Here is a 63817-nt window from a genome sequence, read left to right as displayed (position 1 = left end):
TAGCACATCCAGATAAAGTTATGAATACTATAGTTGTCTAATACCCAAAGATACCCAAAGAATCACAAGCAGCAATTATAGACTAAAAATAAGCTCAACCTCTCCTATAAATACCTACAATTCCCACTTTATCTCACCATGCATTGTAGCTGAGGAGAGCTACAACTTTCTCAAGACTGATGGAAATTCAGTAATTCAGAAACAGATAGTTTAATAATAGATGAGGGAGAGTTTGTCGTAGACAAAATGTATATGTTGCTAAGAGTCATCGCCAATCAATCATGTAAGTTCTTGAATAACTTGGTAACTGAAGAAGACCTAGAATACATTCCAGGATAACATAGGTCTAAAGGAGTAGGCCAAACTTAGTGTGTGAATCACAAATTAAAGTGTCTGACTTGTTAAACACACTTTCATACAGACAATGTGCATGTTTTCTATTACTAGATCTCAATATTTAAAAATTTTATTTAGGGAAAATATTTGCCATTTCTTAAATCCACTTCCATTTCTCTTATTATTAGCACAACCTCAGCCTACGTCAGTGCACATTAACTTTTAATAAGGAAAGCCCCATACCTTCCAGCACAACAAATTGCTTGTTTGTTAAGAGGGGGAATTAGTCAAAGGGTAAGGGAAGCTGTTCATTTCTGCGGTTTTCAGTCATTTCCTTCCCATGTAACTCAGAGGTAACGATCAGTCTTTAGATTCACTTTAAACAGAATACTACTCAGTGCTGCATACTTTTTGTACACTCATAGCATAACTTTTTCCTCCCAGCTGCACAGTGAGTCCATTTAATAAAATGTGCTTGTGTAAATGTAAGGCTTTTTGGCACTGCAGCTTGCTCATCTCCCTGGAAAAATTGTCTGGAAATGAAGCTACTTTAAGGACTTTGGCTATTCACTTTCTCTGAGCCAACTTCACAAGTCTGTTTTTGCAGGAATAAAAACTCCATACATGCCTCTTCAGCCCTCAGAGGAAAAGCAGGAGATAAATGCCATAATAAAAATAAAAACCAAGCATGTGGATTAATATGAAAACCAGATACTGACTGTTGAAAAGTAAAAACCATTTATGTAATCTTTGTTAGTACGATTTGTATTCTTACATCTCCCCTTTGAGTTTAGGAATAGGGTTATGTTGGAAGAAAAATACAGGTCCAGTTCCAAGCTGGGAATAAAATGGAGGCTGCTTAAGAAAAGTTCTTTATTGATGTGCAGAACCAACACACACACAGAATACAGTTCTGGGACAGCTAACAAAATGGAGTTGAGAGTGGGTGAGGTTTTTTTATATCTTCTTGATTCCTATGGGGTCATGTAAGAGTCATGGCTGGCTCTATAGGCTAAAGGGAAAATGCAAATTCTTTCTCTGAGCTAATCTTGTCAATCTTTGGCTTGCCTAATTCTGTGGTTTATCTGAAGTTTCTGTCTGACCCAGTCTTTCTGAATGGATTTATTTCTGAATGGAAATAAAAGATCGCCTCCTCAGTTTCTGCTTGGGAGGCTGGGTCTAGTTTCTGGCTCCTTAAATTTTTTTTGGCCATTTTTCCTTTAAGAGAAGTATTCTATCCTGCCTTTTTTAATATTTCCCAAAATCTTTCGTTCTCTAGGAGGGTGAGTGGGTGTTGACTTTCTACAGTTATAAACAGAATAGAGTACAAATCCTTTTGAATATTTCATTTCAGTGAAGGACTCTATCTAAGCTAAGCCTTCAAATAAAATTCTGGTCCTGGCCTACTAGTTCACATTCTTCATATCAACAGTTGAACAGAGTAGCTTTTAAGACAGCCTGTTTTGATTCTTTGTTAAAGTTTCATCAAACCAGAACCATGAAGCTCCAGAAGGTAAAAGCCTCAGCAAGGCAGACTGGGATAATCAGAGGTGTTCACAGGGTTAACAACATCAAAATGATAAGCAGGACCAGGGTAAGTATCACCACATATAAGGCTTACTCACACAGCTGTTGATTTACCTTATTGAACCAAATACTGCATGATAAGAAGCAGTTAATTCAATGAGTAGCCTAATTGTGATTTGCAGTAAAGGAACCAGTTCTAATCACTTCATTATAAAAATTAAAAATGATCAATTTCTTCTTGTTCAGAAAAATATTGTACCTGATAACCAAAAATTAACGAAGTACTAGTTACTCTTAGAAAAAGGTTTGTCATGAATGCTAATGTAACTGTCTCAGATTTAAGTAAAGAAAGAAGTTATTGTTGGCAAATATTATTGCTTGTAAAAATAAACCAGAATAGAAGTATAAAATGTAGTCTGCTGGACTCAGTAAGGATTCTTTCTATTTTAAAAATATCTTCCCAGAGTTAGATTTTAGAAACTGCAAAATCAATTTTATCTGTCAAACTTCTACTGGCAGACAGACTGAAACCAATTAAGCAATCTTGCATTTCATTTCAACCCTGAGCTACAAATAATCTCTTTCACTGGAATCTTGCATGAATTCAAGAGTGTCAATGCGTCAAATTATGATTTATATAAGAAATAATGTTTAGAATTTATTGGTCTCCATTATGTTGGTATAGAGAAGGACTGTCAAAATTGCATTTTATTGGAGATGTAATACACATTTTTACAAGGTCCTGACTTATTAAGTTTTGATAGTGGATTATATAAATAATATATAATATTGGGAAGACTCTACAAAATGTAACTTTTGTGACAAAAGCTAAAATTTCAGTTTATAGTGTTCTCTTGAATTGCATACCTAGTACTCGGAATCTGACAACCAGGCAACTGAAATCGATTCTCTGTGCTCTTAGAATATCCAAAGATTGGCAATGCTACATTGGAAAGATAAGTACTGCATATGGCCCATTTCACTGAATGGATTGTCTATACATAGACTTTGTACAGACAAGTATAATGAAATATAATTTTATAAAAAAATATAGTAGTTTTAAATATGATAGCTATATAAATTATTATAAATATATGCGTACTTGGATAATAATTGTGTCAAGGGCATCTTTCAGAAACTTCACAAACTGCATTAGATAACTATATATAGAAATGTAATTATTTACTGCTTTTTCTTTTTTTCCCCTCTTTGTTGTATTTTTCACTTTTTCAAAAGCTTCTTCTGTATTTTTTCTTTTCTTTTCCTTGATTATATATGGATTTTTATCATCGTTATCTGTGTGTTTTTGGTTTTTCTTTTTTGTCATTGCCTTAAAAGCAACAAAAATTTAAAAAGCATGAGTTTTTTTATAAGCCATAACTAAAGATTCACAGCAACTATAGCATTCCAAGCACAAACCCCATGCATAGATTCAGTATTCAAACTTTTATTCCACTTTTGTGCACCTACCATTAACAGATTTCTTTGCCTCCGTTTAGGGAAGGAAGAAGCCCTTTTACCATCTGTTCCTTATTCTGATATATCATGTTGTTTCTGTGTGAGAATGAACTTCCAAATATTACCCTTTCAATTCATGATATTATTTTTCTGTAGCTAATTTGATTGTTTTGTTTGTTTAGCGCTCTCTGGTGGATCACAGAAATAAGTATCAGAATTTCTGTAAGAAAACTTTTTAATTCATATTTTTGCTTTGTACACTATTTAGAATCACATTTAAGTTATGCCAAGCATTTGTACACATATCTGCATTATTTTAAATTTGTTATAAATTATGAGTTGAAATATTAATAGATAACTACTTCCAATATTTTTCTAGACCAATGGTTACTTTTAATAAAACATTATTACAAATTGACTTTTAAATGCATCCAGCATTTATTAATATATTCTTAAAGTAATGTTAAAATCTTGATTTTAAGTATGGTAAGCAGTGTTGAGAAAGTTTCTTTCTTGCTATGACATACAAATTTTTGAATGATCTCTTTAGGGACTAAGTCCCCGGATTTTCTCTTTCTTTACTTTGCATATTTCAGCAAATTATTATTATTTTTATTGATTAATTCTGTCTTTGAACTTTTAAATGACTTTGTCATACTTTAGACTTTGGTTATAATGTTAACAGTAGTATAATTTTGATGTACATTTCATGTATATCCTTAACTTCAACTTTGGATTACAATTGAAACTGGAATTGTATTCATTGAGTGAAGCAGTAGTTAAACAAGTTGTCACATGACCAATTCACTCAACAACGGCAACCTGTCTCTTCTAGTTGCAATCATTAAGTGATTTTACAGATTATTAAGCAACGTTCCAGTTAAGGAGTGCAGTGATGTCTCAGTGGCGTAGGGGAGATCTGGTGCACGCCAAGCATGACAAAGCCATAGCCACCCTTGGAAGCCTCAGCTGCCCACATGTTTTAGCTTGTATGGACAATGAGGTAACTTTAGCTTTGAATTGCATTGCATTGTTTTACATGTTTACATTATCAAGATGTTTTGTGTATTGCTAGAACTAGTTCATATGCTAAAGACATACAGTCGCACATATACTAAATTTACATACACCGAAGTGTGTTGACAAAAAAGTGAATCAACACTTTATATAGTCTTTTACTAATTCATATGCACATTTATATACAGTGCTTTATAAAAAGTATTTTAGTGTACTCAAACATTTATTTTAATAGATCAATGTAACAATAGGACAAAAATATCTTTAAAGAAGAAATAATATGTACAGTTGTACCCTGTTTGCTTCCAGATAATGCAATAAACAGAAATATGTAGGTGACAAAAGTAAAAGCTATGGTAAATTTTACAAGCTAAAATTTTAGAATATTTTTACATGAACTGGTTTGACAAACAAAATGCAATAGGAAAGGAACAGGAAAATAATTCTCTGTCTGTCTGGAAATCAAAATTAAACAATGGCACTATGAATTTAAAATTCTTAATGTATGATAAAAAACAGTTTTAAACCATTTGGTTGGGCACACACGTTTTATACACACTATGTGAAAACGCACATATACACACACAAATGGCTTATGTAGATAATTTTTCTGCTCTTATGATTTTTACCTTAGGCTAATCTGTTAATAACATCTACTTCTTTCTATTAAAAAGATCCCTATATAAAACCTAATCATCATCCCAGAATCCCTTCTTTTTCATCAACAAGTTTAATCATGAGGAAAATAGATGCTATAGTTCCAACTGTTTATTCTAAAAAAGAAAATTTAAAAATAAATATTGGACAGCCTTTGACACACTAAATAAATGTGTTCTTTTCCAACTGCATGGTTACAGATACATATTTTCATATAGCATCAATTGGAGCAGCCTTTAAATAATTTAGTCTTATTTATTTGTATTTATAACACATAATAAATTTATTTATTGGAATGTATAATTTCTTTGTATTTATATTCTTTATGGAACTTACAGTTTAATAAATTTATCCAGGCACCATTTCATTTGTTCAAAGTTACATGCAAAAGCATATTGTATGGGTTTCCAATAAATTAACAGAATTAAAGATTCTATTATTTCTTTAGGCTATGATTGTCTATATATTTATTGGAACAAAGTCACAACAAATTCAGTCAATTACAAATGGAATGTATCATTAGCTACTAAAATGTTCCATTATATGTCTACTTAAATATCTGTTATTCAGATAATCTGTGTAGCCTCTGGTGAAGAACAATGGACGTCTATAAAAGTGTTAAGCAAAGATATCTACTCTATCCTTTGATTTTTAATGTCAACTTAAAACTCTTGATTTCTGTTATTAGACAAGATCATAATATTTATGGCTTTTTGTATAATCCATTCAAATATAAATTGATCTTACATGCTGATATTATTTTAATGTTTATGAATTTTATATTTTGATTTCAGCTTTGGTTCACACTATTAATAGATTTTACATTATTTTCTCAACTCAAACTTTCAGTTATTTTATTTATAATGGTATTCCTATTATAAGTAATATCATAAATATTAAGAATTCACTATTCTCTTCTTGAAGAAATTTTACAATCATGACTGTTATAAATGGAATGTATCAAAAATTATAAAAAAAAATACTTAACCAAAATTAGAACTATACATTTTCCCCTTTACAAAGAAGTGCTATTTAATCACAACCACATAAGATATTCTCAAACAATTCATCAGTAGCTGCATTTTTAAAAATCAAATATTATAGATTTTAATGTATTTTAAAATATAAGCTTTTATCATTACCACATATTGCTATGTATCAATAATTTAGCTTGAAATACATGAAAGAATATATTAGTTTCCTATTGGATCAACTTGATAACCTATCCTTATTAAGTAGCATTTCAGCAACATTTTGATGTTTCTAATAATGGAGATAAAAAATTGATTTCCATTATGCTCATAACTACACCCAGTTTCTGAATATTCAGTGAGATCAGAAAAAAAAGCTATTCTTCATTTTTATATTTCCATCAGCTTTTCTATTGAAGTTTTAGATTTCTTACACATATGAAGGAAAGGATGTTCCTTCAACCAGTGGAGACAGCCTGCTTCATCTACTGTTTACTAGGTTCATTACAATGCCAAAGCATTCTGCAATAAACTAAATACACTTAATGCAGACTAAGGATGCCTATGTTTATGCACACTAGAGCACTTTCCATACACTTTAATATGTTCAATTGGGATCCTAGGCTTGCTTAACTCTAATGAATGCATGTCATGAATTTGTTTGAGATGCAGGTCTTAAAAGTTTTCTACCCATTGTGTCCTCAGGGGAAAATATCCTATAACAAGGAAATTAAATTTCCATATCACCAACTTATAGTGAATTTAAAAAATATAAAAGGGATTGTATTCATTCTGTAATGAAACCTGTATCTCCATGGCAACCTTTCTCTGTATCAAATAGTTAAAAATTCAGGACATATTTAGATTCCATCACTAGTTTTGTTGAAAGTATCCCCAAAAAAATTAGAACCATTGATCACTTTTAAAATATAGTAGCAGTGTCATCCACATGGAGGAGGGAAATGATAAATTAAAGATAAAATTCTATTTTATTATTTTTTAAAATTATATATACATTGATAACATTTTTTACAAATATTTCAGCTGTAACTTTGGTTTTAGAAACCTTCCCAAATGTAATAGACAAAATTAAATGTTTCATTAGGTTTTCTAGTTAACCCAGGAAGGTGCCATTTTTTTACTGACAAAAAGGTACAAATTTTGTTTTGCTCCAGTAAGCAAAGACAGGGCTCAAAAATAGTAGAACAGCATTATTAATACAAAACAAAACAGCTGTGCTGACCAAGCAAAAGATATGTTTATACTTTTAGCATTTTTAAAGTAAAAAGTTACAAAATAATTAAGTTTGAATATACCCAAATTAGTAATAAGTCTAGATGTTAAACAAAGAAGGCAGAAAAATTAAATAGTTTATAAATAGGTGCTATATATTTACAATGTATTTATTTACATATCTAGCTACTCCTCATCTCTAGACAAGATAGCATCACATAAATCCAATAAAGAAAACAAATCTAGAGATTGTTGTCAACAAATCTTGGATTACACTAATGACTAAAGAGGCAGAGAAACAGGGCTGCAAATTATTCAGCTGCAATTTCATCTAGTAAGTACAAATGCTCACTAATGCTAGTTCCATAAAGTAACCAGCAGAAGCTCTACTGAATGGTCATTGGACAACATATAAGGCAGGAATTATGTGATTTTGATGTCCAAAGGCCCTTATGGTGATTCATGTCTCTAGCTTGTAAAAACAAGTGTGCTAACACATACCGTATTTTTCAGAGTATAAGACCCACCGGAGTATAAGACGCATCTTAGTTTTTGAGGAGGAAAATAAGAAAAAAGCTGATTGGCAGGTGGATACCACCAACCAGCTGTTCCCAGATGTGAATTTTAGCAACAGGTTCCTTGGTTGTAAGCTCTGTGCCTTGCTTTTTTTTTTTTTGCTTGCTTTTTTTTTTTTTGCTTTTTTTTCTGCCTCTGAAACTTCTGAAACTCTGTTTCAGAAAAAACTTTTTTCTGCTTCTGAAAGCCTCCAAAACAGAACTTCAGAAAAAAAAGGCTCTGAAGCTCTGTTTAGGGGCTTCTTTTCTGAAGGTCTGTTTGGGGGCTTCTTTTCTGTAGCTTCTCTTCTGATGCTTTTTTCAGCCTCTGAAACTTTTGTTTGAGAACCTGGGCAGGGCTACATTCAGAGTATAAGATGCACCCAGATTTTCACCCTCTTTTTTGGCGGAAAAAGGTGCATCTTATACACCGAAAAATATGGTACTCTTTCAGTGAGAAGAGATGGGGAGAAACTGCTGTGAAGCAATTTACATTGTATCTGCTATTTTGTAACAAATTTATTACAAAAGGAAACAAAGTAGCTGGTGAATATTTTGAAATCAGAATTTAATTTTAGGCTATTTGTACCAGAGGTGGGTTTCAGCAGGTTCTGACCAGTTCTGGAGAACTGGTAGCGGAAATTTTGAGTAGTTCGGACAACTGGTAGTAAAAATTCTGACTGGCCCTGCTCCCATCTATTCTCTGCCTCCCGAGTCCCAGCTGATCGGGAGGAAATGGGGATTTTGCAGTAACCTTCCCCTGAAGTGGGGTGGGAATGGAGATTTTACAGTATCCTTCCCCTGCCACGCCCACCAAGCCATACCCACCAAGCCACGCCACGCCCACCAAGCCACACCCACAGAACCGGTAGTAAAAATTTTTTGAAACCCACTGATTTGTACATTAGTCTGTTGTCTATGCATCATACAGTAGAAGCAGTCTTGCTGTGCTGGCAGGCTGTCTTTACAATCTGTAGCAAATGCAAAGCTTCCTGCTTCTCCAGCACTTACTTGTGAGTGAAATAACAATTCTAAGCTGATTATACAAATAGCTGTAATTAAATACTGAAGGGGAGTTGGTAACTTTGCTGCATATTAGCCTGTATATGCTGATCAATGCAAGTTCCTTTGGAGAAAAGTAAAAACTATTTTCCATCTAACTTGGTAAGAAGATCTGCCATGCCAAATCCTAAATTGCTTTTAAGCAGCTTTGTTCTGTGTCTTGGAAAGCCAGTTCTATTCATAGGCAGTAAGGCTATATTTCTTATCAGTTAACACTGGCTTCACTGTGTCAACTATGTTATGTTTACTTAACTGCCCAAGGAGCTGCTGATTCAGTTCTACAGAGGAATTATTGAGTCTGTCATTTGCACCTCTATAACTGTCTGGTTCGGTTCTGCCACCCAACAAGAAAGACACAGACTTTAGAGGATAATTAGAACTGCAGAAAAAATAATTGCTACCAACCTGCCTTCCATTGAGGACCTGTATACTGCACAAATCAAGAAGAGGGCCGTGAAAATATTTACAGATCCCTCACATTCAGGACATAAACTGTTTCAACTCCTACCCTCAAAACGAAGCTATAGAGCACTGCACACCAGATCAACAAGACACAGAACAGTTTTTTCCCAAAGGCCATCTCTCTGCTAAGAGAGATCCCTCAACACTGTCAAACTATTTACTAAATCTGCACTACTATTAATCTTCTCATCGTTCCCATCACCAATCTCTTTCCACTTATGACTGTATGACTGTAACTTTGTTGCTGGCAATCCTTATGATTTATATTGATATATTGACCATCATTTGTGTTGTAAATGTTGTACCTTGATGAACATATCTTTTCTTTTATGTACACTGAGAGCATATGCACCAAGACAAATTCCTTGTGTGTCCAATCACACTTGGCCAATTAAAAAAAAAATCTATTAATAGCTGGTTTTCAAATCCTCTGAAATCAAAAAATGATTTCTGAATTGGTTTTAAGGTTACTTTCTCTGTCAGAAATGCTTCTCAAAACTTACTCTGCACTTTCTGTAAAAAATAAGTTTCTAGGGTTTTTTTCCCTTGTTATTCAAGACAGAGACATTATTTTAAAAAATAACCAAATACTGATTATTAGGATATCAAATAGCTGCATGGATGTGATTCATGATTACAGGTTGGTTTGGGATTTTTTGCTATTACACTGATTGGCAACAAGGCAACACATAGTCTAAACACAGTTCATCTGGCAGGGCAAGGATTAATTTCCTGTACTAAAATCACACAATAATACAGAAAAAGCAAAGTAAAACTTAAAAAAAACAAATGGAAAAAGAAAACAGACAATGAAAATTAACAATTGTGGGCTGTTTGCCTAATACAGTGATGACCATATCTAAACCTAGCAGCTACTAGTCACAATTGAGGTAAACACAAAACGTCTTCATATTGTGTATATTAAGCAAAGCATTTTTAATATAATTACTTGAAAAACCTTGCCAAATATTGGAACACAAAGAGCCATTTTTGCTAGGATTCCAGTGAAGTGTGCCCAGTGAATTCTGATGAGAACAAAGCCGGGTGTCTTCTAGAGGTCTTCTTAGGAAAGGATCGATCACAGAATTTTACTTCAATGTTCCGTTCACTGAATGCTTCTCTTCTAGTCTCTTCCAAGGAGACCAACTCTCTTCTACAGGCCCCTTCCTCATGCTGCATCATTGTGATTTTCAAGTTTTTATGTTGTCTGAATGGAGACAATTTTTCTTTCATAACGCAAAAGCAAATTGCAGCAAGGAAGTTCTTCTTGAAGTTCTCATTCATAAAGGCATATACAATTGGATTGCAAATGGAATTAGCAAATCCAATTACCTGAACAATTCCAAATATCATCTTAATAGTGACATCATCATAGTCTCTTTCAAAATTACCTACACAGAGAAAAACATGTTTAAGCATCTTTTCAATGGTACACGAATTATATATTCAATCATTTATCTCATTATGTATCTGAACGAGTTAAGTAGAAATAAAAATCCAATTATTCCAAAATGAGATTTATACCAAATTTTTTTTTTTATTTTTATTGTATTTTTACAATTAAACAAGTCTTACTTACCTCTTAAGCATAACTGTGACCATTTTACATACCATAACATTCCAATTCAAATATATTCTATACACTTTTACAATCGATTTTTATTCTATTTCCATTTCGTCTATTTCTTTTTCATTTTTCTGTTCTCAATCTAATTGTACCACTTCTCCCATATTGCATAGTATTCTGAATCTATTTATCCTTTCAGTTCAATTGTCAATTTGTCCATTTCTGCGCAATCAAATATTTTTTTAATTACTAAACCTTCAGAAGGTATATTTGTATTTCTCCAGCATTGCGTGAAAGCTATTCTTGCTGCGGTTGTTATATGTAAGATGATCTATATTATTCTTTTATCGTATTTTTGTTTAATTATCCCTAGGAGAAATAGTTCCAGGTTGTGCTCTGTCTGAAGTCCTGTTAATTCCTGTAACCACCTATGTATTTTCTTCCAGTATTTTTTCGTTTTGGGGCACAGCCACCATGTATGACAGAAGGTACCTTGTTTTTGACCACATTTCCAACAGTTTGAGCTTAAATTTGGGTATATCTTATTTGGTTATTGAACTGGAGGACTGGGGGGAAATCTGGAATAGAAATTATAAAATAACCAAATTGGCAGTGTACAAAGAGAACCAGTATAAAAAGTTTTATCGCTGGCACCTGGCACTCTCTAGATTAGCTGAGATTTATATCAAATTAATTATAGGACATGTTCAGGAAATTCATTAAGAAGCATGCTATTAAAATTTTATCTGCCATATACATAATTTATAGAGAATAACTTAATAAGCTGATGATTAATAAACTGGCTCATGCCCTACAAACAAACAAGCCTATACCTTCTTTTTTGTATGTTTGTGTGCTTTCAAGTAAATTTTTGGTTCCGGAGATTGAACAAGTCCCTACAGTTTTCTTGGCAAGATTTTTTCAGAAGTAGTTTGCCACTGTCTCCTTGCTAAGGTGAACAGAGGGTGACTGGCCAAGGTCACCCAATTAGCTTGTTCCTAAGGCAGGACTAGAACTCATGCTCTTCCAATTTCTTAATTAATGCCTTAACAACTACACCAAACTTGCCCTCTTAGATAGAAAAAATCTAATATCGTACCTACATTATTTATTTCATTTTTTTTATAAAACTGTACTATTAATTTCCCACTATTAGGACTAAATTCTTGCACTAGAAAGCAAAGCATAAAAGTAAAGATCAAGCATTGCCTTGTAAAATATTCACATCGTAAGGCATTTGTCAACAGGAAATTAAATGCTGGTTTATAATATATATTAATTTAATCAAATGAAACAATATTAAACTATGATTGCCGTATATAGTATTTCACTAATCTTTTTTTTAATACTCTCTGGTATCCTGAAAGCAGCAACAGTATGAATCATATTCATTCACTAATTTGGTAGAAATATCTCAGACAACTTTCCATATTCTGTATCTGTATAGATATATACATATTGTTTTCTCCTTTATTAGCAGATGGATAAAAAAGCTTAATACAAGCTTTAACCATGTGAAGATAGGACATTAAAGTAAAATAAAAATATATGTCAAATTGTACTCCTTTTCTACAGATGGACAGGAACCCAATTAAGTTAACAGAACACCAAAACTCTGATCTCTTCGGCTTCATTATTATTTTCAAAGGCCAGAATCAGAGTGCAATTCAGAATTGTATCTTAACAATTCTGAGATAGTTTTTCTTTTAAAAACCCTGATTTTACAAGAAGTTAAAAAAAAAAAGCTCTTGAGTGAATCTATAAAACTCATTTCATAATCAGACTGAATTACAAAAGTCGTTTATTTGTATGGGCCATTCTCAATGGACTCTCAAAATGCACTGTAATTCAACTTTGCAAGGAAGGTACAAGAGGGAAATATATATACTCATATGGTATAAAAGACAAGGCATAAAGAATAACAGATAAACATAATTGCAACTTACTCAAATGTAAATAGCTTTTATGCATAAATAAGAGGCTTTTAAGATGGCTTCCAGGCATGACAAATAGATTGCAGGGGACTACATATTTATTAACTTGATTAAGCTTGACTCATACATCCCAGTAAACATGAAAATTTGTCTTTATTGGAATACATTTATTCTAATAGCATATATAAAATCCAATATTCTGGTGTAGTTTAATATATTATCTTGTTTACTTTCTTTAAGCAAAACAACCACCCTCTCTGCTACTATTTAATAGAAACACACTACTCACTGTATTCTATTAACATGTGCATTACATGGAAGGGTGTCCAACAAATAGCAAACAAAACCACGACAGTCCCCATCATCACGATTGCTCGCTTCTTCTTTCTGAAAAGAGAAATAGTTTGGACTGTTGATCAAAATCACTTTGATAAGGAGGCAATACAAATAATTTGTATGAGGAAAAACTAGATCTCAGTAGGAAGGAAGAAACTTTGCATGCAGAACATTCTATTTTCATATATCTAGTTAAATGTTTAACATTTTATTTTTAAAATAAATGATATCCTGTCCTTCTTGAGAACATTCTCTATACAGCAAGGCAGACAATATGGAAATCCAAAATTAAAATAATTTAATGGTATGATTTTAAAGCTGTGGTGGTGCAGTAGTTAGAATGCAGTATTGCAGGCTAATTCTGCTGACTGCCGGCTGCCAGCAGTTTAGCAGTTTGGCAGTTCGAGTCTCACCGCCTCAAGGTTGACTCAGCCTTCCATCCTTCTGAGGTCGATAAAATGAGGACACAGATTATTGTGGGCAATATGCTGATGTTGTAAATGATGTTCGCTTAGAGACGGCCGTAAAGCACTGTGGAACGGTATATAAGTTTAAGTGCTATTGCTATTACCACCATCACCCTTTAGACCTGGTGGCTAACATTTACGAAACTAAGCAAATTAGAAGCTAAAATACTGAACATGAACTTTGGGAATCCAGGTAAAGTTCTCAATCAGTCATAGTGTTCACAATATGACTTTAGTTCAATCATTCTCTTTTAGCACATTGTACCTTTCATAAGTATAAATGGGATAAAACATGGGCAAAAATCTACTCTTTGAGCCCCCAGAATATAAAATAAAAATGCAATAAATAAATAAAAATAGGTAGGCCAGCTGCTAGAGATGCTTTTATCCTGGTCTCCTAAAGCTGCCATGGTCATTTAGGAAGCCCTTGATCTGTTTTCACCAGTCATGCTATGTCACTACTGGAACAAGAAGAAAGCCCTGTCCATTGAATCTTATAGAGCAACAGGCTGGTAATGAATGTAGCATTGTCTACAGGATGTTCTTAAGAGACAGTATTGGGGATACAGTAGTACAGGATAATTTAATGCAGGAAGACAAAAAAACAAAAAACCCTCCCATTTTAAAATGAAGAGTAATAGAAGTAATTATGAGATGGATGCACATATTAAGTCATAAAAGTTTGTCGGGCAATGTTTTGGCTTTCTTATGAATCTAGACTCTGTTTTGTAAATTATAATTTATCAGTTCACACAGTGGATAAGTCCAGTCATCATAGCTTATTCAAGATAAAATTTGGTTTGAAAGTGGAATGTAAATAACGTGAAGTGTTAGTGTCACTTTATAATGCCTTGGTAAGGCCACACTTGGAATATTGCATCCAGTTTTGGTCGCCACGATGTAAAAAAGATGTTGAGACTCTAGAAAGAGTGCAGAGAAGAGCAACAAAGATGATTAGGGGACTGGAGGCTAAAACATATGTTGGAAGAAATATCCATCTGGGTTCAGTTCCAAGTGGGGACAAAGACACTGGAAACATGGAGACTGCTTGGAAAGATGGTTTAATGGTGGTCAGGATCACATGGCTTGAGTTCCTGAACAGAAAAAGGGCTGAGATCCTGTGTGCTCCCTGGTTTTATGATTTTTCTGAGCTTTGACCTTTCTGGGACACAGGAAGAGTATCCTGATTGGTTGTCAGACTCCCAGGGGTTGGGGGTCTTAGCTAGCCTTGCTGGCTGTCTCTCAAGCTTGCTTGAGCCTTGCCATGTGATGAGTTTCAGTTGTATTGTGTTGCAAATCATGGGGGGATTGAGTGAGCTTGGTTGAAGCCTTAATTGCCCATTGACAAAGGTGGGGAGAATGAGTGAGCTTAGCTGAGGCTTTTAATGGCCCATTGACAAAGGTGGGGGGGAGTCAGGAAGTTGCAGGGAGCTCCTTTGTCTTTAAAATATGTTTCTCCATTTCTCATCCAGGAAGGTATAATATTCTGCTTTTTAAAATATTTCCTAGAATATTTCATTCTTCTAGGAGGGGGGTGGGTGCTAAATTCCTACAATCCCTACTTTTTTTTTTTTTTCAAAACGTGAGTTTTGAAACATGCTCTTGGCAAAAATTAAAATTGATCAAATCAGTGGGTGCTTTTAATTTTCCTGATGCAAAGGAAGCCATTGATAGAGACAACAGAAAAAGATTCCTTCAGTGGCTCCCAAAAGCTTTCAACCATGAAGGTCTAGCAGCCAGGGGAAAAGTTCTGGTAAGAATTTTACAGTATCCAATTTTCTATGCCAATTAATTTCAGCTGTTAGATATCACTTTCTGAGAGCTTCCAGTCAGGTCAAGCAAGCACACATCCCAAAATTTTCACAGCCATGGTTTTCCTTTAAATTACAGGCTGCTCATTTCAAGGGTTGGTTACTGAACCTGCCCTAGCTCTTACTTTAGTCTATCCAAGATTTTTTCCAGTCCAAATTGAGGTTAATCAGTGTGCAATCCAGGCTTTTCCTTTCTTCTTTTTTAAAAAATTACACACAATGAGCCCTGGGACTTCTACTCATGAGACCACCAGTGCAACATATCTTGCTTTACTGGGCAACTGGGCAGCATCATTTGTGAGTCATAGTCAGGGCTTGGGTTTTGGATATCACTTTCTGCTATCTCTTCAAGAGAGGAATTGCCTGAGGGAATGCCCTCCCCATGGAATTAGCAGGAGATCTGACTCCTTGGGCTTTTAGTGCCACAGAGCAAAATCAACCTAAAAGTCTTGTGTGGAGGTAAGTGAAGGAATAGACTAATTCTGAATGGTGTGTCTCTGTGTGTGCCTGTGTATGCAGCTACTTTTACAATACAGGCAATACAAACATTTTGGACATATTTCCTCCCACCAGACAAAAATCTAACGTGTTCAGAACTTGCTGTGGTAGCCACTCAAATACAATCCTTACATGAGTACTTTAGACTGATTACAATGTAAATGAGACAAGACAGAAAACCTTACAATGAATTTCCACCTTCCCCATAGTCTTTCCAGTTGTCTTCTGGGAATTGAAAAGAGTCTTTTAGTCTTTACTTATACATCTCAGGGTCCTTTCTTTCATATCTTTTGGGTGGCATGCTTGTTGGTCAGTCAGGTTTGGAAAGGTCTGCTCCAATCTGGTTGCTGTGATGACTTTCAGTGGGGCTGGATTCAAACTCAATTCCTGGCTCCAACAAATGGAAGGTCTCCTCTGGGGCAGCATCTGAACCATGTGCTCTGCTTCCACAGTTGCAGAGTCATCTTTTCAGGGCTGAAAGACATTAGAACAGGATCTCCTCCCACTTTTGTGGGTAATCTTCTCAGGAAAGGCATTGTAACAGGATTAAAAGTTGGGGGTAGATATCTTGCAGGCAGAGTTTTGAAAAGAAACAACACATCAATATTGCAGTTACTAAAAGGTAATGCAGTTTCAACAAAATGGAGACACAACTGATGAGAAAGAAAAACTTCACATACTTCAGGAAGAGGATGAACAGGTAAAATCATTTAAATACACAGTAAATGCAAGACTGAATTTTTTTCTCTTGTAAGTGAACTTAAAACGTTTCCTCATAAACTTATCTTGTAAGTGAACTTAAAATGTTTCCTTATAAACTTGAGTTGTTACTTTAAGATAGAGAGGAGAAAAAAACAGAAATAGGATGAAAAGTCCTTTTACTATTTTGTTGGCGGACAAAGACAGGAAAAAGGCTCTTTCCTTTTTCTCTCTCTCTTCCCCATTTTCATTGCTTCAACCTTTTGTTTCTAACAATTTAAAATTCTTGTCTCTAGAGATCAGATACATTTTACAGTTACAATTACCTCAAGGGCCCACAAAGACAGACATACACACACAAAAACAAGGAGGACAAAGAGAAAACAAAACTCTGAGATTTACACACACACTGATCATTCCCGCCATAAATCTCAGTTAAATTAGGGAAGGCACAAATCTTAACAGACAGACCACGTGGTTCCATAGAAGAAAGAGAAAGAGACAAACAAATAAACAAAACAAAAACCCAAACATTCCTATTTATATATTTCCCTTTTCTTTTAAGTACCTTTATTTAGCCAAATTTGTCTTCCTGGTGTTATCTCTTAGCAAAGCCCATTTTTTTACACAATTTCTTCAATTTCTATTCTCGCATGCCAGTCAACACTGGCACCTGCCTGGCGTCCCAGGCCCCAAGCATGTCTCTCAGGGGATTTCCCTCTACCCTCGAGCTTACGCTTCCCATGATCCTCGGAATGTGAGGCTCACTTTGTCATAGCCGGGCACTCCCGCAGTTTCGGAAAAAAGGTATCCATGAAGGACTCCGACTCCCTTCTGTCGAGTATGGGCCCCTTCCTTAAGGGAACTCTTATTTGAAGATCACCAATAAAAAATAGTGATCCCGGAGGACCTTGCTGCCCCTACAGCAGGTACGAGCACCTCCTCTCACTCCACATGCTCCACTTTAGGCTTTGCTTTCCTTTTTTAGATACACCGATAGTTCCTATATATTTCTTTTTTTTTTTCCCTTCACACTTCTTTTCCTTTTGCTCAGCTTCCGTTCCTCGAAAACACAAAGTTCCACATTTGGCTTCCCCCCCTTGCTTTCTCTATCCTACCGGTCATGGCTCGGTGGAGCTAGCAGTAGGTAGAGGTGCGGCTAGAGGTTGCTCAAAGAGGTGGAATCAGACTGTTTCCTCAGGTGGAATCCCACACACACACTTCCTCCTTCCCTAACAGAAGGTCCTGTGCTCTGGCAAAACCCCCATGCTCTCCAGACTTTTGGTCTTTCTGCGGTTAGGAAATGCACAGAGGATGCAAGATCCAGCTGTGATTGGGAAAAGGGCTCTCTCATTCACACACATGCAGGCATACACATATTTCCCATGCTTTTCCATGCTTAAAATTAAAATTTAGAGGTACTCACCTTCTTTCCAAGCAGTCTTTGAGCTCAACACTCAAAACCCCTTTAAAACCTAGTTCCAAATGGCCAAGATCCAGGAAAACTTACCCACACACTCAATGGGTCTGTTGGTAGCAAGGAGCCTTACCTGGGCCAGGTCCATTGATTAGGTTAGCTTGGAGTCCCATCTGGGTCGCCAATTGTTGGAAGAAATATCCATCTGGGTTCAGTTCCAAGTGGGGACAAAGACACTGGAAACATGGAGGCTGCTTGGAAAGATGGTTTAATGGTGGTCAGGATCACATGGCTTGAGTTCCTGAACAGAAAAGGGCCGAGATCCTGTGTGCCCCCTGGTTTTATGATTTTCCTGAGCTTTGACCTTTCTGGGGCACAGGAAGAGTATCCTGATTGGTTGTCAGACTCCCAGGGGGTGGGGGTCTTAGCTAGCCTTGCTGGCTGTCTCTCAAGCTTGCTTGAGCCTTGCCATGTGGTGAGTTTCAGTTGTATTGTGTTGCAAATCATGGGGGGATTGAGTGAGCTTGGTTGAAGCCTTAATTGCCCATTGACAAAGGTGGGGAGAATGAGTGAGCTTAGCTGAGGCTTTTAATGGCCCATTGACAAAGGTGGGGGGGAGTCAGGAAGTTGCAGGGAGCTCCTTTGTCTTTAAAATATGTTTCTCCATTTCTCATCCAGGAAGGTATAATATTCTGCTTTTTAAAATATTTCCTAGAATATTTCATTCTTCTAGGAGGGGGGTGGGTGCTAAATTCCTACACATATGAAGAACGGTTGCAGGAACTGGGTATGTCTAGTTTAACAAAAAGAAGGACTAGGGGAGACATGATAGCTGTGTTCCAATATCTTAGGGGCTGCCACAAAGAAGAGGGAGTCAGGCTGTTCACCAAAGCACCTGAGGGTAGAACAAGAAGCAATGGGTGGAAACTGGTCAAGGAGAGAAGCAACTTAGAACTAAGGAGAAATTTCCTGACAGTTAGAACAATTAATAAGTGGAATGACTTGCCTTCAGAAGTTGTGAATGCTCCAACACTGGAAATTTTTAAGAAAATGTTGGATAACCATCTGACTGAGATGGTGTAGGGTTTCCTGCCTGGGCAGGGGGTTGGACTAGAAGGCCTCCAAGGTCCCTTCCAACTCTGATGTTATGTTATGTTATGTTATGTTATGTTATGTTATGTTATGTTATGTTATGTTATGTTATGTTATGTTATGTTATGTTATGTTATGTTATGTTATGTTATGTTATGTTATTATAAGGCTCTACGAACTCTGGAAACATTTTTGAAGGCCATCTCTCTGGAGGTCTGAACTAGAATAATTTGATTTTTACTTTAATACCCTTACCTAGAGCCCAACCCATACTCTTTCTCTCCCTCTCTCTTTCCCAAAATTCTGACTTGCAACTCTTCAATTCATGAAGTTGGAGTGAGCATAATAATATAAAAGAACATCATAATATAAAGGATCAAGATATTGCAAATAGCAAACCTAAGAATCCCTCTGTGCTTTATTGGAGTGCTCATCTTCTTCACATTTAATTATGTCTTGTCACTTTCCAGGTATATTTATTAATTACATGTAGTTCAATTCTATAAATTGCTTCATTCAAAAAATGAATTCCTAAAAATAGACTTTAGGAAAAACTTGTTTAGCAAACAATCAATGTCCTTAAGTTCACTAATGTTTTTATAGAATCCTAGGAAATAGGAAAAGATTAATTTATAAGGAGTAATACAAAATTATATTAAAATGACAGGAAGCAATATAACAACCTTTTTCAACATAGCAAACATAAAGATAAAATTATATATACCAACCGAGAAATTTTAGACATCTCACTCGCATGAATGCTCCTGAGAATACAAGCATCTCCAACTCTTTTCTTAATCCAGAGCTCATAACCAATCTTGCTATAAAGCAGTAGCATTAGCATCAATGGGAGAAGGAAAAGAATGACCAAAATGAAAGTGGCATAAATTTTTTGGTGGACAGGACTTGGCCATTCTTCCAAGCAGCAAACGTATTTCTTTTCATACAAGAAGTCATATTTATTCTGCAAGACATTAAGCAGATGTTAGTACAGATTCCTTTTTCAATATATTATCTGTAAGAATAAAATATCACAAGATGGAATGGTAAGCTATAGGAAATTATAACTCCAAATATGGATCTCATTATTAAGTCATCCAAGCTTGGACTACTTATCTATACATATCAATAAAGCACCAGGGAGTGGGCTGATACTCTAAAATGCATCTCATCCATTTTGTACTCAGTAAGTAAATCTGGTTTCTAGAAGTTTTATCTGCAGAAAACTCTGATTTTATGACCAAAAACATGGCTTTTTCACTCTGTGTACAATCTGCATATATGAATTAGTCCTCATTTAGCAACCACAATTGAGATCAGGAAGATTTTACTACATGAAACCACAACTGTGCTCATGATATGACTTCAACTTTACTTTGCTTTGCAGAACCGTGAAGGTCATAAAAATGAAAATGAAAATTTGTTGTAAAGTTACTTTGTCATCACCATCATAACTGCAAATGGTCACTAAATGAGGCAATTGCTAAACAATTGTATATTTCCGATCCTATTAAATTTGTCTATGTGATACAATGATTTCCGTCAACTGACTTGATTTATACTGCAGCAATTCAGTTCATAATTATCGTAAATGTTATTTCTAACTATATGCTACAGAGCAGGAGTATCTGCAGCATACAGTCAGAAAAGTCAAGACTCAAAGCTCAGTCCATTTTTATGGGTGTTGCACAAGTGATGCATATTTTTTTTATAAAGGTAGAGTTTCAATCACTTTACTTTTTGACATTTATTAACCCTTGCAGACATGAAATGTGATTCTTACATTTTCCCATTATAGATTGTATTCAGCTCCTGAGCATATTATACAAAAACATCCCAAATTACAATCCTGAATAAGTGCCAGCGAACAACACAACTATACCTCCACTCTTTGTACATGCCACATTGGTGAACCAACAGCAGCAGCCAACAGCCAAACAATGCCTAAAAGTAAATAGTAGTTGGTGATTTAAGAAAAACAACACAGAAAATTAAAATAAAATAAAATAATATATGGGTTATTGGCATCTGGTAGTTGTTTTTAAGATTAGCCAGTATGTGAAACATGATCAAAGTGAGGTGAGATACAACTTTTTTGATCTACTCTCAGAAGTTTCAAAGCAGGGATGAAATGTAAAATTTGTTACTACCGTGGCTTGGTGGGCGTGGGGTGGAGGTAATATGACTGGGTGGGCATGGCCAACTTTTTTTTTTTTACTTTTAAAAGCATTTTTTTCTACAACCTCTTCAGCTGAAGAGGTTGTAAAAAGATGCTTTTAAAAGCCTCTGATGATCTGGCATCTCAGCTGGGATCGCCAGAGGAGCCTTTTAAAAGCTTTTAAAGGGTTCTGATGATCCCAGATGAGTTGCCTGATCGCCAGAACCCTTTAAAAGCATTTTTTACAATGCTTTTAAAAGTTTCTGACGATCCCAGCTGAGCTGCGCGATCATCAGAGGCTTTTTTTTTACTTTTAAAAGCATTTTTTCAGCTAAAGAAAAAATGCTTTTAAAAGTAAACAAAAAACAAAAAACCTCTGATGATCACGCAGCTCAGCTGAGCATGGGGGGGGGGCAGGGATTTTTGCTACTGGTTCTCCAAACCACCTGCCACCATCGCTACTGGATCGGGCGATCAGGTCCGAACCGGGAGCATTTCACCCCTGATTAAAAGTAATGAGCTTTGTTTAAAGAAGGGTTAATTACAGAATCATATAGATTTGATCTATTTTTTTAAGACCAATATTTGGGGAAGAGAAATAGTACTGTTCAGATTGATATTCTAATTACTATATTTCTCCATTCCCCATTCATTAAAAAATAAAGGTCATTCTAGCTAAGCTCTATTTAAAATAAGTATCTTGATAGCACTTTCAAGAATGCTCTTGTACTCCAAGCTCTTTTGCATGCGAATAATTTTACTTATTACCTCTTTGTGGATAAATTGCTGGTCAATATTAGTCACTCTATGCTGTGTACTACCAGTCCAGTCATTAGCAGAAATAGAAAATACTTTTAAAAAGCCTCTGATGATCTGGCATCTCAGCTGGGATCGCCAGAGGAGCCTTTTAAAAGCTTTTAAAGGGTTCTGATGATCCCAGATGAGTTGCCTGATCGCCAGAACCCTTTAAAAGCATTTTTACAATGCTTTTAAAAGCTTTTAATGGGTTCTGACGATCCCAGCTGAGCTGCACGATCATCAGAGTCTTTTTTTACTTTTAAAAGCATTTTTTCAGCTAAAGAAAAAATGCTTTTAAAAGTAAACAAAAACAAAAACCTCTGATGATCACGCAGCTCAGCTGAGCATGGGGGGGGGGCAGGGATTTTTGCTACTGGTTCTCCAAACCACCTGCCACCATCGCTACTGGATCGGGCGATCAGGTCCGAACCGGGAGCATTTCACCCCTGATTAAAAGTAATGAGCTTTGTTTAAAGAAGGGTTAATTACAGAATCATATAGATTTGATCTATTTTTTTAAGACCAATATTTGGGGAAGAGAAATAGTACTGTTCAGATTGATATTCTAATTACTATATTTCTCCATTCCCCATTCATTAAAAAATAAAGGTCATTCTAGCTAAGCTCTATTTAAAATAAGTATCTTGATAGCACTTTCAAGAATGCTCTTGTACTCCAAGCTCTTTTGCATGCGAATAATTTTACTTATTACCTCTTTGTGGATAAATTGCTGGTCAATATTAGTCACTCTATGCTGTGTACTACCAGTCCAGTCATTAGCAGAAATAGAAAATACTTTTAAAAAGCCAGAAGAAAATTATATCCATTAGCCCACATACCAAATTGCTGTATAAATCAGCTCACCAATCACTCATCACTTCCTAGGTTGATTACAGTGGATTTCTATTAATCTAAACATGAAAGTACTTTTAGCACATGGGAACCTGATAAAGCAAGATTAATTGTTGCTTGAAGACTCAGAAATTAGAGATGACAGCATGGGCAAAATGTCATTGCTCCGACTTAGCCAAAATGTCTGAATGAGATTTAGAATTATTTCAAGAAGTACTGATCTAAAAATACTAGATTATAGTAAAATATTTCAATAAAATCATTAGACATTTTTCTTCCTCTTCTCATCTTTACACAATATTATCACCGCTGTATACTAGGAATAAGGCATGTTTTCAGAATTTATGTGATAGAAGCAGTAGTGGGTTTCAATTTCGTTTGCTACCAGTTCGCTCGTGGGTGTGCATAATGACGCTTTTGTGCATATGCTGAAGCTTCTGCACATGCACAGAGATTTCTGGGTGGAGCCGCTGCTACCGGTTCGCCCAATCCGAGGCGAACCAGTTGCAACCCACCATTGCAGATAAATGCCTTTCCAAAGGCACTTTGGTTAAGGAACTCAAGAGCTTTCATTTTCACAAAAATGAGCAGCCAAGGTAATGGCAACACTCAGCTTTGCAGACCATTGTTATTCTAATTTGTGTGATCTTAACAGTTTTCTCTCTTTCTTTCCATCTTTCTTTTTCTTTTGTTTATATAAGTATTGTGATGTTCTTTACAGAAAAGAAAGGAAAGTTAAAAACAAGTAATAAAATTGTATGGAACCTTACCCAACATTGTATATGCTCTTCTGTGGGTATACTGCCATTTCATTTTTAGAGGGTGAACAATGCCATTATGCCTTTCTAGAGCAATGCAAGTCATTGTAAGTATCTCAGTAACTATTGCAGTAGATTGCACAAATGGCACCATCTTGCAAGCAAAAGCACCTATAAAGAAAGAAATTAATCATACTATTAATATACTCAAAACCAGGCTCAGCTATATTTGTTCTTATTTCAGAGGAATGTGCAGGTGGCCAAATCTATTGATCTTGCCTGATTTCCTAAGCCTCTAGGGTCACTTTATGGGAGGACAAACTAGACAGACAATTTAGGAACTCAGGGAGTTGTTTGGACTGAGAAAAAAAGCATTTCAGAAAAAGCCAGTAGCCAATCACATCAATAATGTTGCCAAGAAAGTGCATGGGTGAAATGCCCAGGTGTCAAATTTTATTCGATTACATTTTACCTTTATCTCTTTTCTGAAGGATAGATTGTACGTGATAGGTACTTTAAAAGAATTGATTTTCTCTTCATATTGACTTATTTATTTATCATGAAACAAGCAACATCTCAAGAAGCAACATCAATTTTGAATAAGAAATAACTACTTTGAAATGAGTGGATTAAGCCGTCACTTTATCAATACTAAGTTCAATAGCACACTTGCTTTAAAAAATTATATATTTTTCCTTGTTTAAAAAAACGGTGGATAAACGTATAAGAACTACATGTGGTAGTGACTTTTCCTGGGACCTCCAATATTTTTTTTTATAAAATAAGGATTATAATACAAAACACTTCAATTGAAAGTATTCAAGGAATGCCACTTGAGTCTAACACTATGTAACATTATGAATAGTATTGTAGGAAGTTAGCACTCACCCCCCTACTAGAAGAATGAAATATTTTAGAAAATATTTAAAAGGCAGAATATATTTCCCTGGATGAGAAATGAAGAAACATGTTTTAAAGACAAAGCAGCTCCCTGAAACTTCCTGCCACCCCCACCCCCACCTTTGTCAATGGGTCATTAAAGCCTCAGCCAAGCTCACTCATTTCCCCCCACCTTTGTCAATAGGCCAGAGGCAGAAACTCATTCTCCCCACCTTTGTCAATGGACCATCATCTGCAACACAATAGGACCCACCTAACAACAGAAACTCACCACATGACACCTGGGAAGATTACATCAGCCAGCAAGGTTAGCTAAGACCCCCACTCCCTGGGAGTCTGACAACCAATCAGGATACTTTTCCTATGCCCCAGAAAGTTCAAAGCTCAGAAAAAGCATAAAGCCAGGGAGCGCACAGGATCTCATCCCTTTTCTGTTCAGGATCTCAAGCCATGTGATCCTGGCCACCATTAAACCATTTTTCCAAGCAGCCTCCATGTTTCCAGTGTTTTTGTCCCCACTTGGAACTGAACTCAGATGGATATTTCTTCCAACAATTGGCACCCCAGATGGGACTCCAAGCTAACCTAACCAATGGACCTGGCCCAGGTAAGCCTCCCTTGCTAGCAGCAGACCCACTGAGTCTGTGGGTAAGTTTTCCTGGAACTTGGCCATTTGGAACTAGGTTTTAAAGGGATTTTGAGTGTTGAGCTCAAAGGCTGCTTGGAAAGAAGGTAAGTACCTCTAAATTTTAATTTTAAAGCATGGAAAAGTATGGGTAATATGTGTATGCCTGCATGTGTGTGAGTGAGAGGGCCCTTCTCCCAATCACAGCTGGATCTTGCTTCCTCTGTGCATTTTCTAACCGCAGAAAGACCAACAGTCTGGAGAGCATGGGGGTTTTGCCAGAGCACAGGACCTTCTGTTAGGGAAGGAGGAAGTGTGTGTGTGGGATTCCACCTGAGGAAACAGTCTGATTCCACCTCTTTGAGCAACCTCTAGCCGTACCTCTGCCTACTGCTAGCTCCACTGAGCCCTGACCAGTAGGCTAGAGAAAGCAAATGGGGGAAGCCAAACGTGGAACTTTGTGTTTTCAAGGAATGGAAGCCGAGCGAAATGAAAAGAAGTGTGAAGAGGGAAAAAGAAATATATAGGAACTATCGGTGTATCTAAAAAGGAAAGCAAAGCCTAAAGTGGTGCATGTAGAGTGAGAGGAGGTGCTCGTACCTGCTGTAGGGGCAGTAAGGTCCTCCGGGATCACTATTTTTTTATTGGTGATCTTCAAATAAGAGTTCCCTTAAGGAAGGGGCCCATACTTCGATAGAAGGGAGTCGGAGTCCTTCGCGGATACCTTTTTTTCCCCAAAACTGCGGGACTCCCCGGCTACGACAAAGTGAGCCTCACATTCCAAGGATCATGGGAAGCGTAAGCTCGAGGGTAGAGGAAAATCCCCTGAGAGACATGCTTGGGGCCTGGGACGCCAGGCAGGTGCCAGTGTTAGCTGGCATGAGAGAAAAGAAATTGAAGAAATTGTGTAAAAAATGGGCTTTGCTAAGAGATAACACAAATTTGGCTAAATAAAGGTACTTAAAAGAAAAGGGAAATATATAAATAGGAATGTTGGGGTTTTTGTTTGTTTTGTTTGTTTGTTTGTCTCTTTCTCTGTCTTCTAGGAACCATGTGGTACGTCTGTTAAGATTTGTGCCTTCCCTAATTTAACTGAGATTTATGGAGGGAATGATCAAGTGTACGTGTAAATCTCAGAGTTTTGTTTTCCTCTCTTTGTCCTCCTTGTTTTTTTATGTGTGTATGTCTGTCTTTGTGGGTCCTTGAGGTAATTGTAACTGTAAAATGTATCTGATCTCTGAGACAAGAATTTTAAATTGTTTTGAAAAAAAAAGAAAAAAGAAAACAAAAGGTTGAAGCAATGAAAATGGGGAAGAGAAAAAAAAAGGAAGAGCCTTTGCCCTGTCTTTATCTGGCCAACAAAAGAGAGTAGAGAGAACTTTTCATCCTATTTCTGTTTTTCTTCCTCCCTCTCTTTATCTTAAAGTAACAACTCAAGTTTATGAGGAAACGTTTTAAGTTCACTTACAGAAAAAAAAATCAGTCTTGCATTTATTTATTTATTTATTTATTTATTTATTTATTTATTTATTATTTATATTCACTGTGTGTTTAAATGATTTTACCTGTTCATCCTCTTCCTGAAGCATGTGAATCCAGTTTTTTCTTTCTCATCAGTTGTGTCTCCATTTTGTTGAAACTGCATTATCTTTTAGTAACTGCAATATTGATGTGTTGTTTCTTTTCAAACTCTGTCTGCAAGATATCTACCCCCCCCACTTTTTTTTAATCCTGTTACAATGCCTTTCCTGGGAAGATTATCCACAAAAGGGGGGAGGAGATCCTGTTCTAATGTCTTTCAGCCCTGAAAAGATGACTCTGCAACTGTGGAAGCAGAGCACATGGTTCCAGATGCTGCTCCCAGAGGAGACCTTCCATTTGTTGGAGCCAGGAATTGAGTTTGAATCCAGCTCCCACTGAAAGTCATCACAGCAACCAGAATGGAGCAGACCTTCCAAGTCTGACTGACCAGCCTTACTACAAAGCATGCCACCCAGCAGACATGAAAGAAAGGACCCTGAGATGTACAAGTAAAGACTAAAAGACTCTTTTCAATCCCCAGAAGACAGCTGGAAAGACTATGAGGGTGGAAATTCATTGTAAGGTTTTCTTTCTTGTCTCCTTTATATTGTAATCAGTCTAAAGTACTTGTGTAAGGATTGTATTTGAGAATGTCTACCACAGCAAGTTATGAACACCTTAGATTTCTGTCTGGTGGGAGAGAAATCTGTCCAAAATGTTTGTATTGCCTGTATTGTAAAAGTAGCTGCATACACAAGCACACACAGAGAGACACACCATTCAGAATTAGACTGAAACTATTCCCTTCACTTACCTCCACACAAGGATTCTCTTGGGTTGATTTTCCTCTGTGGCACTAAAAGCCCAAGGAAAGCACTCCCTGCTAATTCCATGGGGGAGGGGCACCCCCCTCAGCAAATTCCCTCACTTGAAGAGATAGCAGAAAAAGTAATATCCAAAACCCAAGCCCTGACCATGACTCACAAATGATGCTGCCCAGTTGACCAGTAAAGCAAGATATGTTGCACTGGTGGTCTCATAAGTAGAAGTCCCGGGGCTCATTGTGTGTAATTTTAAAAAAAAAGCTTGGATTGCACACTGGCTAACCTCAATTTGGACTCACAAATGCTAGATGCACTAAAGTAAGAGCTAGGGCAGGTTCAGTAACTAACCCTTAGAAATGGGCATCCTGCAATTTAAAGCAGAACCATGGCTGTGAAAAATTTTTGGGATGTGTGCTTGCTTGAAACCTGCCTGGAAGCTCACAGAAAGTGATATCTGATATCTGAAATTAATTGGCATAGAAAATTGGATACTGTAAATTTTTTCCCCAGAACTTTTCCCCTGACTGCTAGACCTTCATGGTTGAAAGCTTTTGGGAGCCACTGAAGGAATCTTTTTTTCTGTTGTCTCTATCAATGGCTTCCTTTGCATCAGAAAAATTAAAAGCACCCATCAAGCCTCCCTGATTTGATCAATTTTAATTTTTTGCCAAGAGCATGTTTCAAAACTCATGTTTTGAAAAAAAAAAAGTAGGGATTGTAGGAAGTTAGCACCCACCCCCCTCCTAGAAGAATGAAATATTTTAGAAAATATTTAAAAGGCAGAATATATTTCCCTGGATGAGAAATGAAGAAACATGTTTTAAAGACAAAGCAGCTCCCTGAAACTTCCTGCCACCCCTACCTTTGTCAATGGGCCATTAAAGCCTCAGCCAAGCTCACTCATTTCCCCCCACCTTTGTCAATAGGCCAGAGGCAGAAACTCATTCTCCCCACCTTTGTCAATGGACCATCATCTGCAAGACAGTAGGACCCACCTAGCAACAGAAACTCACCACATGACACCTGGGAAGATTACATCAGCCAGCAAGGTTAGCTAAGACCCCCACTCCCTGGGAGTCTGACAACCAATCAGGATACTCTTCCTATGCCCCAGAAAGTTCAAAGCTCAGAAAAAGCATAAAGCCAGGGAGCACACAGGATTTCATCCCTTTTCTGTTCAGGATCTCAAGCCATGTGATCCTGGCCACCATTAAACCATCTTTCCAAGCAGCCTCCATGTTTCCAGTGTCTTTGTTCCCACTTGGAACTGAACCCAGATGGATATTTCTTCCAACAATATCTATACTTCTTCTAAAATCGCAACAACATTAACATTATCTTGCCCATGACTATTTGATGGTATCTGCCATAAAGTTTAAGAGAAATTCATTTAAAGCAAGGAAATTCTTCTTTCCTTTCTTCTGTCTTTGGTGAATGAGCATGGTTGCCTTCAAAGTGAAGTCCCTTATTATACACACTAGAAACATTACAACTGCAGAGAGAAGCACTAACTATAGAATGCAGTGTACTGAATGTTTAAATTCCTCACACTGAAACTAACAAAAAGATGCTTGAAGAAAACATTTCTGCAAACTGACTCAACCAATTAAACAAAGTGTTTGTTTTACTACTCTTGGCATTTCTTTCTTCCAGAAAGCTTCAGTCTAACTGACTCAAATTGAAAAGCCTGTCTTGAAAGAAGTAGTGAGGGGCAAAGGAAACTACCATGCTGCAAAAATGCTGCAGAGCTAAGTGCATGTCTTTGAGGACTAATAACCTTGTGTGACCTTTCCAGTATCTTGTAATACCATTAAAATTAAGATAGCCATGCTAGTTAATCTAATATTACAATGACTAATGTCTGTCATTCAGCATTCCCAAATAGCTTTGTTTTCTCATCAGGTACTATAAATGCCTAGTTTTTAGAGGTATTCAAAAATGTCCTTACCAATTCCACCAAGTATATGGTGATGCTTTTGCTCAAGCTCATTTACAAATCAATTTTGTCTCTTTGTTAAGAGCAACACAAATCATCTACGCCTATGCATTTAAATAAAACGTGTTTGACCTTTCCCTCCATCCCCAGAAAAATAAATTATTCTTTTCTCAGTTACAATGAAAAGCCCTAACTGTTACCTCTACAGAATCATTCACCAGGTCTTATATGTAATGGATGGCAATTACAGCTCATTAAATATCAGTCATCTCAATGTCTGTTTTATGATCAGATTTAAGGGCAAGAGAGTAGCCAATTATAATGCTGAATTTTCAGTTAGTTCGGTGACAAAGTTATACTTCAAAATGTAGAGAAAAACATCAAACATCAGTAGACCAGACTCAAAATGTAATTTAAATGTAGAGAAAATGATAAAATTCTAACAAATTGACAGAATGGGCAGCGCCTTGCTTGATGTAACCTCTCCAACATGTTGTAATGAAACTGCTCTAATTCAGCTTCCTTTTTTATTTTCAAAAATAAAGATAGAATGAAAAGTACAATTTCCCTTTCTTTTTCTTCCGTTCACTCATGTCAAACTCTCAGAGATTGCCTGGATTTCCCTGCTCCTTTCTTGGCAAGGCTTTTCTGAAGTGGTTTGCTATTGCCTCTTTCTTAAGGCTGAAAGAAAGTGACTGAACCAAGGTCACTCAGCTGGCTTTGTGCCTAAGGTGAGACTAGAACTTACAGTCTCCTGGTTTCTAGTCTGAAGCCTTGACTAAAATTTCCACTTGTATATACTAAATCTAAGTAACATATAAACAAAATAAAGTCAGTGATCAATGGTCATGATACCTAGAAATGCAAATCAACTATCTAGTCATCAATATTACATGCAGAGTTTCCCCTGCAATTTGTAATACATCATTTATGATTTAGTGCCGCTTTTTCCAAAGCCAAAATGTGTGCCCAGCAGATGTCAAGAATTACAACTTTGACATTCTCAGTCAGCACTACCATTCTGCTTAATTGCAGGAGCTGTTCACACACATGAACACATTCTAAAGTACTAAACCAAAATCAATATTAAAGTTAAAAAATGAAGTCCAAAATTGCACTTACACAATCTTGTTTTTTTTCCCAAAACCAGGAATTTATTAGTTTCCCTCCTGATTTAAAATAATCAGGGGTCGTGCAATAGTGAGGCAAAATTAGATTTGCATCCACATTCTAAGGAGACAGCTTGAAAGTATGCCTATAAAATCAAATGTTATTTGTCGTAAAAGACCATAATTCTTTATGATATATAAAACAACAGAAAATGTAATGAAACTAAAACATTAAAAAAGATAAACGGTATGTAACTACCTGTTTTTTATCCTCAATATAATCAATGAGAACTCAATTATATATAGAGATCGTGATTTTATCTTTTTTTACTTTTCAACAGTCACTGGTTTGCTAATAAATTCATTGCTATAATACAATCTATAAAGTATTATTCTAAAATATCATAAAATTTCTGCCACAATGATACCTATTGCTGCATTATTCTCAGCAATGAATTTATAGTTATTTTTATATATGATGATAATAGGAATACTTGATTTACTGAAAAATTCTAGGAAATAAAGTACAGAAGACATCCTTGAAGTGATGTTTGAAAAAGCTGGGAGCAAATCTCATCAGACACATAAGGATTCTCATCAAAACCCAAAACCCAACTCATCAAAATTAAGATCTACTTTGTGATGATAAGGTGGCAATAGACGGAATCTTTACATTAGAGATTATTAAACAAGCATATGGGTTCCAGAGGTCCCAAATTGAACCTATAATTAATAACTGGTCAAATCATTTATTAAGTAATCTTTGAAATTAAAGTAGAAAGGCAATTAAATAAGCAGGAATATAGTGCAAATATCTAAAACTAACATTCAAACAGTCAAATAACTTACAGTAATAATTTGAGAGAGAGGCAAAGATTTCAGAAAGAAGCATATTTATTTTAATAGAAAAAATCAGGAGCTTCAGGGAGTAACATATTTAATTCAGTTTGGAAAGCAACAATCTGAATTCAAGAGGAAAATGGCCTGGAGTCCAAAGAGTAACACACTGAGTACAAAATGAGATAAAAGCATGGGAAATGAGGGCATGGGAAATGATTGATGGATTACGTGCCATCAGCTCTTACCAACTATATAAAGATAATCTTCGATTTACCTCCAAAGCTGGGACAAGAATTTCCATTGCTATGCAATAGAGTTATGAGACATCACATGACCAAGATACTTAGCGACAGCAATCCCGACACTATTATCATCAACTGAGAATCTTGGATTGTTAAATGGGTATGCATCCCACTTCAACACCCACCTACCTATCTCCTCCATCTATTCTTTTTTGCCCGCCAGTGTGCACCCCATTGCACCAGCTGAATTTCAACATCTTCTTTCTCCCTCTACTGACTTTTTTTTGTTTTGTTTACATTTATATCCCGCCCTTCTCTGAAGACTCAGGGTGGCTTACAGTGTGTAAGGCAATAGTCTCATTCTATTTGTATATTTACAAAGTCAACTTATTGCCCCCCCCCAACAATCTGGGTCCTCATTTTACCTACCTTATAAAGGATGGAAGGCTGAGTCAACCTTGGACCTGGTGGGGCTTGAACCTGCAGTAATTGCAGGCAGCTGGTTTTAATAACAGGCTTCTTATAGCCTTGAGCCACCACGGACTAGGCATGCTCGCTCCAAGAGTCCTTTTGCCCTGTACTGAGCTGGGCTTCCTAAAGTGCCATGGACCTGGCACTGCTTCTTGCTTGCTTCTGCTTTTGGCAGTGCCCTGGGTTGGGACTGGACGTCTTAGCACTGCATGAGCCAAGGGACGCAGGAGCCAAAGTGCATAGACAGGAGGGAGATACATGGGTGGGGGCAGTCCCTTACTGAGAGTTGGGACTGGGAAGGACTAAGATGAGAATGGCTTGGATTGGGAAGGGTACTCGCTTAATGACTTGTGATTGTCAGTTAATGATGACAACAGCAAGTGTCGGGACTGTTGTTAAGCATTTCTGTCATTTGATATCTTGCTTTACAACTGCATTACTTAGTAATGGAAATTCTGTTCCCAATTTTGGTCGTAAATCGAAGATTATCTTTATATAGTTGGTAAGAGCTGATGGTACATAATTCATCAATCATTTCCCATGCCGTTTTCTTATATCCATGCTTTTAACTCATTCTGCACTCAATATGCTACTCTTCGTACTCCAGCCCATTTTTCTCTTGAATTCAGCTTGTTGTTCTCCAAGCTCTGAATTAAATGTTATTCCCTGAAGCTCCTGCTTTTTTCTCATTAAAATAAATATGCCACTCTGAAATCTTTGCCTCTCTCTCAAATTATTAGTTTGTTATTTGAGTGTTTATTGGTTTTAGATATTTGTACTATATTCCCCATAAACTGTCAGCCACTTTATTTGATTGACTTTTTACTTTAATTTCAAAGATTACTTAATAAATGATTTGATCAGTTATTAATTATAGATTTCTTTTGGGACTCCTGGAACACATATGCTTGTTTAAAACCTCTAATGTAAAGATCCCCAATACTGCCCCCACATCATCACAATGTAGACCTTAATCTTGAGTTTTGATGAGAACCCTCGTGTCCGATGAGATTTGCTCCAGATTTTTCAAGGATCTCTTCTTCAGGAAATCAAGTATTCCTGATTATCATGGAACATAGAAATAATTATAAATTCATTACACAGAACATAAGATGTAGAAGGGAATAGAAAATCTTTGTGCCAACTGATTCCCTAAAATAAATATGCGTCACACAGATACTTAAGTAGCACTTCCAGATGAGTGTACATATAACAATGAAGACTGCAGTATTCGCTTTTACAATGGCTGAATAATTAAAGCATCAAGAGGTAAAATAAGAAGCATCAGTCACTTTGAAAATTTTAGTGATAAAAGATTAAATAATTAATAGTTTCTGGACACTGGAAAAATTAGTTCCAATTTTATTAACACAAGCCAACACTATGGAATCAGAATAGAAATTATATTTTTGTTTTTTATTATTAAAATTTTTCCAACCTCAACTGAGACATTAGGTCATAAGTTACTATTAAAATACAGTATTTCTTGTGGCTAACACTATTCCCAACCATATTTCAATATTTGCTTATTCTTAGCAATATTTTCTAGCTCTATTTGACTTCATTTTCCAGTGTTTAGCTCTAGTTCTGTTATGAAATCTTCATACATACCACTAATTTGTATTTTGTTTTATATAGCTCTGTGTATTTATGCTGTTTTTTGTTTATATTACCATATCAGCTTTCTATACTTCATGAATTTCATTTGTCAGATTCAGTCGGTTAAATCCATTCTTTATGTTCATTTACCATATAAGGGCCGTAATAGCTCAGGCTGTTAAGAAGCCTGTTATTAGAACACAGTAGCCTGCAATTACTGCAGGTTCAAGCCCGGCCCGAGGTTGACTCAGCCTTCTATCCTTTATAAGGTAGGTAAAATGAGGACCCAGATTGTTGGGGGGGCAATAAGTTGACTTTGTAAATATACAAATAGAATGAGACTATTGCCTTATACACTGTAAGCCGCCCTGAGTCTTCGGAGAAGGGCGGGATATAAATGTAAACAAAACAAAAAAAATAAGCACATGGACTATTGCTAAGAATATATCTTGTTGGTCAGATGTTTTTATTTTAGTTTAAGCTGTGTTTTTTCGAGATGTTCGTGTTTTTGTTGACTTAATAATGCCTCTCCATTTTTGCTTGCACACCATATTGCCAATTAAATTTTGTTGTGGCTCCAGTGATGTTCATGGGTGGAAGCATCTTTCGAAGAAGGAAGATATTCAGTCACTGATTGACACCATTTATCAATAGCTACACTATTTATGATTTTTTTTTATCAAAAGAAGATCTGCTTTCAAACACAGGACCGGGTTATTTACGGGACCGCCTGCTGCTACCAATAACCTCCCATCGACCCGTGCGCTCCCATAGGGAGGGACTCCTCAGGGTGCCATCAGTCAAACAATGTCGACTGGCGACCCCCAGGGGGAGGGCCTTCTCTGTGGGGGCTCCTGCCCTCTGGAATGAGCTGCCTCCAGAGATACGTCAACTCCCTGACCTCCAGACCTTTCGATGCAAGCTAAAGACTTTTTTTGTTTCATCGCACAGGGCTAGCTTAATGTAGTTGTAATGGGGGTTTTACTATAGTTTTTAGTCTTTTTGGCCTGATCGAATCAGTTTCTTAAAATGTTTCTTAATTGTTGTGATATTTGTTTTTATTTGGCTGTAAACTGCCCTGAGTCCTTCAGGAGAAGGGCGGTAGATAAATAAATAAACAAACAAACAAACAAACAAACAAATTCCAGTCCATTTTGGTCTGCTAATTCCTGGAATGTCAATAGATATTATAATAGATTTCCTTCCTTATATACTGTCAGATTAGGGAGTTTACTGTTCTTATGCATCTGGAACCTCATGCTAAAAGACTCGACTCTCCCCACTTATGAAAGGGTTTATAAAGACTTTACAGATGTTATTATTACTACTGACCAGTTGAAGTCTGGTCTGAACACTGGGCCCTATCTAACAAAATGAAACTCAGTGTATAGAAAAGTAAAGTCCTACACTTGGGTAAGAAAAACCAAAAGTACACATATAAACTGGGTGAAACCAAGCTTAATAGCAGTGACTGTGAGAGGGATCTTGGAGTCTTAGTGGACAACCAGATAAATAGGAGCCAGCAGTGTGCAGCAGCAGCCAAAAAATTGCATTAACAGAAGGATACAATCAAAATCAAGTGAGGTACTAATACCACTCTATAAAGCCTTAGTAAGACCACACCTAGAATACTGCATCCAGTTTTGGTCACCACACTATAAAAAAGATGTTGAGACTCTAGAAAAAGTGCAGAGGAGAGCAACCAGGATGATTAGTAGACTGGAGACTAGAACATATGAAGAATGGTTACAGGAATTGGGCATGGCACTGTAGTGAAGAGAAAGACCACGGGAGACATGATAGCAGTGTTCCAATATTTGAGGGGCTGCCATAGAGAGGAGGGGGTCAAACTATTTTCCAAGGCACCTGAAAACCAGACAAGGAATAATGGATGGGTACTGACCAAGGAGAGATTCAATCTATAAATGAAGAGGAACTTTCTGACAGTGAGAACAATCAACCAATGGAACAGTCACTATGGGAACATTTTCATCCTTACTGAGATGCATTAGCATAGGTAGTCCTCATATATTCAGTCCTCTTTAGGGATTAGCCAAACCAAATCCTGGTAGAGGATTTTAACATAGAGACTACTTCTGATAAGCCTTAATAAAGATGAAAATGGTTGTGTACTGTAATTCTGCCTGCTAGTCAATAGCAATTATAGCATCAGGAGGTCCGTGTTCAGTCTTGATATTTCAGCTCTTATCCAATCAAGCTTACTTTGACCTTGATATACATATTTCATGTATAAAAATTGGTTTTTTATATTACTATTTCATAGTTTTGCTGTACAGTGCCAAGTAACTCTTTCATGAAATGGACAGCAATATACATTTGATGACTGACTGACTAATTGCATCTTTCTTGTATGCAGCATTAAGTTTTCCTTTTGCTCTTGGACACACCAGGAGTTAAACTTTTCAACTTTAAGCCTGCTATCAAAAGAGCAGTACTACTCATCCTTGCCCTTTCTTCTATTCTTCTCCAATAATTCACTGGATGCCTACCAGTTTAGGGGGTTCATTTTATAAACATTGATATTATCTTACTTTTGAATGTTTATTTGGTTTTTTGGCAGCATTCTGGGACAGGTTGTCACTTTCTTCTCAAGTTTTGCTACTTTATCTATGACCTGCCATCATGATTGTACAGTCCCAAATTTATAGCTTATAGCTTATTGTGTTTTACAAATGTTTAGTACTACAAGGTAACAATCCATGAAGGGATTTGTAAAAGGAGACTGTGTTATCTATGGTAGCAAAAAAACAAGGAGTCTAGTAATACCTTTTCCAACTAACTAAATGTATTAAAAGACATTTTTGTGAGCTACAGCATACTTCATCACTTGCATCTGATGGATTGAGTTGCAGCATAAGAAAGCTTATCCTGGATAGATAGATGATGACGGATGGATGGATGGATTGATAAAAGCAATCAGAAATATTCCTGTTCTTTTGAATCAAGGAATCCAAATAGCATAAACAATCTTAGTAGATATTTTACATCTACTAAATGAATATTCACCTTATTCTCTGATGAGGAACTAGTAATCCTTAACATATTTCAGATAAAGGATATAAAGTTAAATAGATGGGACATAACAGGAAGAAGAAAAAGGCGTAATGACTCAGTTTAACATACATTCAGTTCTGCATAATCTCAGATATAGTAGCTCTGTCTTGTGACACTATTTTTTAGTGCATCATTATAGGTAATCCTCAGGTTATGGATTATTTATTAAGTGAATGTTCAAAGTTAGGACAGTGAAGAACAAAGGGGAACTTATAACCAGTCCTTGGAATTCTGGCTACCATAGCATCCCCTCAGTAACATGATTACAATTTCCAATTTTTCCTGCAAAGTCAATGGGGAAGCCAGCACAAAGGAAGAAATCATGATCACATGACATTTTTGCTTAAAGATCTGGATGGACCTCATGTTACCACCAAAACTGAGAGAGCTAGAATTGCTGTCACCAAGCAACATGGTTATGTGATCTCACACTTTACAATCGTATTGCTTAGCAATAAAAATTTCAATCTCAATTGCCATTGTACCAGAGTACTATGTGCAGTTAGTGTCTAAATCCAATCAAGTAGCATTCAGTAATTTAGCTTTGTAATTATTTTAGTCTTTTTCCGGTTAATACAAATGAGTGTGATTTTATTTAAGTTTGCTACAGGACTTTTGTTGGTTTGTCGGAAATCAATTTCCTCTTCCACTATTAAACACACATACACACACACATATAATCTAGGGAAGCAGTTATGTGTGTAAATATCCCTTTAGAACACCTCAGATTTTTCTATGTAAATAAAAAATGGATTTTTTACAACTCTATGTAGTGACATGAAAACTTACTAATGGTGAACTATATTAGTTCTAAGTACAAAGACTTTGCTGGTGCAGTTTCCCTACATTTGAAATGCTTATTCTTATTCATCATTTAACATTTGTGCAATAATTTCCAAAATCAACACCACTTTCTAAGCTCACTATTAGCCCTTAAGCAGTCGTAAAATGCAATAGCTCCGAGATGTGGAACTAGTGGGATAAATATTCACATATGCAACAAGATAAGAGTATAATGCAATGTATAAAAATTATATCCCCAATTGCACCATGTTAAAAAATAAGACTTTGATTATCATACAATAATAAAAGAGAAATTCTCTGGAGCAGTGTAAGTATTTCAGGGAAAAGAATTCAACTACAGCAAAGACAGCTACAATCAGAAAGCTTAAAATAAATTTCTTCCATGAACTGATTAAATGGCTTATCCAAAGTCTTTCTTGCTCCTAGAGCAGAGCTGTTGTAAGAATAAAAAAGTGCTGCATGTGATTTCCTCTGAAAATTTGTTCTACTCAAGAAGACAATACCCAATTTAGATATACTGGACAATTACCATCTCCTACCTCCACTTTAGAATGAAAGTTGTGGAGAAAGTAGCTGCAAGAGGAAGGAAATGGGTTATTTTGATTCATTTCAATTAGGTTTTCAGCTCAGGTCCATAGCATTCATGCTATATATGATCTCTGGTTGGATCTGTAGCAGAGTAGAACTTTTATCCAGCTCCTATTCAATATTTATATGAAACTGCTGGGTGATATCACCCAGGGGCATAGAGGCAGGTTTCATCAGCATGCCCAATTATACATCTCAATTTTTGGCCAAATAAATCATGCAGTTGAAGTTGAGATGCCCAGAGACTTTCTGGGTTTACACAGAGAGAAACAGATTAAGATTCAATGCCAGTGTACCAGTAAAACAGAGTAACTTTGGATTCAGAGGTCTACAGAATCTAGTGAACAGAATTGTACTTCCCTGGCAGTGCTAGTTCACATCTGAGGAGCCTTTTGGAGTCACAGCTCCTGCTTAAGAAACAGATGACAACTGTCACCATGTGAGCCTTTACACAGTTCCATCTTGTGTACCAACTGTAATCATTCCTGAGAGGGGTGGTATTAATTATTGTCACTCACACTTTAGTTACCCCTTGAGTAGATTACTGCAATGCATACTATTTGAAGGCTACATTTGAAGAACATTTAGAAGCTACAAATGGTCCAAGACATAGTGGCTCATGTAGTTATAAGTACCCTTCAAGGATCCTACTTAAAAACTCATTGAGCCACTGATTGCCATTTTGTTTCTAGAGGTAATTCAACATACTGATTTTTACTTTCAAAGCCCTTCATAGTGGGGGTATCTATAGACTGTCTTCTCACAGCCTCCCTAATAAGTTTCTGTAGGGTGGCTCACTGTAGATTTCCTCTATCAGAGATGTTACCTTCAGGGAACATGAAAGATAGATAAGATAATCTTTATTGTCACTTTTTCTGTGGGCACACTGGCACACTTTAAAATGAAATTTTGACAACACATTTTCAAAAAAATATCTATGTGGGTATATACTCCGATACAAACACATACACACATATATACATACACATATACATATACACACATACAAACTGGACACTATATAGTTCAGTGGTGGTCAACCTGCTCCCTGCCGCCCACTAGTGGGCATTCCAGCTTTCACGGTGGGTGGTAGGGGTTTTGTCCGATACTGAAGCACTTTCCCTTTTTTTTATTTAATTGACTTTAAAAAAAAATTCATAGCATTATTTAAAAACATTTTCATTAGGTTTTCATTAAATTCCCTGTGACAATTTAAATTTCTGAAAATATACTATTTGTATCACCCACGCATAAGTTTAGTTCACGTTACGTAAGTGAAACTAAATGGTACTACAGTGTGACCGCAAACAAAAGAGCCTTGTCCCAGAATAGCTCGCGCATCTCCCCCCACACCACCCAGCTGTAAACGACAAGCAGAGCTGGTAGCCGGTGCCCCCCCCAAACCTAATCCACAATGCGCGAGAGGCATGCGCAGATGACGATACACAGTGCATTACTGTGGAACTGGTGGGCGGTTAGAAAATGTTACTACTAACAGAGATACAAAAGTGGGCGGTAGGTATAAAAAGGTTGACTACCCCTGATATAGTTGTTTCATCACACAAGGATGGATATGTTGTTATGACTATCCTTCTGGATGATAGAAAGTGTTTTATTGTTTTGGTTATGATTCCTGGTTTTATAGGGTTACAATTACAATAGATAATGCTGTTTTAATTTGATTTATATTATTTAATTGTATAAGGCGGTGACTATTTCATCTACCGCCCGAGACTGAACTGAGACTGAGACTGAGATGGATTTCCATCGACTTTTCCCACCCGGAGATATCCTGACCATCCAGGATGGGTCTGCTTGCCATGTTTTTTCATCATGCGGACATTTTCAGCGGCTGACCTTCTTGCCCTACGAGATTCCCCTCTCTTGTGGGTTTGGCCCTCTACGTTATCGAGGGCCCATCTTGAGGACGGGTTTTGGAACCCCGAGAGATGGCATGCCAAGAATAGGAGACTTAGGGGATTTTTAATTAATTGTTTTAACCGATTTTTTAAGGGGAGTTTTAATGGGAATTTTACGGGGAGGGTGGAAATTGACGGGCTTGGTTTGGGGGAGGAGAGGGTGGGTGTTGGGGGAAACCCGTCGGGGAGGGTATGTCCAGTCCCAGCGCGTGCTCACTATTTTAGTTGGTCCGAAGACAGGGGGGAGGGGTTTGTACAGAGCAGAGAGTGTTATTCCATCTGTACGGTAAGTGGGAGGGGCAGATATGGCGGAGGCAGGGGGCCGTATCGCTCTTTGGGAGCACGTGTTCGATGTTTAAAAGCGATCACGTGCTCCGGCCCCCCAGTCCTCACTCATTCCCCGGATGGTCAAGACCCTCAGAGCTTGGGTCTTCGGCTGATGCTCTGCAATGCCCGGTCCATGGTCAACAAGGCTCCCCTGATTTGTGACCTTATTCAGAGGGAGTCCGCGGACTTTATGGGCATTACGGAGACCTGATTGGGCACAGAAGGGGGTGTACCCCTGGTTGAACTGTGCCCTCCGGGTTTCCGTGCATTCCATCAGCCGAGGGCCCAAGGTAGGGTTGGGGGGGTGGCGGTTGTGATCAAAGAAAGTCTGGAGCCGAGGGAGTCCACTGTTCCTCAGATAGCTGGCTGTGAATCCCTCCTTGTGAAGTGGGGCCATCGGAATCAGATGGGGCTGTTGATCACGTACCTGGCTCCTTGCTGCGTGACTACAGCCCTACCTGAGCTACTAGAGGTGCTTGCTGGCGTGGCGGTTGAGATTCCCAGACTTCTAGTCTTGGGGGATTTCAACTTGCCATCGGCCAGTTTGTCATCAACAGTGGTTCAGGAGTTCCAGGCCTCCATGACGGCCTTGGACCTGATTCAAGTAACTGATGGCCCTACACACATTGGGGGAGGCGCGCTAGACTTGATTTTTATCTCTGGTCAGTGGGTAAATGATCTGGTTTTAGGAGATGTAGTGAAAGAACCGGTGTCATGGTCAGATCATTTTCTTCTTCGCCTAGACTTTCGGACCGCCGCTCACCACCGCAGGGAGACGGAGCCAACACGTTGGTTCCGTCCCAGGCGCCTGATGGACCCGGAGAGGTTCCTGACGGAGCTTGGGCCGTTCCCTGAGGATCTTGCCCACGGCACGACTGAAGAACTGGTTGCGGCTTGGGAATAGGCCGCGGCTGGGGCTTTGGACCGTGTCGTGCCTTTGCGGCCTCTGACCCTGCGTAGATCTCAATTGGCTCCCTGGTTCTCCGAGGAGCTAAGAGAGATGAAACGCCGGAGAAGACGCCTAGAGAGTACCTGGAGGTCCAGCCGTTCCGAGGCTGATCGGACACTAGTGAGGTCTTTTACTAAGACCTACCTAGTGGCAATGAGGGAGGCGAAACGTTCCTACGTTTCCACCCTCGTTGCATCGGCAGATAACCGCCCGGCCGCCCTGTTTCGGGTGACCCATTCCCTCCTTCATCAGGAGGGACGGGATGACCCCCTACAGGGACGGGCTGAGGAGTTTAACGGTTATCTATACGATAAAATCGTTCAGCTTCGGGATAGCTTGGACCAAGATTGCGATGATCCAGCCGAGATGGCGGAGACACGTCTTGTTGCGGTTATTTGGGATGAGTTTGACTCTGTGGCTCCCGAGGATGTGGACAGGTTGCTGGGGAGGCTGCATGTCACTACATGTTTACTGGACCAGTGCCCCTCCTGGCTGGTGCCAGGATGTGACACGAGGCTGGCTCCGGGGTATTATAAATGCTTCTTTGATGGAGGGGGTTTTCCCCGCCGCCTTGAAAGAGGCGGTGGTGGGACCTCTCCTGAAGAAGCCTTCCCTTCTTCAGCTACTTTGGGAAACTACCGTCCAGTCTCCAACCTTCGCTTTGTGGCGAAGGTTGTAGAGAGTGTGGTTGCGTGGCAGCTCCCCCGGCACCTGGAGGAAGCCGTCTATCTAGACCCGTTCCAGTCCGGCTTCCGACCCGGTTACAGCACGGAGACGGCTTTGATCGCGTTGGTGGATGACCTCTGGAGGGCCAGGGACAGGGGTTGTTCCTCTGCCTTGGTCCTATTAGATCTCTCAGTGGCTTTTGATACCATCGACCATGGTATCTTGCTGTGCCGGTTGGAGGGATTGGGAGTGGGAGGCACCGTTTATCGGTGGTTCTCCTCCTATCTCTCCGACCGGTCGCAGACGGTGTTGACAGGGGGGCAGAGGTCGTCCGCGAGGCGCCTCACTTGTGGGGTGCCTCAGGGTCGATCTCTCGCCTACCCTGTTCAACATCTATATGAAACCGCTGGGTGAGGTCATCAGTGGTTTCGGGTGAGTTATCATCTGTCGCTGATGATACTCAGCTGTACTTTTCCACCCGGACCACCCCAGCGAAGCGGTCAAGTGCTGTCCCGGTGCCTGGAAGCTGTCGGGTCTGGATGGGGAGAAACAGACTCAAGCTCAATCCTCCAAGACGGAGTGGCTGTGGATGCGGCACCCGGTACAGTCAGCTGCATCCGCAGCTGACTGTTGAAGCAGTTAGTGGCCCCAAAGGAAGTGGTTCGCAACTTGGGCGTCCTCCTGGATGGACGGCTGTCCTTTGATGAACATCTGGCGGCCGTCTCCAGGACGGCTTTTTACCAAGTCCCCTTGGTCCACCAGTTGCGTCCCTTCCTTGACCGGGATGCCTTATGCACAGTCACTCACGCTCTGGTTACGTCTCGGTTGGATTATTGCAATGCTCTCTACATGGGGCTGCCCTTGAGGTGCACCCGGAGGCTGCAGTTAGTCCAGAATGCAGCTGCGCGTGTAGTAACGGGAGCCGCTCGTGGCTCCCACGTAACACCACTGCTCCGTAGTCTGCACTGGCTTCCTCTGGTCTTTCGGGTGCGCTTCAAGATTTTGGTTACTACCTTTAAAGCGCTCCATGGCTTAGGACCCGGGTACTTACGAGACCGCCTGCTGTTACCCTATGCCTCCCACCAACCCGTACACTCTCATAGAGAGGGTCTCCTCAGGGTGCTGTCCGCCAAACAGTGTCAGCTGGCGGCCCCCAGGGATAGGGCCTTCTCTGTGGGAGCATCGACGCTCTGGAATGAACTCCCCCCTGGCCTACGTCAAGTGCCTGATCTTCGGACCTTCCGTCGTGAGCTAAAAACATACTTATTTATTCAAGCGGGACTGGCATAATAATTTTGATTTTAAATTGGGGTTTTATTAATATTTTTAAATATTTTAAATTTAATTTTAATCATTAGCCGTTTTGTAATTTTGCTATGTCTTAATTTGTTTTTAATTGTATATATTTTGTATTTTATCTCCGGCTGTACACCGCCTTGAGTCCTTCGGGAGAAGGGCGGTATAAAAATTCAATAAATAAATAAATAAATAAATAAATAAATAAATAAATAAATAAATAAATAAATAAATAAAATTTTAATTTCAATTACATTACAACTGACTGGAGCAGCTCTGTAAATCAATAATCAATTATTGAAATGCTTAATACCATTATCCACAAATACTTTTTTCTTTAATAATATAGAACATTGGAGTATAAAAAAGAAAAAAACTAAGTTTATCTTTAACTATGCCCTATTTTGCTACTAAGTGTAACAAAGAACAGATTAATGTTAGGTACTATAATCAGGTATATCAATATAGCTTTCTATAGCTATCTACAGACATACACTATCCAGTTTGGACACATTATGCAAAAACCCACCTCTCTAAAAAGCCTCTAATGCTGGGAAAAGTTATAAAAAAACCTAGGAGTTGAACCAGCAGCAAGGTGGATGGACTTAGTTATAGTGATGTTAAGTACATAACATCAACCCACCATACCGATTCCCACTTTTACTTTCATTTTTACTTTCAAAGCCCTCCATTGTTCATGGTCTGGATATCTATAGACTATCTTCTCTTGGTAACATCAACCTGCCTATACAGTTGGGAGACTTGAAGGAACAGGTAGGGACAGATCACCATAGAGAGTACGTATGTAGTTGCTAAGGATCAAAAACAACTTAATGGCATATCAGTAGTGGGATTCAGCCGGTTCTGTTCGGATTGTGCGAACCGATAGCGGCGACTGCGAAAGGCCGTGCGCATGCAGAGGTGGCTCACGTGTGCTCACCTCTATCAAAACGGTAGAGAAGGTAAGTGAATCCCACCTCTGTATTATATGTATGTATGTATGTATGTATGTATGTATGTATGTATGTATATACCCTGTTTTTCCCAAAATAAGACATCCCCTGATAATAAGTCCAATCGGGCTTTTGAGTGCATGGCAATAAGGCCAAGCGCTTATTTCAGGGTCAAAAAAAAAAAAGACAGAGTGTTATTTTTGGGGAAACACAGTATGTATACACACAGATACATAATATTTACTGATTCTCAAATAATATAGTCACTAGTAATAAATGTGTTTTCCTTGAGTTTTTGTTACTGCACTTTATTTAGAAACCTTAATAAAGGAAACCTTGGAGTAGGACATACATAAACACAAATAACGTGTTTTTGACTGCAAAATATCTAGTGCTTCAGAAGATAAAAAGATTGAGCGGGTTCAGAAGTAGTTCATGAGAAAAGTCTTGCACTCTTATATACACAATAGAATTCCTTAAGTTACTAGGCTCAAAATTCTCAGTTTGGATAACTAAGAACTGTGTCGCTTGCGGTCAGACCTAGGTATTATATACAAAATTATACGTAGTAATGTTTTACCTGTAAATGACTTTTTTTGTTTTAATTGCAATAATATGCATGCGAGCAACCACTTTAAATTCAATGTAAATTGTTCTAAATGTGACTGTAAAATATATGATTTCTGTAACAGAGTTGTCAAAGCCCGGAATGCTCTACCTGATTCAGTTGTCTCAGCTACAAATGTTCAGTTTCAGTCACAAATTGACTTCCGTGGACCTTACTTCATACTTAAGTGGTCAGTAGAGGGGGTTTGCATAAGTGCACTAACATGCCTTTCGTCCCTGTCACTGTATTTTTATTCTCTTATTCTTGTTCTTGTTTGACAAATTCCAATAAATAAATAAATAAATAAATCCTGTTAAAAGCGGTGGCTGTCTCTAATCAATATCTTCAACTGTTTCAATAGAATACTAGATCTGCAAAGTCCTTTGCAGCATCACAAAAATCTTATTTTCTCAAATAGTCTAGCCCCAGGTTTTAAAAAGTCAATAGATAATTGAGAATGAGAAGTCAGTAGATAATTGAGAATGAGAAATACTGTTCATTATGAAGATACTGATAAAACAAATGCACACTTTTAAAATACTAAGAGACGTAATGTTATATATTTATATTCATTTGTAAATTTGATTGCATACATACAGGTACTGTATGATTCCTAATTACGTACTAACAATGTCAAAACAGTTTTCTTAACACCTTAATTCTGCCATAGCAAGTTATAAAAAATGACCATGAAAATAAGCCATAGGAATCACTGTAGTTATTAAAATTAGATCCTAGTAAGTTTATATCTTGCATCTGAGATAATAAGCAGCTATACATATTAAAAGTTTAACTCCATACATATAAATGTTATATTGCATGATAACCACTTTCTACCATTGAGCTACTAATAAAGGTATGAGGACAATGAATGGTTGTAAAATGGAAATCATCTTTTCCCAATGTGTTGACTGGGGTTTATGGGAACTGAAATCCAGCACTAGGTTGAGTTTGCCAGTAAAGAATTCTCAAACAATAAGAATTAACATTAAGTTCAAGATTCACCAATGCAGCACTAACGCCAATATATTTGTTAAAAATAATGTAGTGAGGGAAGTAATATCTGCCCATTAAGCAAGGACTTTTGCAAATGCAAAAAATCTACCTTTCACACATACACTGGACACCCCAACAAGAGCAATAGAAAGAAGTGACAAAGAGGTTACCTCTCCAAAGATGTAAGAATACTTTTTTCTCTGTTACAAAATCAGTTACTGACACCCACTTCCCGCATTTCTACATTCCCTTCTTTTGCACACTTAAGCATAATGTTAAAAAGAAACCAGCCTTAAGGCACCAGAAAGATACGCGGGGGGGGATGGCTTTGAGGCACATATTCTTAGTAAAGCGGACACACAGCTGGCAGACAAAGCGCCCGCCTGCTAGGACGAGGCTCTAAGTAGCCACTCCATCTCACCTCCCAGCCAATTATTGGAGATATTCTGCAGCAAAGTGAAAGGGACGCAGAAGAAAGCAATGAGCAGGTCGCTGAGGGCCAGCGAACAGATGAAGATGTTGGTGACGGTCCGCATGGCTTTGCGGCGGGTCACCACGTAGAGCACCAGGCAGTTCCCGAAGAGCGCCAGGCCGAAGATGGCCGCGCAAGTGAGCATGAAGGCCAGCTTGGCGCGCTCAGGTAGCTCCGGGATGTAGACTAGGGGCTGGAGCCCATAGAGCGCGATGAACTGCTCGCGGGTTACGTTGTTGTCGCGCAAGAGCTGCGCGAACTGCTCCGGCGTAATGTTCAGGGATCGCATAGTTCAGGATCGAACTTCTGGCTTCCCTCGCTCCTCGGACATGACAGGCGTTGTCGGGTGTTGTTGTTTTTGTTTGTTTGTTTGTTTGTTTAAACTCGAGGGATAAGAACTAGAGCCTCCTTCAGTTAAGAACCCGCCTTTTTCATAGACTGGATGAACAGATCCCGGACGAGGTCCTCGAAAGAACCGTCTTAAAGATCGAGCGTCTCGGCGCAGAATAAAGTACAACTGGGCAACGGAGGATCCCGCCCGCGAAACCCGAAACTTTAGAGACGGAGGAGCGCCGGCCGACAAACTAACCGCGCTTCCCTTCGCTGTTGATTTTTGCCCTGAAGGTTTGCAAAAAGCCCGCGCAAAAGAAACGTCCTTATTGAATGCTTGATCCAAGCCACTAGCGCCGGTCGAGAAAGGCTTGGCTTCCCTGCTCTTACCCGCTGGGTCTCCGCCTTCAAAGTTTCCGAAGTGGCGGCTGCTCGGAGCAGCGAAAGAAGAAAGTGAGGAAGCCGCCGTGTGTTGCGGCGAGGATTGGCGCTTGGAAAGGACTTGAAACGCGGCCAGTCAAGCAAGCTGGGGGAGAAGGGATGCTAGCGGAGATGCGTAGGAGGATTGCTGCTGTGCGGGAAGGAGGTGAGGAGCGCCAGGAGCCGGAGGAGTGTTTAAACGTGGTTTCCCGGTTTGGTGCAACCCAGGTGCATTAGATGACATTCTCTAGCCACAATCCTGGGATTTGGCACGCCTAGAGGACACATTGAAGAAAGCTGCTTTAATTCTCTGGCATATTTAGAGTGGGATTATTGTTATTTAGTCAATGCTGAGGTTCAATCAAATGGATAGCCAAGGATATTAAGACCAAGGAACTTATGATCATAGCCCTTGAAATCCAGGAGGAAGATCTATAATAAATTGAATGCTATTGAATGCTACTTAAAAAACCAAAGGCTGTTTGGTTGACTCTGATTGGGGAAGGAAAACTATATCATAAAAAAGAACTAATGTTCTTCTGAAAATAGCATTTCACTTTTGGTTGCTGTCTTTGAAGTTTCATCTCATCTCCAGCTAAGCATTATGCAAAGATATGGCCATGACAGAACTAGTTAAAACAAATGCTGCTTGCTTTTATTCTACTTCCACACCTTTAAAAACTGAAGGTTGTTCAACGTATATCAATGCAGCAGCTATGACAACCAGTTATCGCATCAATCTTGACACTGGCCTTGTTTTTGTAGTCAATCTAGCTCACATTTTAGGAATGGTTTACTAGTCATTGAAACATTTTTATAAATCTTTCCTGCAAGGAGCTGATATCTGAGTAGATTTGAAGCAGGTGCTATGGCAAAAGAGACAATTAACTGGCTTATCACACAATTTCATTTCTTTTCTTTTCAACATCTGCTAAGAATTTCTTTTCCAAGGACTTAGTTTCCTAAATCTGTTCACTACTATCTAGCCTTTTTATCCTTGAATCCTGTAATAAAATTATTCATCAAAGCTTACTTTGATTAATAAAGGTAAAAGGACTCTGCAGATTTTATACTGCTAGTTGCTGCTGACTATAGGGGACAGTGCTCATCTCCATTTCAAGGCCATTGAACCAGCACTGTTTGACATGGCCAAGGTCATGTGGCCAGCATGACATCATGGAGCGCTGTTACCTTCCCATCAAAGTGGTACCTATGTATCTACTTGCATTTGCATGCTTTCAAACTGCTAGGTTGACAGGGTCGAGGATGGGATTCATCCTGTTGGTGCTTGGGTCTCAAACCTAGGCTTCTGGCTTTTCAGCCAACAAGCCCAGTGTCTTAACTGCTAAACCACCTCACCACCCAATAAAAACTGTTAATCAACCCTCTGTTTTTCTGCACCATTTTGTAGACATGTTACTCAGATCTTTTGATCTAGCCTTCCTAGCATGGATTTGTTAGGTGGAAAACTGACAACCAGGTTGCACATAACTTGGTGAGCTCCCATTACTTGCCCCAGCTTCTTCCCATCTAGCAGTTTGAAGGCATGCAAATGTGAGTAGGTAAATAGGTACCACTTCAGTAGGAAGGGTACAGCATTCTATGCACCTCAGCTTGTAGTCATACTGGCCCTGTGATCAGGGAAATTATCTTCGGAAAATGCTGGCTTCTTGGCTATGAAATGGAGATGAGCACCTAGAGTCAGAAACAACAGAAAAGTGGAAATCTTTACATTTACCTTTTAAGATACTCAATCTAGTTATTACCCACCTTTGTAACTATTAAATCTTATATGATCCCAGAATGTTCTGCAGATGCCAGTAAATCTATGATGCTCCACTATTGAGATATTGTAGGAACAGAGCCATGCTGGTCTCTGATAGCAAAAAATCAGAAAGAGTTTAATAGCACCTTTTCTTAGTAGAAAATTTTATTAAAGACATAAACTGAGCTGTAGCTCATGAAAGGTCGTGTTTTTTAATAAAATGTGTTGTGGATTCCTTCCATTATAAGACCATTAGGGATAAACAGCTGTCTGGATAGATAAGCCAAATAAAGTTTTCTGTAACCACATCATTCTTGACATTTTTGTGCAATTTACCTGACTTTTTATCAGTGTCGAAATCTGAACCGGTTTACTACTGATTCGATGGCTGCGCATGCACGCTGCGCGCCAAACACACATGCACAGTGTGCACCATGCACAAAATACAAGGGGTGTGTGCACGTGCAGTGCATGTCAAAAGAAGGCATGGAGTAAGTAGAACAGTGCGGGGGGGAGTGATCAGCTGTGGCGCACGATCTTTTTTTTTTTTTACAACCTATTCAACCGAATAGGTTGCAAGAAAATGCTCTTAAAAGAAAAAAAAAGACTCTGGCAATCGTGCGGCTCAGCTGTGATCATCAGGGCCTTTTTTTACCTTTTAAAAGGATTTTTTTACAACCTATTCCTACCATTCGGGTGGGAAAAGTGAGCGAGCCGGAAAGAAGTGGCAAGCGGGTGACCGGGCGATTGTGTGGGCATGGGCGAGGGGCGAGGGATCTATCGGTTCTCCGAACCACCCGCCATTACTACCGGATCACCTGATCCGGTCCAAACCGAGAGCATTTCACCCCTGCTTTTTAATCCATGTTTTTCACTGCATAGTACAAATTGTGTGCATTCCTAATATATCTGTAAGATGAATGCTTTCGGACTGAATTGCCATAAACAACCCAATTAATACAGACTGTAAAGAAAACTCTTAAGATGAGTTCATGCTGCCTGTATAGATTTCAGTACTATATATTCAGTACTATATAATGTAATTAGTAGGTATATATAGCTAAAATATTACGTTTATTGTGATGCAGGGGCTGAAAGACTAAAGCAGTGGGGGGAAATCAATTTTTAAATTTCCAGATAAACAATGTAACTCTCTTTCCAGGAAAATGGAAAGAAATACAAAGTGGAAATAATGACAGCAGGGCTCTATATCTGAATATGAATAAAAAGAGAGAAAAGGAAGGCAACAGTTGCAGAAGTAAAAGTAACGGTAATCTCCAGATACAGAGTAAGCAAATTCCAAAGATGGTTGAATAGAGGAGAACTGGGTATAAATTCTCCGATTGCCATGAATTTTATTGAGTAATCTTAGGGATAATTATAATTAGCCTACTCCTGATCTAAGTAATAGGAAATTAAGACGGGAATTTGTATTATGTTAGGTACCTTAAAAATATAAACACTGAAAAGCTGGCAAAACACAAAATAGGACATATATTCTGTATGACAGAATAAGAAGTGAAACTGAAGTGGTAATGTTAAAATGCTTCAAGGTTGAACAAATATGTATCTTGTTAAGATCCTTATGTTAGAAAACTCAATAAGATAGCTATCAGTATCTGAATATTTTTAATTGAAAATATTAATAGTTTCAGATAATTGAACTCAGATAGTTCTGAATAGTTTCAGAATGTTGTTCTCCTATCTTTATACTGGATTTTAATATTTTGAAACAAGCTTTCCTTGGATTACTTTTGCATGCGTCACATTCAGCTTTTATTTCTTAACATCTACTTGCAAACTCAGAATAATTTGATTAATAAAAAAATAAAAGTTCTAAATCATATTGTTCTTTGGCTCTATTTCTTTCATATCTGCACTTCCTAATTCCACACTTCTCTGTTTCTGCTCAGGAAGCAAAAAACTCATTGAGAATTCATAAAATTCTCTTCTGCGTATGTGCAGGATGGCGGCGTTTTAGGAGACATGCCGACAGCGGGTCGGGTTTTTTCCCGGCCGGGAAGCTGCGGAGATTGTTGCTGAGCTGCCCGGACCCACGGCCCCGCAGATTATCTTCCCGACAGCCGGATAGAGATCTTTGGGTCTTGCCAGACCCCCGGCTGCCGGGAACGGGGCTGAAATGGTGGGCAGACGGTGGATGGCGGTGGCCATCTTGGCTGGGCGCGGCATGAAGCAGCGCCCGCCGAGAAGAACGCTGAGAAGAACGGAGGTTGTTGCTGAGCTGTTGCCGAGCTGCCTGGACCCATTGCCGAGCTGCCTGGACCCATCGCCCTGTAGACCATCCTCCCGATAGCCGGATGGAGACCTGTGGGCCCTTTTGGACCCCCGGCTGCCAGGAACGGGGCTGAAACGCCGGGCAGGCGGCGGACGGCGGATGGCGGCGGCCATCTTGGCTGGGCGCGGAGCGGAGCGGCGCCCGCTGAGAAGAGGATCGCGGTTCGCTACCAGGCGGCCGCATAGGTCATCAGCGGCCGATTACCCGGCATGTTTGTTACCGGCGGAAGCGCCCAGCGGCAATGATACCAACAGTGGCCTTGATACCATCGGAGGCCATTACTAAACGGCGATGAACGATAGCGGCCATTTTGGAAGGGCGCGGATTGATGCGCACTAGAAATGGCCTGGCTGGACCGAGGGTTGCTGCAGCCGGTCGTCAGGACATCGGCGGCTGAGAGTGGGCCGCTGATCTTTTTTAGCAGCTCTGTTTAGCAGCACTGATACCAACGACCCAACGATTCATCATTGACCGCATTTGTCATCTCTGCGGATGGCTGGACGGTTTGCCGCATTTTCTGAGTGGCATTGTTACCGCCGGTCTGGATACGGACAGCTCTGGCAGGTGGAACTCTGACTTTAGTCGATGGGCGACATTATGGGCAGAATCCACCAGCCCAACTTCTGTTCCATCTAACTGTTGCCCTACCGGCCTTCTGGCCGTTGTTTGTGACTGCTCTGGTTCTGCCCATCGTCCGCGATACCATCTACCGACCTGGGAACTCTTCTCTCCCCACTGTTATTTAGATCTTTATGCATGAAATATACGGCTGCCGAACTTCTTCGACTGCGAGGTTCCCCTGCCTCGCAGGAATGGCCCTCTGGGTTATCGAGGGCCAGCCTTAACGAGGGGTCTTGGGACCCGGAGAGGTGGCATGCGAGGAAGAAGAATTTATGGGGTTTTGTACATAGGTTTTTTAATAAGGGTTTTTTAAAGGGGGGGAGGGAAGTGACGGGCGGGGGGAAGAACCCATCGGGGAGGGTAGGTTCAGTCCCAGTTCACGGCGTTTTTTCATCAGGTCCGAGGGAGGGGGGTGAGGGGTACGTTCCAGAGGTGGAAGTTGGTTCCATCTGTACGGTAAGTGGGAGGGGTAGATATGGCGGAAGCAAGGGGCCGCATCATTCGTTGGGAGCACGTGTTCACTGTTTAAAAGCAATCACGTGCTCCGGCCCCCCAGTCTTTCCCCATTCCCCGGAAGGTCAGGATCCTCAGAGCCCAGGCCTCCGGTTGATATTGTGTAATGCCCGGTCCGTGGTTAACAAGGCCCCCCTGATTTGTGATCTTATTCAGGGGGAGTCCACGGACTTTATGGCATTACGGAGACCTGGTTGGGCGCAGAAGGGGGAGTGCCCCTAGTTGAACTGTGCCCTCCAGGTTTCCGAGCATTCCATCAACCGAGGGCCCAGGGTAGGGGTGGAGGGGTGGCGGTTGTAATGAAAGAGGGTCTGGAGCCGAGAGAGACCACTGTCCCTCAGATAGCCGGCTGTGAATCCCTTCTCGTGAAGTGGGGCCATAAGAATCAGATGGGTCTGTTGATCGCGTACCTGGCTCCTTGCTATGTGACTACAGCCCTGCCGGAGCTACTGGAGGTGCTTGCCGGGGTGGCTGTTGAGATCCCCAGACTTTTGGTCATGGGTGATTTCAACCTGCCATCGGCCGGCTTGTCGTCAACAGTGGTTCAGGAGTTCCAGGCTTCCATGACGGCCTTGGACCTGATTCAAGTAACTGATGGCCCTACTCACACGGGGGGATCGCGCAGGACCTGATTTATATCTCTGGACAGTGGTTTAATGATCTGGTAGTAAGAGATTTAGTGACGATACCGGTGTCATGGTCAGATCATTTTCTCCTCCGCCTAGACTTTCAGACCGCTACTCACCACTGCAGTGAGACGGAACCAATGCGTTGGTTCCGTCCCAGGCGCCTGATGGACCCTGAGAGGTTCCAGACGGAGCTTGGGCCGTTCCCTGAGGATCTTGCCCACGGCACGACCGAAGAACTAGTGGCGGCCTGGGAACAGGCCGCGGCTGGGGCTTTGGACCATGTCATGCCTTTGCGGCCTCTGACCCGGCGCAGATCTCAATTAGCTCCTTGGTTCTCTGAGGAGCTGAGAGAGATGAAACGCCGGAGAAGACGCCTAGAGAGTGCCTGGAGGTCCAGCCGCTCCGAAGCTGATCGGACACTAGTTAGGTCTTTTTCAAAGACCTACCTAGTGGCACTGAGGGTGGCGAGGCGTTCTTACGCCTCCTCCCTCATTGCGTCGGCAGACAACCGCCCGGCCGCCCTGTTTCGGGTGACCCGTTCCCTCCTTCACCGGGGGGACGGGATGACCCCTTGCAGGGACGTGCCGAGGAGTTTAGCGGTTATCTATACGATAAAATCGCTCAGCTTTGGGATAGCTTGGACCAAGATTACGATGATCCGGATGAGATGGCTGAGGCTCGTCTTGTTGATGTTGTTTGGGATGAGTTTGATTCTGTGGCTCCCGAGGACGTGGACAGGTTGCTGGGGAGGCTGCATGTCACTACATGTTTACTGGACCCGTGCCCCTCCTGGCTGGTGCTGGCCACTCAGGATGTGACACGAGGCTGGCTCCGGGGTATTATAAATGCTTCTTTGATGGAGGGGGTCTTTCCCGCCCCCTTGAAAGAGGCGGTGGTGAGACCCCTCCTCAAGAAGCCTTCCCTGGACCCAGCTATTTTGGGTAATTATCGTCCAGTCTCCAACCTTTGCTTTGTGGCGAAGGTTGTAGAGAGTGTGGTGGCACGGCAGTTCCCTCAGTACCTGGAGGAAGCTGTCTATCTAGACCCGTTCCAGTCCGGCTTCCGGCCCGGGTATAGCATGGAGACAGCTTTGGTCGCGTTGGTGGATGACCTCTGGAGGGCCAGGGATAGGGGTTGTTCCTCTGCCCTGGTCCTGTTGGATCTCTCATCGGCTTTTGATACCATCGACCATGGTATCCTGCTGCGCCGGTTGGAGGGGTTGGGAGTGGGAGGCACCGTTTATCGGTGGTTCTCCTCCTACCTCTCCGACCGGTCGCAGACGGTGTTGACAGGGGCAGAGATCGGCGCAGGCACCTCACTTGTGGGGTGCCGCAGGGGTCGATTCTCTCGCCTCTCCTGTTCAACATCTATATGAAGCCGTTGGGCGAGGTCATCAGTGGCTTTGGGGTGAGTTATCATCTGTACGCTGATGATACTCAGCTGTACTTTTCCACCCCAGGCCACCCCAGCGAAGCTGTCGAAGTGCTGTCCCGCTGTTTGGAGGCCGTACGGGTCTGGATGGGGAGAAACAGACTCAGACTCAATCCACCCAAGACGGAGTGGCTGTGGATGCCAGCATCCCGGTACAGTCAGCTGCAACCGCGGCTGACTGTTGGGGGCGAGTCACTGGCCCCAACGGAAAGGGTGCGCAACTTGGGCGTTCTCCTGGATGGACGGCTGTCGTTTGAAGATCACTTGACGGCCGTCTCCAGGTCCGCCTTGTCCACCAGTTGTGCCCCTTTCTCGACCGGGATGCCTTATGCACGGTCACTCATGCTCTCGTCACTTCTCGACTGGATTATTGCAATGCTCTCTACATGGGGCTACCCCTGAAGTGTACTCGGAGACTTCAGTTAGTCCAGAATGCAGCTGCGCGGGTGATTGAGGGAGCACCACGTTGCTCCCGGGTAACACCACTCCTGCGCAGTCTGCACTGGCTACCTGTGGTCTTCCGGGTGCGCTTCAGGGTTTTGGTTACCACCTTCAAAGTGCTCCATGGCTTAGGGCCCGGGTACTTACCGGACCGCCTGCTGTTTCCATATGCCTCCCACCGACCCGTACACTCTCACAGAGAGGGTCTTCTCAGGGTGCCGTCCGCCAAGCAGTGTCGGCTGGCGGCCCCCAGGGGAAGGTCCTTCTCTGTGGGAGCACCTACCCTCTGGAACGAACTTCCCCCCGGTTTACGCCAATTGCCTGACCTTCGGACCTTTCGCCGAGAACTGAAAACTTATTTATTTATACAAGCGGGACTGGCCTGATTTTTAAATTCTAAATTTTTAATTTTTAATTTTTAATGGTAATTTTATTGGGTATTTTATATGGTCAATTGGACGGTTTTAATTTCGGCCTTATTGAATAAGCTTTTTAATTGTTATTTTAATATGTATATTAACTGTTTTAATTGAAGGCTGTACACTGCCCTGAGTCCTTCGGGAGAAGGGCGGTATAAAAGTTTAATTAATAAATAAATAATAAATAAATAAACTTGTATAATAGAATTCAAAAGGACCTTGGAGGTCTTCCAGTCAAACTCTGCTCAAGCAGGAGACCCTATACAAGGGGTATCAAACTCAAGGCCCACAGGCCAGATCAGCTTGTAGGGTGCTTAGATCTGGCTTGTGGGGCTGGCCTGGAAATATGAAAGGACCGGCCCACAGGGCCTCTGCCAGCCAAAATGGGTGGGAAGCCGCCTGAGGTACTCCCCCCCCCCCATGCTCTGTTATGTCCAACAGAGACATGGTGGGCTGGTCTTTCATATTTCCAGGCCAACCCCGCTGGCAGGAGGCAGAAGCACCCTGCGGCCTATTTTGGCCAGCAGAGTGCTGCAGGAAGGAGCACCTTCTTCACCTTCTCTTTAGCAGCATCTGCCAACTAGAACTAGATACCCTCCAAGATCTTGATGGCTTTGTTCAGAAGATAGCGAAAAACATCTGGCTATTCACCCAGGTCTTCAATGAAAGAGAGTGTTCTGTTTCCCTCCCCCAATACTCCCAGCAAAGAGTCAGTCAAAGACCTCCTTTTCTAATTTATTTACATAGATAAATGTCCTGGCCACGTCTACCCACGGGCCTGCCAAGTTTCTGGAGATAACGAGGAAATTATAGATAAGGCCAGAATTACTCACGAATATATTCTTCCCTCCATTGATACGGTTTGCCCACGCAAATTCATTGCTTTGTCCAAGACAAAAAACCAGGAAGTCCCGCCTCCTATTTATAGTCTCTGCAGATGTCACTGCATGACAATCATTCCTTGGCTTTATCCCAACGCTGCTTCTGCTGCGCGCGCCGGTCACGTCTGCGCAGTCTTGCATCACTCCAAAACTGTTCTTGGGGCGTTGCCAAATCAGAAGAAGGCTCAAGAGAATCAGGCCTTGCCGGCCCCTCCTCCTCCCTTTGAGTGGGTGCCAGGGAGGGAGAGGGCCCAAGAGAAGCAGGGCTTGCCAGGTCTTCTCCCTCACTTTCTGAATCATCCGAGTCCAGGAGTCCGGGTCCAGGAACCTGGGTCACAACAGAGAGTGAGCTCCCTCATAACACTGAGTTTGTCATCTTAATCTTTTACCTGTGATTGATCTAATTGTATTTTTTTTATTGTGAGCCACCCAGGGTCATTGAAAATTGGGTGGTATATCAATTTTGTAAATTCTTTCTATTATTAAGTCCTCCTCTAGGACTGTGTCAGAGGTCGTAATTGTTCTGACCTGGCCTTCACAGATGCAAGAAACAGACTCCCCACAAAGAAAACCCTCTCTTTATTTATACATTGGGAATTAACTGCATTCACCAACAGAAAGTCCAAGCAAGAGTCCTGCAAAGAAGTTAACTGAAACAATAATCCTTATCAGCTCATTATAAATGCAAGGCCATGAGCTCCCAGCTGGGAGGCTGCAAATTAAGTCAGTTCAAACAGAGAAATAGACAAATCTCAGTTCTGGCAAGGCAATCTTTGTTGCACAAAACACACAAGGAGCAAACTTTCCAGAAATGCAAATGGTTATCTGTGACCTGTCCCTTTTCCTTCTATTTATTCCCTAGCCAGGGAGGGACCAGTTAGTGTCCATGTTTCTTTGGCTTCCTGATCTGGCTCATTGCTCTCTGTTGTTCACCTCTCCTATTTGCTCTGCGCATACACGCATCTGAAACAGGCCCCAGCTGTTTCTCCTCCTCCTCACTCATCTCTGACTCCAAAGTCAGCTGCCTCTCTGGCTGGGAAATGCCAGATGGCCTGGCTCTATCTCTGTGTCCAATGCTGTGCATCCATCAGAGCCTTCCCCAGACTCCAGAACTGGCCCAAGTTCTTCCCCAATCTCCTCATCTTCCGAGGGTGCCACCGACTCCACTGGCAGCTGTAACAAAGATTGATAGACTGTTGGATAGACAGTTTTTAGAGACATCTGGAGAAATTGTCAGTTCATTTATCCTCTGCTCCTTTACAAAAGAGTCAAGCCCCATAGCAGCTGGGGACTCTAATGTCTTTACATTATGGAATTGAGACTATTTGTGCTAGAAAGTACAAAGTTCCTTTGTCTGGAATAGCTTGTTTTAAATGCAAAGGACAAAAAAAGCATCTTGAGTCTGTGTCAAACACCCACCATGGCCACAGCCACAGCCCACCCCACTCACCCCAGCCCTCTGAGGTCAAACACAACCAGATGCAGCCCTCAATGAAATCGAATTTGACACCTCTGCCCTATACTATTTCAAACAAATGGTTGTCCAGGGTCTTTTTGAAAGGGTTCAGTAATGGAGCTCCCACAGCTTCTGAAGGCAAACTATTCCACTGGTTGATTGCTCTCAATTTCTCCTTAGTACTAGTTGCTTCTCTCCTTGGTTAATTTCCAACCATTGTTTTTTGTCTTGCATTTTGAGGCTTTGGGAAATAGTTTTACCCCCTCCTCAAATGTTGGAACAGTGTTATCATGTTATCCCATATCCTTCTTTTCATTAGATTAGACATACCCAATTTGTATGCTTTAGCCTCTAGCCCCCTAATAAACAATCATTCTTGTTGCTCTTCTCTGCACAATTTGCAGAATCTCAACAACTCAACTCTTTTCTATTGTGGTGACAGAAGTGAATGCCACATTCCAACTATGATCTTGCTAAGGTTTTGTAAAGTGACAGTAAAACATCACATGATCTTGATTCTATCCCTCTGTTAATGCAGTCTGGGCTTGCATTGGCTTTTTTGGCTGCTGCCACACACTGTTGGCTCATATTTAAGTGACTAGGACTCCAAATCCCTTTCATAGTTAGTGTCATTAAGCCAAGTATCACTTAGTCTGTACCTATTTACTTTAGCTGGTTTTTCTTGCCTAAGTGGAAACCTTACTTTTATCTGTGTTGAATTTCATTTTGTTACATAGGGCCCAATGCTCAAGTCTGTCAAGATCTTTTTGGATCTTGAGCTTGCCTTCTGGGATGTTGGCTATTCCTGCCAGCTTAATGTTATCTGCAAATTTGTTGAGTTCCTGTTCCATTCCCTTATCTAGATTGCTTCTGAAGATATTAACCAGAGTTTACAAAACATTTGCTAGACCAATTCTTGAATACAGCTCGTCTGTCTGGAACCCATACCACATTTCAGACATCAATACAATTGAATGTGTCCAGAAATATTTTACAAGAAGAGTTCTCCACTCCTCTGAATACAACAAAATAACTTATATCACCAGACTTGAACCCTGGGTTTAGAAAACTTAGAACACCGCCGCCTCTGACAGGACCTGTGTTTAACTCATAGAATCATCTATTGCAATGTCTTTCCTGTTGAAGACTACTTCAGCTTCAATCACAACAATACAAGAGCAAACAATAGATTTAAACTTAATGTTAACCGCTTCAATCTTGATTGCAGAAAATATGACTTCAGTAACAGAGTTGTTAATGCTTGGAATACACTACCTGACTCTGCGGTCTCTTCTCAAGTCCCCAAAGCTTCAACCAAAAACTGTCTACTATTGACCTCACCCCTTTCCTAAGAGGTCTATAAGGGGCGTGCATAAGGGCACAAATGTGTCTACCGTTCCTGTCCTACTGTTGCTTCATGCTTATACTTATGTATGGTGTTATGACAAATAAATAAAATAAAATAAAAAAAAATATTGAAGACTACTGGGCCTAAAAAAGAGCCTTGGGATACCCAACTGCTTACTTCCATTCATGTGGATATAGTTCCATTGAAGATACCATGTTGAGTATGATTTGTCATCCAGTTACAAATCCATCTGGTGGTGGTGCTGTCTATCCCACATTTTTTCTAGCTTGCCAAGAATTATGTTGTGATCTGCTTTATTCACATACATATAAATATATATGTGTGTGTATGTATGTATGTATGTATGTATATATATATATATATATATATATATATATATATATATATATATATATACACACATATGTAATACATATACATTAATACATATATGTAAATAAAGTGGTCTACTTTATTCACATACATATTCACAATTCACATATTACTATGGAAGCTCGCAAAAAAATGCTCTGTGCATTCGCTATTCTGCTATCTTTTCACACAACCAGTCATAGCAGTTTCTTACACAGCAGCTTGGTCAGCAGGATAGCATAAATAATTATATGCACAAGTTTTCTGAACAACCAGAAGTTGGCACCTTTCATGACTTGTAGCGTTTCTAATTATCTATGGCATTGCATTGCACTTTAAACTCTATGAACTTAAATAATTATCCAGTCTCCAATTTTTCTTCTATGGGTCAGGAATTAGAATGATAGCATCCAAGTGAACTACTGAAGATGATTTGGAAGTTAATGCAGAAAAAAAACAACACCTTTGACTTTTGGTCCTAATTCAAAGAGCTGGTTTTCTTAAACTTTAAAAACCTATGATCAAGATTTTGAACTACTGTATTTTTCTAGCAAATATGGTCTATGAAATAACAGTTATGATAAGAAACACTTGAGAGTATCCATTATTAAAGCTGTTAGGTTGCCAGGCTTCATAGATGGGGAGTTCCCAGCAGTGGATGGTATGACAACTCTTCCTATAATCATCAGTCTCAAGACTGGCCCTGCTATTAGGAAGTTTGAAATGCTTGCATCAGTCAAAAAATGATGGGTAGTTGGAGGATACAGCAACAGCTTTGGCTATTCTTCAAATATTAATAATTTAAATATATTAAATAAGAAACCTGTTATCCTGAGCTGTGTGGGCTATATAGTCAATATTTGATTCTCAAAGAAGCAGTTTCACCACAATATTAGAATAACCTTCGGATGTAAGTGAAATGGAAAGAGGCACTACCTTATACTTTGCTTTAATCAGAAATATATCTTACATCAGCCTTCAAGTATTTAGTCTCTGCTGTGCAGCTATTTTGACAGATAACAGTTTCGTTCAAAACTATATTCATCTGAATTCATAGTCAATATATGTCAAAAGTGTTTTATATGCTTATCACTGCAGCGGTTATGACTCTCTGAAAGTATTCGTCTATGTAGGCTGCTTCATAAAAAGTATAGTCCTGAAAATACTGCTTTAAATCAAAGGTAGGCAGCCTGTGGCCTATAAACTAGGTAAACTTTCAGAGTACCAATTTTGCAATCCTATAAACCTCCCCTGTATTTTCAGGCTTTCAGCTTAGTTCTGCATTTGGAAGACATAGGACACGTTGCTCCCACATAACACCTATCCTGCGTGGCCTGCACTGGCAGTCGGTAGCCTTCTGAGTGCATTTCAAGGCGCTCCATGGCTTAGGACCGGGTTATCTACAAGACTGCCTTCTGCCACTGATAGCCTCCCAACAACCTGTGCGCTCCCACAGAGTGGGCCTGCTCGGGTGCCATCATCCAAACAATGTCGGTTGGTGGCCCCCAGGGGGAGAGCCTTCTCTGTGGCAGCACCAGCCCTTTGGAACGAGTTACCTCCGGGGTTGCGCCAATTCCCCGACCTCCGAACCTTCAAGCGGGAATTGAAGACTTTACTATTTAATCGTGCAGGACTAGCCTAAGTGTGTTTTAATTAATTTATTTATAATTTTAAATTTTAAAGGGTTTTATATCGGTCTATGACCGTTTTAGTTAATTGGGCCTATTAAATATTTTGTTTTAATTTCGTTTTAAATTTGTGATTTATACTTTGTATATTCTGTGTTTTAATATGGCTGTGAACCACCCTGAGTCCTTTGGGAGAAGGGCGGTATAGAAATTAAATTATAAATAAAATAAATAAATAGGGAAGTTTTGCAGGAAAAAATGTGTGCTTTAAACAAGATTAAGGAAAGAAGAGTGAAGAGCATAGCAGTGTGATGCTTCTCCACCTCTCTCCAGGGACAGTTCCTGTCTATAGGAGGGAAACACCAAGCTTTTCTTTATTTATTTGATGGAGTACCTTACCCAGAAAGCAGGAACAGCCAAAAAACTAACCAGAACCGTTCTTATAATTGGACAAAATAAAACTATTGCCTCAGGTAAGAGATGCTACAAGTCAGGGGACTCTGCCAATTTGTCTATTCATTCAGTTGTGAACCTATAGGCCTTTCTGATGCAAAAAATAAATAAATCAGATATAAACTGTTTCACAAAGATAAGTTCTATTCATCTCATAAAAGACAAAATCAAAAGTGCATAAGCGCACCAGCATGCCTACCGTCCCTGTCCTAATGTTTTCTTTTATTCATATCCTTTACATGTATTTATAATTATGTTTATACTTGTATCTGCCATAAAATACATGCTTGATGAAATAAATAAAATAAAATAAAATAAAATAAAACTTGATTTCTTTTGAGAACTACATGGGATAAAGGCAGGGCAAATTCAATGGGAAGCCATGCTGAGTTTCTTATATCAGATATCATCACTCAGAAGTGGCATCAGAAGATTATTTTTATATCAATTGAACGGTGTTTTTTGAATATTCCTGTTAAAGTTATTACATTCCTTACAGAAATTAGCTTCCCATAAATAATTTACATTTAATTGTTTTGCTAAATTTTCAAATTCTTGTTTCAATTAGAAAAGCTACAACTTGTTTCTTCTTTCTTTATAAATCATCCCGGGTTGATATTACAATAGGCAGAGACAGTATTCAGTGCATGGTTTCCACAATTCATTTATCTTTAAAGGGTCTAGGGAACCTGCCTTATACACATGTGTTTGGTGGAAGAATCCACCTGAGTTCCTTAAGGTTTATTCCCAGATAAATTCAGTAGAACCATATCCCTTGTCTTGCTAGACTGTAACTGAATTGTATGTTATACCTCTAATAGGTTTCTCTTTCAGATGCTTCAGGCTTTTAACAAATCTGAATCTGTCCATTTTAATAGTGTACTCTAATTTTAATTTTTCCCAGCTATTTGATTTAAAACTGGTAAACTGGAAAGTTAATAAGATTTCTGGATACTTTCTTTTCTTACAAGGATTTGTTTTTTAAAAGTAACTGCATAAGAAATCTTAAGAAACAGGCACTCTAAGGTTGTTTTCTGCAGTGGTTGGAAGGCAAGAAAAAATTGTTGTGCCCAAGTAGTGTGCAGTAAAGCAATTTAACCATTTCTCAAAATTCTCTCTTCCTGATTCAGTAGGTATATATTGATGTACATCATAAAATATATTTTCAAGAAAGACTTAGCATATTATTTAATTCTTCACTTGCAGCGCTACTGAAAAATAAATCTCATCAAGTTCTCAAAATCCTAACAGCAGAAGTAGGTAGAGGATTAATGCAGATTATGTTAATCCTATGAGAAGAGGTACCTGTAATCAGTCTAATTATATGCTTTTTATAATTGGAATCTAATCCATAAAATCTTCTTCCTCATAAATTTACTAATCTAAGGCACCAGAGGTTATGCAGAATTCATTAATATGTGAATCACATAAGTAAACAAGATAATGTGGAAAATAGTAATGTGGAAAAAAAATTAAAAGATGTGCTCTACAAAGTGGCCATGACTTTACACTAAAAATAAGATGAGGTTGCTTTTGTAAACTGTTTGGAAATAAGTGAAGTACTCTTCCTCAAAGTGGTAAACTAGTCTTGCTTCTGAAAGCTTTGTATTGCTCCTTCAAAATCTGTCAAGGTGACTGTGGACAAATATGCGTGTGGTCAGAACTTACAATACTTTTGTTAGGCGTACAGCAAGGTGAATCTATTGTGTTGGTATATACATGCAGACAATAGTGTGTTACTTTAAGACCACTTGTGTGAGCATTACATAGGATGCATCTGCTTTAATGCTTTAAAGAAAGATTTTTTTGCTCATACCAATGTATTCTGCAAACTGATCATGTCTTGTTTATAATCTGAAGTAATTATCAGGGACTCAATTCTGGTTCAGGAGTATTGTTCTCAAAGAAGGAATGCTCAAACTCGAAATCAGCAACCTTTCCAGATGCAAGATACACCATTGTAAGATTTCACATTGTGTTACCAGCACAAGAACTCAAAATTAAAGCAAAAAACAGAAATAACAATTATACATTTACAAAAATTTTAAAAAAATCAAAATGGCCAAAATATCATGATAGAGAGACATTTATAATGTATACATTGTTTTATGTATTTTATGTTTTACCGACAAAGACATAAAGGGAGATTAGTATAGATCAGTGGTGAAATCCAAATTTTTTTACTACTAGGTCTGTGGGTGTGGCTTGGTGGGCGTAGCTTGGTGAGCGTGGCAGGGGAAGGATACTGCAAAATCTCCATTCCCACCCCACTCTGGGGCCAGCTAGAGATAACATTTGCTGCTTCTCTGAACTACTTAAAATTTCCACTACCGGTTCTCCAGAACTTGTCAGAACCTGCTGGATTTCACCCCGGTATAGATTTATTTCAAGCTATTTAGCACTCATCAGCTAGCCATGCCCTTATGGGATT

The 63817-nt window shown here is 39.4% G+C and overlaps 1 protein-coding gene across 1 annotated transcript; it reads right to left on the bottom strand.

Moving 5' to 3' along the window:
* Positions 1-10270: 10270 nt before the first annotated feature.
* Positions 10271-46842, bottom strand: QRFPR (pyroglutamylated RFamide peptide receptor). Its single transcript, XM_058193035.1, has 6 exons — positions 46333-46842; positions 23677-23835; positions 20981-21042; positions 19827-20062; positions 13068-13165; positions 10271-10668 (listed from the first exon to the last, which is right to left on the bottom strand). The coding sequence occupies exons 1-6, from the start codon at positions 46670-46672 to the stop codon at positions 10271-10273; spliced, it is 1293 nt and encodes a 430-aa protein (XP_058049018.1). The 5' UTR covers positions 46673-46842.
* Between the last annotated feature and the right edge of the window lie 16975 nt (positions 46843-63817).

This window comes from Ahaetulla prasina, chromosome 8 (genome assembly GCF_028640845.1).
Source record: "Ahaetulla prasina isolate Xishuangbanna chromosome 8, ASM2864084v1, whole genome shotgun sequence".
NCBI classification, from domain to species: Eukaryota; Metazoa; Chordata; class Lepidosauria; order Squamata; family Colubridae; genus Ahaetulla; species Ahaetulla prasina.
Note: the sequence above shows the minus strand (reverse complement) of the source record. Positions and strands in the feature narration are given on the sequence as shown.

Bases quoted from the DNA above. Each gene is read 5' to 3' on its own strand.
- QRFPR (XM_058193035.1), bottom strand. From the start codon at position 46,672: ATGCGATCCCTGAACATTACGCCGGAGCAGTTCGCGCAGCTCTTGCGC. The intron at 21,043-23,676 runs GTAAGGTTCCAT...ATTTACTTTTAG, and splicing joins AAGAGCATATACAATGTTGG to GCATTGTTTGGCTGTTGGCT. The intron at 10,669-13,067 runs GTGAGTAGTGTG...TTCTCTGTGTAG, and splicing joins GCACATGTTAATAGAATACA to GTAATTTTGAAAGAGACTAT.